The sequence below is a fragment of the Pelophylax lessonae genome (genome assembly GCF_965119305.1).
Source record: "Pelophylax lessonae genome assembly, chromosome: 6".
NCBI classification, from domain to species: domain Eukaryota; kingdom Metazoa; phylum Chordata; class Amphibia; order Anura; family Ranidae; genus Pelophylax; species Pelophylax lessonae.
Window position 1 is genome coordinate 308,049,227 of NC_138773.1, and position 72,089 is coordinate 308,121,315.

At 45.7% G+C, this 72,089-nt stretch overlaps 1 protein-coding gene across 1 annotated transcript; it reads left to right on the forward strand.

Annotated features, from left to right (window-relative positions):
• Nucleotides 1-5,006: 5,006 nt before the first annotated feature.
• On the forward strand, nt 5,007-26,583 carry LOC309558750 (uncharacterized protein; the record flags this gene model as incomplete). The annotated part of the gene is made up of 6 exons (XM_082261797.1): nt 5,007-5,048; nt 5,292-5,392; nt 7,003-7,152; nt 14,965-15,119; nt 22,058-22,247; nt 26,339-26,583. 5 exons carry the CDS (start codon nt 5,007-5,009, stop codon nt 22,201-22,203), a joined length of 594 nt encoding a protein of 197 aa, XP_082117923.1. The 3' UTR covers nt 22,204-22,247; nt 26,339-26,583.
• Between the last annotated feature and the right edge of the window lie 45,506 nt (nt 26,584-72,089).

The following is a 72,089-nucleotide window of genomic DNA, read 5'->3' on the forward strand; positions in this document are numbered from 1 at the left end:
CCAGGGCCGCTGTAGGACAGCTAGCCGCAGTCTCGGGGGGCGAGCCCCCCATATGAAGGCGGTCATCTGAGAATGAATGGCTCTAAAGATCCGTTTCGGGATCCACACCGGCGACTGCCGCAAAACATATAGTAGGGGAGGCAACAACTTCATTTTAACAAGGTTTATGCGCCCAATCAAAGTCAGCGGGAGGTTCGCCCATGCCCGGAGCCTGTCCTTGAAGGACTGGAGGAGAGGGTAAAGATTCAGAGCACAGAAATCCTGCACCCTCGGGGAGATTGTGACCCCCAGGTATCTGACACCATCCGCCCAGCACAAGGGCAAAGAGGGGTCTGCCCGTGTCCGGGAGTCCGCGTCCACCGGGAGCAAGAGAGATTTCTCCCAGTTTACTCGGAGGCCCGACAGCTTCGTAAAACGCGACAGCAGGGCCAGGACAGCCCGGAGGGAGGGGCCCGGGTCCCGGAGGAACAGAATGATATCATCCGCGTACAACGCCAGTTTTTCCTCCAGGGACCCCACCCGAATCCCCCCGATCTCTCCGGAACCCCGAACAGCCCTCGCCAGGGGCTCCACCGCCAGCGAAAACAACGCCGGCGACAGTGGACACCCCTGACGGGTGCCACGTCGGATATCAAATACAGGCGACACCCTACCCCCCAACTTGATCTGTGCCTGAGGCTTACTGTAAAGTATGTCAATCCATTTGCGGAAAGGTAGGACCAAAACCAAACGAGCGGAGCACCTCACCAAGGTAGGGCCAGGCCACAGAGTCAAAGGCTTTCTCTAGATCCAATGACACTAAGACTCGCTGACTTCGATCCTCCGCCGGGACTTGCAAATGTGTATACACCCGGCGGATATTGATATCCGTAGATTTCCCCGGCATGAAGCCCGTTTGGTCAATGTCGACCAAGAGCGGGAGGACCTTCATCAACCTAGTGGCAAGGATTTTTGTGAGAATCTTCAAATCATAATTAAGAAGGGAAATCGGCCGATAGGCCGAGCAGAGGGTAGGGTCTTTGCCAGGTTTCAAGATCAGCACAATGTGGGCCTGAGCTAATGAGTCCGGAAGCGCGCCAGCCTCCAGACTGGCTCGGTATAGACTGCACAATCTGGGGGCCAGGTCTGCAATGTACATTTTATACCAATCCCCCAGCAGGCCGTCCGGACCCGGGGTCTTCTCGGGGGGAAGAGAGCGGATGGCCGCCTCCACCTCCTCCAAGGTCAAGTCCGCCTCCAAGGAAGCGGCCTCATCCTCGTCCCAAGTGCGGCAAGGAGAGATCCCCAAGAGCCCCCAGGTCCACCACGTCCCGCGGAGGGGAGGGCACAGAATACAGACGTTGATAGTAATTTCGAAACTCATCAAGAATAACAGCAGGGTCCGCAGTGGTGTCCCCCGCCTCCGTTCGGATAAGGGGAACAACTGTTTGAGATTTAGAATCCGCCACCAGGTTAGCCAGGAGCCTCCCGTTCTTGTCACCACTCTCAAACACTCTAGCCTTGAGTGAGCCAACCTCCGCCAAGGCGGCCGAGGAGACATGCAAATGTAACACCCTCTGGGCCTGGGCCAGGGAGGAGTGCGCCTCAGGAGTCTGATCCAAGGCAAAATCAGATTCAGCCAAGGATACCCCTTTCACCCCGGCGGCCTTAATAGCACTAATGTACTCCCCACGAATAGTGGCTTTAAAAGCGTCCCAGCAAATCATAGGTGTAGATGTATCCTCATTACGGTCCCAATACTGAGAGATCTTGCCCTGCATCGCCTCCTCCACCCCAGAGTCCCGCAGCCATCTTGTGCCCAGCCTCCAACACTCGTTCCCCCTCTGGCCTCCCAGCTCCAACGTGAGCTCCAGCGGGGAATGATCCGACAAACCCGAAGGTAGGTACACGGCAGAATTCACAAGCCGGAGAGCCGAAGGAGGGCAGAAGGCGAGGTCAATACGCGATCCAGACCTATGGGGCGCCGACACATGTGTGAAATGGCGGAGGTCAGGATTTTTCCACCTCCAAATATCAGTTAGCTGTAAGGCAGAAGCCCAGTGAACAAATTCAGGGCACCCTTGCCTGCTCGGGTTGGATGTGTCAAGCGTCCCATCCAAGATGGCATTAAAGTCACCAGCTAGGAAGATCCCCGGGGTGGAGAACGCAGCCAGGCGCTCGTAAATCAGATACAACACAGCACTAGAGAAAGGCGGGGGCACATATACATTTACAAACACATATAATTTGGTCTCAAACCGCAATGCAAGAATAATATATCGGCCCTGCGGATCAGTAACAACCTGCTCTATATGGCATGGGAACGACTTGTTGACAAGGATAGATACCCCTCTTGCATAGGAGGAGTGCGTGGCGCGAAAGGAATGCCCCACCCAGCGCCGGCGCAGTGCCAGTACCGAGCTCCCAGTCAGATGCGTTTCCTGGAGAAACAGAATATGCGGCTTATGAGATTGGAGATATTTGAACATTAGGGAACGTTTAATTTTATTATTCAATCCCCGCACATTCCACGAAAGCAGCTTAATACCTCCCGCCATGGCATCCAAGGCAAAACGGGTGCAGGATCCCAGGGAGGGAGCGACTCAGCGGCTCCAGGAGGGGAGGTCCCCACACCACACACTCCTCCCCACCAGTTATACACTGGCCGGACCAAGGATCAAACAGTACTCGGTAAAGATACATAATAGAGAGAACGCCTGAGCACAAAATATAAGACAGTGAGCTAGCAGCCATGAGAAAAAAAAAGAAAAACCCAGTAGCACAAAACAACAATAAAAAAGAAAAAATAAAACAGTCCCAAAAAAAGTAGTCCCTGCCGACCAGGAAAACAACAACACCCTGGCACGGCTTCATCTCAAAAACATGTGGTACCTCTTGCGGCCACAAGAGGGAAACAGTTACTTCAGGCCGCAAGCATGGGGTGCCGTGAGAGAGCCACCCGCGAAAAACAGGGGAGGCGGGCGGCACCCCACTGCACAGTCAGTGGCAAGAGAAAAGGGCGATAAAGGAAGAATAAACAGTCAATCGAAGTGTCAAAAAATAATTTTCCGTGTAGGACACCAGAGTAGTAGAGCCCGAGAGCTCCTCATCATAGGAAAAGAAAAACCATCCCAACAAGGAGCAATGAGGCAAGGGGAGACCAAGGTCCCATCTAGAAAACAAAAAATGGGGACAAGGCAAAAACAGGGAGAGGATAACCCAGGGATCCAGATTGAAGAAAACCGGGGCAGAGAGTCATCCAGGGAAGCAAGGGAGAGAAAGGGGTGCAGCTGCGCGGATCCAGGCAGGATGAGGGAGAAAAATTTTTGGGGGAGGACAGCAGTGCAGATAGGAGCCATTACTCACGCCTCTCAACGAATGGTCAGCAGCCAGGCATCCGCGTCGTCCGGGGTATTGAAGAACCGCACCGTGCCCCCATGAGTGACCCGAAGCCGACTCGTGTATAACATGCCGTACTGGACCCCCTTTTCACGTAGTCGGCGCAGGACATCAGTAAAGGACTTTCTCTTCCTCTGGAGGTCAGCCGAGAAGTCCGCATAGAGCTGGATAGAGGCATTCTCGAATCGCAGTTCGGGATGCTTCCGGGCCTCACCCAGGATGCGGTCCCGGTCCCGGTAATTAAGGAAGCGGACCAGGAAGGGTCTAGGAGGGGCTCCAGGAATCTTTTTGCCGGTAGGGACCCGGTGTGCCCGCTCCACCACATACGTGGGCGACACCTCCCGAAGGTCCAGAAGCTGCCTGAAGAACCCCTCCGCAAACTCCGCCGGGGTCTCACCCTCCGCTCCCTCAGGCAGGCCGAGGACCCGGACATTGTTGCGCCTCATGCGGTTCTCCGCATCATCCGCCTTAGCCATAAGCGCGTCCACCTTTTGTTGCAGGGCATCCAGCAGGCCAGAATGGCAGGCCATCGAATCTTCCGTCGTGTATACCCTGTCCTCAACCTCCGTGAGGCGGCCTCGGATCTTGTCGAGATCGTTGCGGATCAAGTTGCACTCTTCCGCAAGATGATCAATGCGGACCAGAAGCGAGGTCTTGCTGTGCTCGATGGCTTGCAGGATGACCGCCGTATCGGCTCCCACGTCCTTGCCCGGAACAGCTGGATCAGGGCTGGCGACTCGCGCATCCTCCATCTCTGCCAGCAAGGCCCGAAGCCGCTCCGTCAAGATGGCGTCCGGGCAGGCCGCAGGCAGGGCCTGGCACGTGGCAGGCTTGCACGGAGTTGCCGATTTCTTCCCCTTGGACGGCATATTAGAGAAGGATATCGATCCTCAGCAGTTAGGGATAAAACCTAGGTAGATACAGTCAGCGGATTCCTCAGGATGGCATAGATTGAATCAGGATGGCAGGAGCTCTCAGGGCAGACGTCCGTTCCGCTCTACATCCAAGCCACGCCCCTGGAACTCCGCTTTAAGCCTTTACATCAGCCGTCTGTCCTTCCCTCACAGCTGCGGGAGATTGCGAGTGGCCGGCGGCCATTGGAGCCGCCATTCACACGCGCTGGCTCCCCAGCTGATGAGCGATCGCCCTCTAGCTCCTCCCAGGCGAGCGCCGTACATGCCGCGGTACAACTGCGGCGGGCGGTCGGCAAGTAGTTAAGGCTTAAGTAACCAGAAGTGTTGTCATTACATCGTTTCTGGGTTTCTACATCGGAGACCCGATCAAAGCCGGCCGCCTAGGGACGGGAGACCCAGGTGAGCCGCGGAAGGGGGTGGGAGGGGGGGGTACATACCCTCCTGCTCCTTGTAATAACCGAGCGGCTGCTTAGCCACATCTGTTGTTATTACAAGAGAGCCAACCGTCAAATTTAATCAATGATACCGGGGTGATGCCTCTAGCGGCAGGCATCACCCCGGTACAACCCCTTGAAGCCGAGGCCACATATTTGCGTTCCGTCGGCAGGAAGGGGGTAAATAATCAGCCAGAGGTTCTAAGGCAAGCCATAGATGATTTAGTTTTCTTTATTGTATTGTATGATGGCAGGAAGCCTTCACTACTGGCAGAGCACAATGATAACTGCTAGCGGCTCTAGCCGGCGGCAGCAATTGCATGTAAAAAAAAAACTGACAGGCTGGTTGTACCCAAGTCGATCGATTCAACCAGCTTGCCCATAGATGGATCAAATTTAGGCCAGTTCCTGCTGAACCAACCAAGATTCGAACAATCTATGGCCATCTTAAACCTTCCTTAAGCTATTCAAAAACTGAAGAATACGTTTTGGCTTTATATATAATGTAAGGTAAAATCTTAAAAAATCTCATGGAATATTTGTCTTTTTGATTTGTTCTTTGCAGAAAATTGTCCACCAATTGGCAGACGAGGTAGAACAACACAGAGAGGAGCTCGCCAAACAAAAGGGAGAACTTCAGGACCTCCATACAGAAGAGACTGAGAGGTATCCTATATGGCAGTGATGATGACCCTTGGCACCCCAGATGTTTTGGAACTACATTTCCCATGATGCTCAACTACACTGTAGAGCGCATGGGCATCATGGGAAATGTAGTTCCAAAACATCTGGGGTGCCAAGGTTTGCCATCACTGCTAAAGGGCAATGTCTATGAAAGAGCCCCAAAAAAAATCCGGTGGGAAGATACCCAAACCGGTAACACTCATAAGCCCAACAGCAAGTAGAGAGCAGGTTTCAGCCAAACTGACAGCGCTTGTTAGGAGGGGTAGAATGCGGCCTGACCGTCTCATACTCAAGCAGGAAGATGTCCAGAGAAATTGTGAGCACTACGCTTTCCCTTCTCCTCAAGAACCTTTTACCTAGTTGTGTCCCTACCAGGCTGGTTCCCTACTCTACTCACCTGCAAAATGCTCACCCAGCCTTGGAGCCAGGGCCTTAAAGTGATACTAAAGTCTTTTAAAAAAAAAAAAAAAAACAATAAACCTGTTATACTTACCTGCAGTGTGCAGTTGGTTTTGCGCAGAGTGGCCTGGGCGCTCCTGGCCCCTCCCTCCTGTCGGGTGCCCCCACAGCAAGCAGCTTGCTATGGGGGCACCTAAGCTGAGCCGCAGCTACCTGTGTCCATTCAGACACAGAGCCCTGGCCTGGCCCCACCCCCTTTCTCCCCTCATTGGCTGACTGACTTTGACAGCAGCAGGAGCCAATGGCGCTGCGCTGCTGTCTCAGCCAATTGGGAGGGGAGTCCCGGGCAGCGGAGACACTCCTGCAACATCGCTAGATCTAGATGGACTTCAAGTATTAGGTGGGCTGCTACACACAGAAGGCTTTTTATCTTAATGTATTAAGATAAAAAACCTGCCATTACAACCACTTTAAATAGGCTCTGCCTGACCCAGGATGGCAGCTAGAGTCACAAGGGGTGGCAGCATCCAATTGGATAGCTTCTTCCTCGACCCAAGAAACCATAGAGGAACCATGTACCTTTTTGACCTCCTCTCCAACTGCAATTCCGCTGCGGAAGACTGCCACCTACAGTGGAGAAAGTAGACTGCACCTGCCTACAGTCTGTAAACCACAATGCACAGCCCCAGAAGGAGAAACTCCAAACTGGGATCAGAGGGGGAAAAAGAGGAGGGCTTTATTGCTGCTAAAAGTTAAAGCTGAACTGTTCCTGCGGATGTTCCTGGGCTGGACATTTTAGTTCTAAATGTATGTAAAAGGCTGACAGATCACTTTAAGATGGAAGCAGATTTTATCCTTATTAGTTTGATGTTCTGAACCATATATCCCAAAAGATATCAGGCTGTAGATGCTTCAGCAGTCAGCAGTGTATGAGGGAGACAAGTGTGTTGCACTCCTGAATAGAAATTTGTTCTTATTATAAATGATCTCAATGGGGGATATTTACTTAAACTGGAGCACACCAAATCTGGTGCACCTGTGCATGGTAGCCAATCAGCTTCTAACTTCATCTTGTTCCATTAGTCTTTGGCAATAAAACCTGGAAGCTGATTGGTCTCTATGCAGAGCTGTGCCAGATTTTGCACTCTCCAGTTCTAGCCCCCCTCCCCCCTAAATGATCTCTTTTCCTGTAGGATCCGGAGCAGGGAAGGGTATGTCTCCCTCTTTGCTCAGATACTGGATCTACAAGAAGCTCTGGAGGAGGAAGAGAAGACCCGGCAGCAGCTGAGGGAGTTGAATCAGGAGATGGAGATACTGAATGAACCGTTGGAGGCCGAGTCCAGGTAATTGATTCCTTCTGAAGGACTGTGGTGGCTAATGAAGCTTTCTAATGTACAGTACATAAGAAAGTGGACAACATCTGCACTGGCAGGGTGGACCCATGGAGGTCATTCTGCTTGAAGCAGAACTGAAGTTCACAATACTTCTCTCCAACGGTGACCATGAGGCCCTTTGCTGACATCATCTGCCCAGCTTTTCTGGATGGCAGCCATGTTGATTTGCCAGCACAGGATGCCATAACTCTTGCACAGGAGTTCATTCATCATCCAGGCACTAGTAATGGGCTTAGGCGTGTTCGGGATCGTAGTCCCAACCTACGTGAGAATCCCACCAGGAAGCTGACTCTGCACACCGCCAATCATAGGCAGTGAGGCATTTCCCGGTCTGCAGCTGCACAGACCGGGAAATGCCTCACTGCCTATAAATTGGCCTATACATTTTTCCATCTGTGTCCCATATCGGAGGTTTTCCTTCACTTCCTGTCCCATAGTCAAACAGGAAGTGAGAAGAAATCCCAGAAAATTTAAGGGAATTCCTCGGGGACCCCCAGGTCACCAGAACTAGTGTCCCCATTGAAAGATTTCCCCTCTAATACTTTTCTGGGGACAACCCAAAATTTGTGATTTTCTTTTACTTTCAATGATAATGGTAAACAGGACAAATAGAGGGGGGATCTCCCTAACTGGTACACAGACAGCAATACAAACTGACAGGTGTTCTAATCCCTCTCCACTCCAAAACTAAAAAAAAGTTGTGCAGTGTCGGTTTTCTGGCAGGATTGCTCAGGTGGGTTGGGATTACAATCCCGAACACACATGAGCCCATCCCTAAAAGGCCCATCACTACCAGCCACAGACCTTGTGCCAAGAATGTATCCTTAAGCTGCTCATGCACACTTTATTCACTTGCTGACCCGTGGCAGGGTGGCTTGTACAGGCATCATAACATACCTGTGTGTTGGGGCTTTTCTTCCAGGTGCACGCACTCACGCGGAAACCCGAACTGTCATTCACTGCAGCACAAGCTGATCAGCGGGTCCCGGCCAATGATTTATGGCCGAGACCCACTGAGTGAATGACTGAAAAGAGCCCTGTGTTGGTAAACAACACAGAGCTCTCTACAAACAGCAGTGATGTGTCCGTTCTTTTCTTCTGGAGTAAAAACTGGCACATTACTTAGCAAAAGCAGCACATACTACACACCGTAAACTGTTAGGTACACAGTTACCCCCTTGATTGCCCCTAAAATATTAAAGTAGAACTATAGGCAAAACATTTTCTTTTTATCATTTTGGATATAAGGGAGGGTTAAAAAACCCTGTATATTATTATTATTATTATTATTATTTATATATATATATATATATATATTTTTTTTTTGCCATCTTTGTTCCATATTGGAGGTTTTCCTTCACTTCCTGTCCCATAGTGAAACAGGAAGTGAGAAGAAATCCCAGAGAATTGACAGGTGTTCTAATCCCTCTCCACCCTGTCCAAAACTAAAAAAAAGTTATGCCTTTAGTTATACTTTAACCCCATCCCAGCCAGTGTCATTAGCACAGTGACAGTGTAGTGCCAGTCAGATTGCCTCTTGCACTATCACAGTCCCACTATAAGGCTGCCGGGTTCACACATGCTGCTCCTGCGGGTCACAGCAGGGGGTCTGGTGCATGATTCCTCTTCACCATTTTAGGTGCGAATCTGGTCCGGATTTTAGCCTGAATTCGCACCTAATGCACAGGACTCTTCTGCAATTCAGGCCACAGCTGCCCCTGAGGGGTGTGAACCGGCTCCATTGAGAGCCTGTCACTCTCCTGTCCTGCGAATTGGATGCGGAGAAATCGACATCCAACTTGCATCAGTGTGAACCCAGCCTAGGTCGATGATCACCGTCATTACCAGGATAAAATAAATAAAAAGTCCAGTATATATACAAAAGTTTGTAGATGCTATAACTTTTACGCAAACCAATTCATTTTTTATTTTTTTTTATATATATATATATTTTTTTTACTGACGACATGTAGTAGAATATATTTTGGCAAAAATTTATGAAGACATTTGATTTTTTTTTTTTTTTTACATTTTGTTTTTTTAGTAGATATGTTTTTTAGCAGAAAGTAAAAAAAAAAAAAAAAAAAAAAAAAAATATATATATATATATATATATATATATATATATATGTATATATAATTATAAAATATTTATTTTTCTTTCCCCTAAATCTTTGGCTTTCTTTTGGTGGTATTTGATCACCTGTGCGATTTTTTTTTTTTTTCGATCATGCGCTATAAACAAAAAGAGCGTCAATTTTGCAAAATTAACAATATTTTTCACATTTTTTTTATATGAAATTCCCCAAAAAAAGTGTAAAAATCTAAATTTTTTTACATTTTAGGCCAATTTTTTTTTACCATATGTTTTTACCATATGCGATCTGCGATTTTTTTTTTTTTTTTTTTAATTTTTTTTTTATTTTTTTTTTGCGGGACTGGGACATTGCGGCGGACAGATCGGACCCTTGACTGACATTTTTGACACTTTTGGGGTTACCAGTGACATTACTACAGTAATCAGTGCTATACATATGCACTGTTACTGTAAAAATGACACTGGCAGTGAAGGAGTTAACTGTATTGGAGAGGGAGGGGTTAAGTGTGTCCTAGGGGCGTGCTTCTAACTGTGATTGGCTGTGGCTTGATGTGTAAGAACAGAGATCAACGGTCCTACATAGTAGAACCGTTTGATCATCATTCTTACACAGGGAGAACTGACAGGCGGCTTTGTTTACACTTTCGCCCGCTCCCAAAACCCTCACAGGCTAGCGACGTAGCCCTACGTTACTCTGCCTGCGAGGGGCTGACTGCCGACGTAAATAGTCGTGCGGCAGTCGGCAAGTGGTTAAAAAAAAAAATTGTAGTATAAACTATAGGATGGTAAAGACCTGGGACACCCTAAGGGTAGTAATAATATGGCGCATAAATTGCATTAACAGATGGCAATAGATTGTTGCCTGCCTATCTTGGTTACTTGGGGAGGCATAGTCCGGTCGGAATAATGTGTCTGGGTTTCAGGCAGACTGTCTCAAAACCTAGGATGTTCAGGTGAATCCCAGGCAGGTGGCCACCCTAGGTGTCACCCCCCCCTTTCATAATACAGGGGTTAGTGTCACCCCCCCCCTTCAAAATACAGGGGTCAGTGTCACCCCCCCCTCTTCAAAATACAGGGGTCAGGGTCACACCCCCCCCCTTTTTGTAATACAGGATCAGTGTTACCCAGTGGCGGCTGGTGCTCAAAATGTTTTGGGGGGGGGGGGGGGGTGCAAACAGAAAAATGTAATAGGCATTGCTTTGCGGCAAAAAAACGCCTGACTTTGAGGTCACAAAAGTGTGAAAAGGGCCTTCAGTAATCAAGGTATAGTGTGCCCCTTTTCAATGCAGAGTGACCATCGTGGCCCCTTTTCAATGCAGAGTGACCATCGTGGCCCCTTTTCAATGCAGAGTGACCATCGTGGCCCCTTTTCAATGCAGAGTGACCATCGTGGCCCCCTTTCAATGCAGAGTGACCATCGTGGCCCCCTTTCAATGCAGAGTGACCATCGTGGCCCCCTTTCAATGCAGAGTGACCATCGTGGCCCCCTTTCAATGCAGAGTGACCATCGTGGCCCCCTTTCAATGCAGAGTGACCATCGTGGCCCCCTTTCAATGCAGAGTGACCATCGTGGCCCCCTTTAAATGCAGAGAGACCAGTGCACTTACCTGCAGCAGCGGCTTCTCCTCAGTCCCCCGCGTCTCCTTGAGTCATCCTGCCTCCTCCTCGGCCAATGGCATGGGTTTGCCTTTCGGCCAATCAGGAAGCGGGTCTTGGATTGAATTTTAAATTATGGTGGAAGCCCCCTAGGATAATCCAATCCAATAATTCACTCCAATCTTATTCACACTTATATACTGTGCGAATATATACTGTATGAATAGTGGTGTAAACCTACAATTTGTTCCAAAATGTGTTGTGCCAATATCCACCTTTATAAATTCCTTTTGAGTTAGAGAAGTTGGATATTCGTACAACACATTTCCGAATGGATTGTAGGTTTACACCACTATTCATACAGTATTATATAGGGCTGTGCATCTTCACTTACCTCACGATTCGATGCGATTACGATTATTAGGGTCGCGATTCGATACGATTCGATTCCGCGATGCATCACGATTACTGCCCAATGCCCATGCCCAGCCCATAGTGCACTGCAAACATATAGGAGGTCTCCTAAGGGATGTGATATATACATAGTGGTGTATAGAGGTGTCCTCGGGGTTGTGATAAATACATGGCGGTGTATGGAGGTCTCCTCAGGGATATCCGGGATGTGATATATACATGGCGGTGTATGGGGGTCTCCTCAGGGATATTCGGGATGTGATATATACATGGCAGTGTATGGAGGTCTCCTCAAGGATATCCGGGATGTGATATATACATGGCGGTGTATGGGGGTCTCCTCAGGGATGTGATATATACAGGGTGGTGTTACACCACCATGTATATATCGCATCCCTGAGGAGACCTTCATACACCACCATGTATATATCACATCCCTGTGGAGACCCCCATACACCACCATGTATATATCACATACCTGATATCCCTGAGGAGACCCCCATACACCGCCATGTGTATATCACATCCCTGAGGAGACCCCCATACACCACTATGTATATATCACATCCCTGATATCCCTGAGGAGACCTCCATACACTGCCATGTATATATCACATCCCTGTGGAGACCCCCATACACCACCATGTATATATCACATCCCTGATATCCCTGAGGAGACCCCCATACACCGCCATGTATATATCACATCCCTGAGGAGACCCCCCATACACCACTATGTATATATCACATCCCTGATATCCCTGAGGAGACCCCCATACACCGCCATGTATATATCACATCCCTGAGGAGACCCCCATACACCGCCATGTATATATCACATCCCTGATATCCCTGAGGAGACCCCCATACACTGCCATGTATATATCACATCCCTGAGGAGACCCCCATACACTGCCATGTATATATCACATCCCTGAGGAGACCCCCATACACTGCCATGTATATATCACATCCCTGAGGAGACCCCCATACACTGCCATGTATATATCACATCCCTGAGGAGACCCCCATACACTGCCATGTATATATCACATCCCTGAGGAGACCCCCATACACTGCCATGTATATATCACATCCCTGAGGAGACCCCCATACACTGCCATGTATATATCACATCCCTGAGGAGACCCCCATACACTGCCATGTATATATCACATCCCTGAGGAGACCCCCATACACTGCCATGTATATATCACATCCCTGATATCCCTGAGGAGACCTCCATACACTGCCATGTATATATCACATCCCTGAGGAGACCCCCATACACCGCCATGTATATATCACATCCCTGAGGAGACCCCCATACACTGCCATGTATATATCACATCCCTGAGGAGACCTCCATACACTGCCATGTATATATCACATCCCTGAGGAGACCCCCATACACTGCCATGTATATATCACATCCCTGAGGAGACCTCCATACACTGCCATGTATATATCACATCCCTGATATCCCTGAGGAGACTCCCATACACTGGTGTATGGAGGTCTCCTCAGGGATATCAGGGATGTGATATATATTATATACATGCAATTGGATAGGGGTCTCCTCAGGGATATCCGGGTTGGAGAATCTGCGGTGCTGTGACCTAAACGGATAGTCCGGCTCCCCCTCTCCCTCAGTGTGCTCCCCTCACCTGGCTCTGCCACTCAACCTGGCAGTGTCCTGTTAACAACATTTGTAATAGTATGAAGACTTAGATTAGTACCTGATCACTGATGATGAGAGTCACTGCAGACGCCTGAGCCAAGGAGGACTGGGAGTCGGGGTCCAGGACGCTGACTCGGGGTCTCCCTCTGCCCACAGAAGCCTGTGTGAGGAGGATGGACACATGGACACTTGCTGGAGGACGGTCAGGAGTCAGGACAGACACTCGCTGGAGGAGGAGGACGACCAGCACGCATGTGGGAGCGGGGGATGTTTGCTCTGACAGACACTCAAGTCTCCCGCAGCAGACTGAGTGTCTGAGAGTAGAGATGACAGTCCTCACGTGCCCGATCCCGCCAGGAAGCCGGCACTGCACTCCGGTAATCACAGGCAGTGAGACATTTCCCGATCTGTGCAGCTGCTGATCGGGAAGTGTCTCACTGCATGTGATAAGCGGAGTGCAGTGTCAGCTTACTGGAGGGATCAGGCATGTGTAAAGTGTAAACGTGAACACTGCACACCGTAGTCCATCTCATTCTCTCCTCTCCAAAAGTCAGGGACACTCGCTCCTCGTGTCTCCTCTTGCAGCGACGCCGGGCGACTGGGGATGACGTCAGCGGGAGGCGGGAAAAGAGGGCGCGGCTACGAATTTTAAAGAGCCATCGCTGTGCGGAGAGGGAGGGGGCGGCGCTTCATGACGTCATTAGAACATCGATTACAGCCGGTCGCAGCATCAATGCAGAATCGCGAAGGGTCGAATCGCGATGCATCGATCTTTCGATTAAATGTAGCAGCCCTAGTATTATATGTGTATGAAGATTGCACAGTATATACAGTGAGGAAAATAATTATTTGATCCCCTGCAGATTTTGTAAGTTTTCTTACTTGAATAGAAATGAAGGGTCTATAATCTTGTATCATAGGTGTATTTTAAATAATAGAGACGGAATATCAACCAAAAATCCATAAAATACACACGATACAAATGTTATAAATGGAGTTGCAGTTCAGTGAAATAAGTATTTGATCCCCAAGCAAAACATGACTTAGTAGTTGGTGGAGAAACCCTTGTTAACAGAGGTCAGATGTTTCTTGTAGTTGGTGACCAGGTTTGCACACATCTCAGAAGGGATTTTGGTCCTCTCTTCTTTTGTCAAAGACATGTAGTGTAATACATTTTGGCCTAAATATATGACAAACCTTTAATATGTTGGATATTTTTTAACTGTCATAGTAGAAAATGAAAATTTTTTTACAAAATTTTCGCAATTTTTTTATTAATATCGCAAAAAATAAAAAGTGCAGAGGTGATCAAATACCACTAAAAGAAAGCTCTGTTTGTGGGAAAAAAAAGCACGTAAACTTCTTTTTGGTACAGCGTTGCATGACCACGCAATTGTCAGTTAATGTCGCGCAGTGCCAAGTTGAAAAAAGTGGCCTGGTTATTAAGCCGGAAAATACTCGGGTCTTAAAGCAGAGTTCCACCCAAAAGTGGAACTTCCGCTTTAGGTAGTTCTAACCCCCTGACATGCCACATTTGCCAAGTCATTTTTATGGGGGGGGGGGAGCGGGTACCTAGTTTTGACAGGTGCCCGCTCCCACTTCCGCTCGGAGCGCCGCGGCGCCCTGAGCGGAAGTTCTCCTCTCCCCCCCTCTCTCCCTTCAATCTTCTGGGACATATCAGTGGTCCCAGAAGATTGCCGGCCAATCACGACGTGCAGCGCAACTCACGCACGCTGTGAAGCCGCAAACTGTCACAGGCGGGTGCCCACACCAGTGATGCCGGCGCCGCAGAGCAGAGAGGGAGAAGAGCGAGGCTTTGAGCGGCCTCATCGATGGACCGTTGGACAGGTGAGTGTGTGAGGCTGGAACTCCGCTTTAAAGTGGTTAATGTTCTAATGCTTCTATGAAGAAGGTACCAAACACTATTTCCATTCAATGCTCACCTTCTCAGTAATTCCACTTCTCCCTATAGTGAAGTCCTGGAGTCCAGATTGAAGGAGATGGAAAATCTCATTGCTGCTTACCAAGAGAAGGAGAAGAAACTCAAAGAGGAAGCCGAACATCTGAGGAGTTTACTAGAAAAATCGAAGGAAGAGCTGGCCCAGACCACATCGGAGCATCAGAGAGGTGAGGGGGCAGAAGCAGATTGTACCATTGGATCTGATTACATTTTTGGATATTGTCCTTTATTAGACTGAAACTTCAGGAGTTTTGTTGAAAGAAAAATCCCCTCTAAATGAACGATATATATGGGAAGGCTGTTCAACAAAGTAACTGCAGGTTCAGCTTAACCACTTGCCGACCAGCTACCTTCGTTTTACGGCAGCAGGTCCGCTCTGTCCTGCAAAATGACGTACCTGAATGTCGCTTCGCGGGACCGCTAGTGGGGGTGTGCGGGTGCCGATTGGCTACAGGGGGAGCCAATCAGCAGGGTCTGGTGGCTGCAATGGCTGCCTGACTCCCGCGATTGCTCCCCGTGGAGACAGAATGGCAGTCTTCTGATGTAAACACAGCAGACCGCTGTTCTGTCAGTTTATTTATTATTTATTTATTTCAGGTACTTGTATAGCGCTGTCAATTTATGCAGGGCTTTACATATACATTGTACATTCACATCAGTCCCTGCCCTCAAGGAGCTTACAATCTAAGGTCCCTAACTCACATCCATACACAGTAGGGCCAATTTTTTTTTTTTTTTTTTTATACAGGATCCAATTAACCTACCAGCATGTCTTTGGAGTGTGGGAGGAAAAGGAGCTTACAATCTAAGGTCCCTAACTCACATCCATACACAGTAGGGCCAATTTTTTTTTTTTTTTTTTTTTTATACAGGATCCAATTAACCTACCAGCATGTCTTTGGAGTGTGGGAGGAAACCGGAGTACCCCGAGGAAACCCACGCAGGCACAGGGAGAGCATGCAAACTCCAGGCAGGTAGTGTTGTGGTTGGGATTTGAACCAGCGACCCTCTTGCTGCTAGGTGAAAGTGCTAACCACTACACCACTGTGCCACCACACAGAGACCTGTGTTCCTCAATAGGAACACAGGTCTCTGTGTTCATGCAGCAAGCCCACCCTTTGATTGCCCCTGGTGTTAACCCTTTCCCTGCCAGTACAGTAACAGTGCATATTTTTAGCACTGATTATTGTAGTAATGTCACTGGTCCCCCCCCCCCCAAAAGTGTCAAAAATGTCAGTTAGGGGTCCAATCTGTCCGCCGCAATGTCGCAGTCCCGCTAAAAATTGCCGATCATCGCCATTACTAGTAAAAAAAATAAATAAAAACAAAAATGACATATACATTTTTCCCCCTAGTTTGTAGATGCAAAATCTTTTGCGCAAACCAATCAAAATGCAACGAATGGGATTTTTTTTAACCAAAAATATGTAGAAGAATACATATTGGCCTAAAATGATGAAAAATTTTTTTTTTTTTTTTTCAGAACTGTCGCTCTTTTATTTGTTTATAGCGCAAAAAAATAAAAATCGCAGAGATGATCAAATACCCCCAAAGCTCTGTTTGTGGGGAAAAAAAGGACATCAATTTTATTTGGGTACAGCATTGCATGACCGCGCAATTGTCAGTTAAAATAGTGCTGTATCGCTTAAAATGGCCTGGCCCAGGGGGTAAAACCTTCCGGTCCCGAAGTGGTTAAAGTACACCCTGATTTTGGTGCACATTGTGAAACGCCACCACTTGCCGACCGCCTGACTGTAAATATACATCATTACTTTGATGTTGAATACTGGGGTTATGGCAAAAATCATTTTTTTATAGGCAGCAGGAGGGGTGCATAACCCCCCCCCCCCCCACCGCCGCTTCCCGGTCATCTCCCAGCTTACCGGACTTATTGTTGAGCCTGGATGCCTGGGCAGGAAGGCGAGTGAGGGCAAGATAGCCCCACTCAGCTCTATGCCCTTGGAGGACCGGAGCAACGTATGACGTCACTTCCACCTCTCCGCCTTAAAGGGATGATTTTGATTTTTTTTTTTTCCTTTTAAAGGCAAAATTACTTAGCTGACAACTGCGCGGTCGTGCGACGCTGTACCCAAATAAAATTGATTTCCTTTTTTTCCCACAAATAGAGCTTTCTTTTGGTGGTAATTGATCACCTCAGCGGTTTTTATTTTTTGCGCTATAAACCAAAAAAGAGCGGCAATTAAAAAAAAAAAATGTATATTCTAAATAAAATAAAAAAATAACATTGATTGGTTTGCACAGAAGTTTTTTTTTTCTTTTACTAGTAATGGCGGCGACTACAACATTGCGGTCGAACAGATCGGATACTAACTGACACTTTTGAGGGGACCAGTGACATTACTACAGTAATCAGTGCTGAAAATATGCACTGTTACTGTACCAATGACACTGGCAGGGAAGGGGTTCACACCAGGGGTGATCAAAGGGTTAAGTGTGTCCCTAGGGGGTTCTTTCTAACTTTGTGGGGGATGGACTGACTAGATGAACACAGAGATCGTTTTCCTAAATAGCAGAAACACAGGATCACTGTGTTCATCTCTGACAGAACGTGGCCTGCCTTGTTTACATAGGCAGACTGCCGTTCTGTCTCTGGGGAGTGATCGCATGGTGGCATCGAATCTGCCGGACCCGCTAATTGGCTCCCCCTCTGCCTTTACTACCACTTTAATCCCTAAAAAATATGCAATAAATAAATGTATTATTTATTTTGTGTAAGACCCCCATTCACACTAGCGCGACTTGTCCGGCGACTTGGTCGCCTGACAAGTCGCGGTGGGTCGCTCGCCATTGAATAGTACAGGACCCGTTCTAATAGGAGCGGCACAAGTCGCTCCGACTTAGAAAAAGGGTCCTGTACTGCTTTGGGGCGACCTGGGGGCGACTTGCATTGACTTCAATGATATGAAGTCCGTGCATGTCGCGCCGAGACTTCACAGGTTGCCCCAGCAAGACGCGTCGCCCCTGTCTGAACTAAGGGTCTAAGGGTGTTAAGTTCTTTATTATTATTATTATTTTTTTTTTTTTTAAGGGTTAGGGGTTAATTATTTATTATTACATTACAGTATTCATTTTATTGTATTTTTATTTATGATTGATTATTTTTTATTTTACTTTTTTTTTAATTTTTTTATTATTATTAATTTATGATTATTATTACTAGTAGTACTAACACCCAAACCCTAACAAAAATAAATAAATTAACCCTAACCCCTAATTCTAACCCCAACCCCTAATCCTAACCATAACTCTAACCCCTTACCCTAACTAAATAAAAAAATGAATAATAATCATAAAAAAAAAAAGGAATAAAAGCTGATAGAAAAGCTAAAAAAGCTGAAAAATCTAGCAACAAATGATGCAACAGATAATAGTTTTCTCTACTTGCTAAAGCTCAAAAATGCTGTATAAAAATGCTCAGGTGTGAATGCAGCCTTGGAGTGGCCAGCTATACGGAAAATGATAAGGGGGCTCTCAAGGAAGCGCGGTGGGAGGAGACTTTGCAGGCGGTTCAACAATGTTCCCTTTAATTTTACGTGACGTCTTTCGCAGCTGTATCTTCTCTTAATGGTCCATCTCACACCAGCGCGGCTGTTTTCATATAGGAATGTGAGATTATCCGCTGTGTCCAGCCTGTAGTATGGTGACTTCATACATTTACATCCTTACTGGCAGGGGGTCATAAATACCATTACCCAGGCCTTTCAGGTCACCATTTGTGAGGATCCTAAACAATGCCTTTTGGGTATTTTAACCACTTGCCGACCGCCCCAGGCAGATTTACTGCGGCAGGGCGGCTCGGCTGCGCATAATCTCCTAGATCTACGTGATTATGTGCACGTGGATTCAGCGGTGCACGCTACCGGAGTGTCTAATCACAGCGGGAGGCAGACCGTGGGAGGAGCGGGCTCGATCGCCGCCGGCCTCCCGCAATCTTTGGCAAAACTGACAGGAGAGCCGTCTGGAATGTAAACAATGCAAGACGGCTCTCCTGTCAGAGGCAGGGAAAGATCGTGTGATTCAGCTAAGCTCAATCGCAGATCTCTCTCTGCCTCTGTTCAATCCATCTCCTCCCCCCACAGTTAGTAAGCACATATAGGGAACACATTTAACCCCTTGATCACCCCCAGTGTTATCCCCTTCCCTGCCAGTGTCATTTAGTGCATCCACTCCCTACACAGTTAGAAAGCACTCCCTGGGAGCACACCTAACCTCTTGATTGCCGCTAGTGCTAACCCCTTCCCTGCCAGTGTCCTTTTGTACAGAGACAGTGCCATTCTATTTAGCACTGATTACTTTATTAATGTCACTGGTCCCCAAAAAGTGTCAGATTCGTCCGCCGCAATGTCGCAGTCCGATTAAAAAATCACTGATCGCCGCCATTACTAGTAAAAATTAAAAAGTCCATAAATCTATCCCGGAGTTTGTAAACGCTATAAGTTTTGCGCAAACCAATTATTATACTATAATAATTATATTATATATATATATTAAACCAGTGACGTCGCGTGTTTGCTCCCTGCTCGTGACCGCGGCTCTATACTGGCTTTCACTCCCGACCAGGCTATGAGTTGGCGTGTGACGTCACATGCGCGCCCACCCCCTGCTGCTTCCTGCTCTCGGCTATCATTCCTTGTGGGGTATATCTTGCAGCTTCCGCCCCTGCAGATTGCCAATTGTGCTGACTCCTACCCTCAAGGTATGTGGGGCACATTATTGCCTAGGGTGATCGCTGATGGGCATTTAATGTGCACACTGATGGCCATATCTTATTAAGGGGCACACTGATGGGCACATTTTGTTGTGCCCATCATATTGCCCTTTAACATTAAATGTGCAACATATATAACATTATATGTTAAGGGGCACTCTGATGGGCACATTTTATGTTAAGGGTCATGTTGATGGATATTTTTTATTTTAAGAGCACCAGTGATGGGCAGATTTTATGTTAAGGGGCACACTGATGGGCACATTTTATGTTAAGGGTCACGCAGATAGGCACATTTTGTTGTGCCCATCAGCGTGCCACCTAACATAAAATGTGCCCCTTAACATAAAATGTTCCCCATCAGTGTGACACTTATTTTATATTAAGGGGCACGCTGATGGGCACATTTCTTCGTGCCCATCAGAATGCCACTTAACATAAAATGTGCCCATCAGCATGCCCCTTAATATAAAATAAGTGTCACACTGATGGGGAACATTTTATGTTAAGGGGCACATTTTATGTTAAGTGGCACGATGATGGGCACATATTATGTGAAGGGGGCACGTTGATGGGAACATATTATGTTAAGGGGGCACTCTTATGAGGACACCTGATGTAAGGGGGCACTCTGATGATGACACCTGATGTATGTGGGCACTCTGATGGGAATACCTTATGTAAGGGGCCACTCTGATGAAGACAACTGATATAAGAGGATACTTTGATGGTGGCAGCCGATTTTATGGGGGTAGTCTAATGTTGTTACCGGACTTTCTTTACCCCTGCTCTAGGAAAAAGTTTGCTTTAGTTCTACTGCATACAGACTTATAGGCACCAGGGGGCGCTGTTGTAACTTCTGTCCCTATAGAAGACAATATAGCATGGATTTTGTATCTTTTTATTTCTCTTCTCTTTCATTTCTTTTCTTTCTTTCTTTCTTTTTTCTTTTTCTTTTTTCTTTCTTTCTTTTTTTTTCTCTTTCTTTCTTTCTTGTTTTCTCTTTCTTTCTTTTCTCTTTTTCTTTTTTTTTTTCTCTTTCTTTTTCTTTTTTTTTCTCCTTTCTGTCTTTTTTTTTTCTCTTTTCTTTCCTTTTTTTCTCCTTTTCTGTCTTTTTTTTTTTTTTCTGTCTTTTTTTTTCTCTTTCTTTCTTTTTTTTTCTCCTTTTCTGTCTTTTTTTTTTTTTTTCTCTTTCTTTCTTTCTTTCTTTCTTTCTTTCTTTCTTTCTTTCTTTCTTTCTTTCTTTCTTTCTTTCTTTCTTTCTTTCTTTCTTTCTTTCTTTCTTTCTCATTAATCTGATCATTGACAGACCCATAAAAAAACGGGTGTATGAGCTGCTGCATGTGTTGATGATCCTCGTTTGCTGGTTCAAAATCTTTTTTTTTTTTTTTTTAAGGAATCCTGCCATGAGTAATAATGGTTTCTGCTATTGGTGACCTCTTCTTATAATTTCTGGCTGTCTTACTGATCTTTTGGCTTAAGTGGTTTACAGGTCACTAACCTGGAGCTAGCATGCAGCAAGTGAATGCAAAACTGCATCAGAACTAATCTTCTTAAAGTGGGCCTTCGCCCTCAAGCTAATCTCCTCTCGAGATGTGCCAGGGGGCTCTGTCAGGTCTGAATGGCCAGGTAGAGATTTTCGCAGAACAGGAGTAAAGTTCCTCTTTAAAGTGGACCTGTGCTAGTCCATGCAGGGCAAAGCAACAGATACAGTACATAACTCCCCTGAGCCCAGCAGCACATTTCACTCATCTACTGCATACGGTTGCTGGGAGTGAAATAAGCTCTGGTGACTCTGCCTGTTCCCATGTGGCTGAGTGAGCAACCAATCACCAAGCAGCAGTGCTGTCACATGGGAGGAAGGGACGTGAGTCACATGTTCCCTATACACAGAAGTACCAGGTACTACTCTTGGGTTCTTGTGGCTGAACAGAGCTGAGAGGGAGTTGCGGAGCAATGAGTTGTTAAGTATGTAGAACCGGGATACTCAAACTACGGCCCTCCAGCTGTTGCGGAACTACACATCCATGAGGCATTGTAAAACTCTGACATTTACAGACATGACTAGACATGATGGGAATTGTAGTTCCTGAACAACTGGAGGGCCATAGTTTGAAGACCCCTGGAAGGAGGGGGACCTGTTGCTTTATGCTCCAGTTTCAAAATGAGGTTTAGTCATAGATCTCCCCATATTCTGCTTATGTCCAGTTTCCTTTAATTACATTGGGCCTCTCTGCACACTCATCAGTAGAGCCTGGCCATCTGCAGCCAATAAGGTACAAGCCCTGCCAGTCCCACGCTGTGACTTGTAGTTCCCCTGCAGTTAATCTCTATCCCCTTTCAGTAAGGATATATCTCATTCATTATGTTTCTTAGTGGAAGAAGAACTTCACACTGCACAGACCGCCCTCCCTGACCATGGCGGCCCGGGACGTAGTGAGATGGAGCTGCTGCTGGACTCCTGCATTCGAGAGGTCAGACAGTTCAACGTCCAACCTAAGAAGAAGCCGCATAAGAAGTGACGTCGGCCCCTTGGAAGACCCTGTGGACAGGTTTTACTGGCCAGGTAAAATAAATATTGTGCCCTTTTGTGAGTTCTCTTTATGGGACAATAAATCTTAAACCGAAAACAAAATCTGATAACATTCTCTATATTTACACAAAAATTAGAGCTTTATCATTTTGTTTCAATTTGCTATGGATAGACGAAGGGAGACGGCAACTCGCACATACGTGTTAATGTCTTTTATTTAGCTAGAGCAGTGGTCCTCAACTCCGGTCCTCAGGGCCCACTAACAGGCCAGATTTTAAGTATTACCTTGGGGAGATGCAGACTAGAGTACTGTGCAATCACTGAGCAGCAGCAAATTATATCACCTGGGATGTATTTCAGTTATCTTGCAAACCTGGCCTGTAAGTGGGCCCTGTAGGCCAGGGTTGAGGACCACTGAGCTAGAGAATAGTGACCGTAAAAACAGCTTACGCGTTTCGGCGAATAGCCTTAATCATAGGGGCTTTGATTAAAGCTATTTGCCGAAACACGTAAGCTGTTTTTACTCTCACTATTCTGTAGCTAAATAAAGAATTTAATATGGATGTGCGAGTTTCCGTCTCCCTTCATCAATCTATATCCTGTTCAGGTGTTTGGAGGACATTTGGAGCCAGAGCACCGACCATTCCTCATTTAGCTATCCTGGGTCCCTAAAGTGAGCGCTGCATCTGTTTCCTATTTGTTCAATTTGCTATGCTATCTATTCTGTTGGCTGCCATTTTTTGGCCTAAAAGGATATCTAAACCGAAAAGTAAAAACATATGTTGCAGCTTCAAGGACCTCATATACACATGCAGCTTTTTATGGCTATGGTGCCAATTCAGCTCCCCTGGGGTCCCCCAAGCATGGGACCCAATTTGTTCTGGCTCAGTGTCATGAGTTGCCATGGTATGTGCGGGCAAGCCACTGGCACCCAAACAACCAATGATGTTCTAGGGCTTTGATGCCTAGCATCAAAAAATGCTTTACTATTGACAGCCGTCCAGCTCGCGCCATGGCAGCACAGCAGTCCAGGGCAGGTGGCATGCAGTCTTGCCATCAGCATTTAGGAGAGGATGGAAATCGGCCTTCACCAGACCCCTCCACCCACCCTCTGCCATGCTGCTGGAACCAAAAGGTGATTTGATTGGGGCTCTGATGTGATTGGTACAAACAAATGGCCACTGCCTCCACCTATAACTGGCCCTTGCAGCAAGGAGCACACGGAAGGCCGACGCATGTCAAACAAAACCAAAGAAAATTTCCAGCTTAACTTACCAACCAGCCTGCAGCCAACCAAATTATCCTGTCTAACAGTAAGTGTTAAAAAAGGGGTTTAGTTTGCACTCATTTGCAAATACATGCGTAAGCTGCAGAGCCACTTCACGGCACCCCGGTATTATCCGCATTCCTAACTCTATTTGAGAGCCTCCATAGTAGAAGCACATGCATTTTTATGGATAGATAGAGGGAAGGTGAGCCTGAAGGGAACCCACCTCTCCGTAAAGGCACAGGAGCGCACTGGACACACACCCAGCACATAGAACAATCGTAGCAAAGGTGTCCAGTGCGCCCCTCACCAATATTCGAACTGTACAAACAAATGCCCCCTGCCCCCACCTATAACTGGCCTTTGTAGCAAGGAGCACATGGAAGGGCGACGCATATCAAACAAAACCAAAGAAAATTCCCAGCTCAACTTACCGACCAGCCTGCAAGCAACCAAATTATCCTGTCTAACAGTAGGAGTTAAAAACAGGGGTTTAGTTTGCACACATTTGCAAATATATGTGTAAGCTGCAGAGCCACACAAACCCAGTACTATTTGCAGTCCTAACTTTTTTACAGCCTCCACAATAAAAGTACATGCATTATAATGGATGTGATTGGGGGGGGGGGGGGGGGTTGTGTTAATTGTGCTTTTCCAGTTAGGGGGCGCATAAACTGTGCTGTGATTTAGTCACAGCACAAGCCGATCAGCGAGTGCCGGCCAATGGATGACTGCCGGCACCCGTTGATCAGCGAGGAGGAAGACAGGACAGAGCTCTGTCAATGTAAACGAGGCAGAGCTCTGTCCTGTCAGCAGGGATGTGTTTTTGTTTCCCTGCAAAGCACATCTCTTAGTAAAAGCAGCACACACCTAAACACTGGTTAGGCACACGTTCAACCCCTTAATTGCCCAAGATGTCTAACCTCTTCCCAGCCAGTGTCATTAGTGCAGTTTACAATTTTTTCTTTTTTTTTTTTTAACACACTGTGACCAGAGCAATATAATGTTACCATGGTAACATTGTACTACTCTGGGGAAGTGATCAGAATTTATTTCTTTTTTTACACATTAGAATTGCTTATAGCAGTGCATTTAATTGCTATAAGCAAGCATTTTACAGAATGAAACTGATTTATTCAGCTTGTTTTTGTTTTGGTTAGCTGTGATTGGCTAGAGCTAATCACATAGTACAGATGGGCTGTGATTGGCCCTGTCTGTACCATGTGATCACATTCTCCAATCACAGCTAGCAACACAATTGTACACAATGGATGACATGAAAGGAAGCCATTCATTGTTTACTACTGTCATGTGACCTGCTATGATCTGTCACACGTAGCTCCCAACTTTCCCTGATTTCGAGGGACTGTCCCTGATTTGGAACAAAGTCCCTCTGTCCCTCTTTGTCCCTCATTTGTCCCTCATTTTGGTCTGATCTATATAATTGTGTATAAACTGCACTTTCTATGTTTCAAAAAGTGTTTCTCAGTGCTAAACCTTTCATCTGATTTCTAAATTGCTGCATGTGTAAGTTTTAAAAGCCAATAGAAAGGAATAGTATTGGTAAAAAAAAATAAAAAACACTTTTGTGAGTTTAACTAAAAATGTGTTAAATTCACCTTTATAAGGGGGTGTGGCAAGGGGGTGGATCCAATGCCTACATACTTTTGCTAATAGGTGTCCCTTATTCCCATTTCAAAAAGTTAGGAGATATGGTCACAGCTAATCACATGGTAGAGAGGGCTGTGATTGGCCCTGTCTGTACCATGTGATCACTTTGACCAATCACAGAGATCAACACAATAGATGGCATGAATGAAAGCCATCCATTGTGTACAATTGCCATGTGAACTGTTGTGATTGGCCACAGTGATTATATGGCACTGGCAGCAGCCGGTACATTGATCAGTCATCTGCTCTGTCTGCTTGCTGCACGCGGAGCACTGAGAACTGAGGGATCAGCGGTATTTGATAACTTGGTTCTCAGCCTTAGAGCCGGCGGGAGACAGATGCAGCATCCACATAGCTAAGTTTGTCTTAAAAAAAAAAAAAAAGGCCTGGGTTTCACACTATCACAGACATCGCATGTGATACGCACTGTGCAATGCAAATTCAGCCATACCATTTGTATGGCTGAAGTCGCATCCAATTCGCACAAAAATTATGCAGGAACTGTTTTTTCCCCCCTGCAGTGGAATCAGAACACCCATGCGATCCGATTCCTGTGTGAATTCACAGTTCACACTGCGATCTGCGAACCCATCAGGGGGTGTCATTAACTTTGTATTGACACCACAGCGGTTTGCAAAGGGCAGTGTGAACTGCCTGCGAGGAGGGGAGATGCGATGCGGGAACCCGCACTACAATTGCACTTGTTCCCGCATCGTGGTAGTGTGAACCCAGCCCCGCTGAGCAGACGGATGACAGCTCTGTCTCCGCTTACTTTGCAGAGACCGAGCTGTTAGAGCCCCGGTCTCCTCTATGGGGAGATCGGATGAAAAAGGGTCCCTTTTCATCCGATCAGATCCTCCAGACGGATGGAAAATCGGGTTTCCATTTGTCCGGATTTCACAGATCGGATCGGATAGCAGCGGGTGTCAGCAGAGATGTCTCCACTGACATCCGCTGCTCCATAGGGCTGCATGGAGCATCCAATCAGATCCGCCTGAAAAACTGACAGGCAGACCGGATCGGAAAGCCTGTGTGAAGTGGGCCTTAGTTTCACCCTTTGGCAAAATGTTACTGAAATGGCTCCGCTCCTCTCTAATAAGTGATAATATTTGATTTATCTCTTTGTTTCCAGCTGTATAGATCCTCTGCTTCCTTTATGGGTTCTCCACCTCATTCTCCTGCCCAGAAATACCTGCAGAAAGTGAACGGCCGGGACTTTTCATGGTGCAACAGAGGTGGCAATGCAGCTACTGACAGTCAGAGCAGCACTGTGTGCTTCACGACGCATCCAGCAGGGGGCGTAGGATGTCTATTGAATAAATGGAAATTATTCTACCGAAGAACATTAGTGATATATATGTAAATGTATTATGAATTTCTTTTTATCAGTCATAATTTTTCTGAATTTGCTATTTATATTAAAGTGTTTTCATACCCTATTTGTAAATTCCTACAATAAAGGAAAATGTTCAATACAAAAACTTTTTTTGTAGTATCTATTGGCTGAATGGGTCAGATCAACATAACAATGTGTCTCAGAGCCTAGTCACAACTTTCCAGTGTGGTGTGTAGTGGGAATGTACATGTTAATGCACATGTTGCAGCAACACATTTTAATGTATGCTATTTATCGTCAATGCACCCCAACATATTAACCCAACGCACCTCTGATGTACATGCGTTGCAGAGCACTACAATTTATGGTAACGTTCTACCAGGCATTGTACCGCACAGCATCCATTGACAGCCTTTTTATCCATTATGATGGGGCACTATTTCTCCCACTGGCACCAATGATGGGGCACTATTCCTCCCACTGACACCAATGATGGGGCACTATTCCTCCCACTGACACCAATGATGGGGCACTATTCCTCCCACTGATACCAATGATGGTGCACTATTTCTCACATTGACACCTATGATGGTGCACTATTCCTCCTGCTGACACCATTAATGGGGCACTATTCCTTTCACTGACACCAATGATGGGCACTATTCCTTTCACTGACACCAATGATGGGGCACTATTCCTCCCACTGACACCAATGATGGGGCATTATTCCTCCCACTGACACCAATGATGGGACACTATTCCTCCCACTGACACCAATGATGGGACACTATTCCTCCCACTGACACCAATGATGGGACACTATTCCTCCCACTGATACCAATGATGGGACACTATTCCTCCTGCTGAACTACATTGATGGGGGGCACTATTCCTCCCACTGACACCATTCATGGGGCAATATTCCTCCCTGACAACGCTGTCAGTGGCAGTGTTTTTTTTATAAAGGACTTGTCAAAAACTGCCTCCTGTGTTTTTTTTTTTTTTTTTTTTAATGAATAGGGTACCATGTAACCCATACTCATTCACATGGGGGGGGGGCAGGATCTGGGGCCCCCTTGGTAAGGGGCTTCCAAATTCCCATAAGCCCCCCACCCGCAGACCCCCACAACAACCGCTCAGGGTTGTGGGGAAGAGGCCCTTATCCCCATCAACATGAGGATAAAGTGCTTTGGGGGGGAGATAGCAGAGCCCCCCCACCCCAAAGCATCCCCCCATGTTGAGGGCATGTGGCCTGGTATGTTTGGGGGGTGCGCTCGCTCGTCTTCCTCCCTTTCCTGGCCTGCCAGGCTGCACTTTTGGATAAGGGTCTGGTATGGATTGTGGGGGGGGGGACCCTCACGTCATTTATAGAGAAAAAAAACTGTGTTGGGGTTCCCCTCAAAATCCATACAAGATCCAAAGAGCCTGGAGGGGATTGGGGGTACCCCACAATGTTTTTTTTTTTTTCTTAAAATTTCATTACTGGCTTTTTTTTTTTTTTTTTTACATTCAGCTGCCAGCGGGAAACCCAGCTGACAGCTGATGACTCATCAGTAGTTAAAAACACGGTGGCCACCTGCTCTTTAACCACTTTCCCACCGGAGGATTTTGCAGCTTAAAGACCAGACCCCTTTTTTCAACTTGGCACTTCGTGACTTTAACTGATAATTGCTCGGTCATGCAATGCTGTACCTAAACGAAATTTACGTCCTTTTTTTCCCACAAACAGAGCTTTCTTTTGGTGGTATTTGATCGCCTCTGCGCTTTTTATTTTTTGCGATATTAATAAAAAAAGAGCGAAAATTTTGCAAAAAAATGACATTTTCAACTTTGTCTTTTAAAAAATATCCAATATACTCAATTTATGTCATTTTTTTTTGCCAAAATATATTTAGCTACATGTCTTTGACAAAAAAAAAATCAATGAGCGTATTTTTATTGGTTTGCGCAAAAGTTATAGCGTCTACAAACTATGGTGTAAATAGTGAAATTTACGCAGCTTTAATTTCTGACTGCCAATCTCATTTCATGAAGTGCTAAAATGGCGGGGCAGTACAAAACCCCCCCAAACTACCACTTTTTGGAAAGTAGACATCCTAAGGAATGTCCTGACAGGCATGTTGAGCTCATTGAATATTTCATTTTTTTGTCACAGGTGTTTGAACAATGACTAAAAAAAAATTTTTTTTTTTTTTTACACAAAGTTGTCATTGAAATGATATATTGCTCACACATGCCATGGGTATATGTGTAATTACACCCCAAAATATATTCTGCTGCTTCTCCTGAGTACAGGGATACCACATATGTGGGACTTTTTGGGAGCCTAGCTGTGTAGGGGTCCCCAAAAACAAATCACCACCATCAGAATTTCAAAGGGCGCACATTTTTCATTGCATTTTCTCACTACCTCTAACGGTTTAGGAGGCCCTGAAATGTCAAGATACCACAAAATCCCCCCAAATGACCCCATTTTGGAAAGTAGACACCCCAAGCTGTTTGCTGAGAGGCATGGTGAGTCCATGGAATATTTTATATTTTGCCACAAGTTTTGGGAAAATTACAATTTTTTTTTTTAATTTTTTTTTTTTACACAACGTTGTCACTAAAAGATAAATTTCTCACACATGACATGGGTATATGTGGAATGACACCCCAAAATACATTCTGCTGCTTCTCCTGAGTATGGGGATACCCCATGTGTGAGACTTTTTGGGAGCCTAGCTGTGTACAGGACCGCAAAAGCCAATCAACACTCAGGTTTTCTAATGGCGTAAATTGTTCATGTCATCTCTGCACTACCTGTCACAGTTTCGGAGGCCCTAAAATTCCAAGATAGCACAAAACCCCCCCAAATGACCCCATTTTGGAAAGTAGACACCCCAAGCTATTTGCTGAGAGGCATGGTGAGTCCATGGAATATTTTATATTTTGCCACAAGTTCCGGGAAATATATTATTATTATTTTTTTTTTGTTTTTTTTACACAAAGTTGTCAGTAAATGATATATTGCTCACACATGCCATGGGTATATGTGAAATGACACCCCAAAATACATTCTGCTGCTTCTCCTGAGTACAGGGATACCCCATGTGTGAGACTTTTTTGCCGTCTAGCCGAGTACAGGACCCCGAAAACCAACCTCCACTTTCAGGCTTTCCAAGGGCGTAAATTGTCGATTTCACTCCTGACTACCTATCACAGTTTTGGAGGCCATGAAATGCCAAGACAGCACAACCCCCCCCCCCCCCCAAATGACCCCTTTTCGGAAAGTAGACAACCTGAGCTATTTGCAGAGAGGCATGTTGAGTATTTTGCAGATCTCACTTTTTGTCACAAAGCTTTGGAAATTGAAAAAAGAGGAAAAAAAATGCATTTTCCTGTTTTTTCTTCATTTTCCAAAAAAAATTAGAGCTGCAAAATACTCACCATGCCTCTCAGCAAATAGATTGGAGTGTCTACTTTGCAAAATGGGGTAATTTGGGGGGGTTTTGTGCCATCTTGGCTTTTTATGGACTTCAAAAGTGTGATAGGTAGTAAGGAGTGAGATCAACAATTTACGCCCTTAGAAAGCCAAAAGGTGCGCATTGGTTTTCCGGGTCCTGTACGCGGCTAGACTGGCAAAAAGTTTCACACATGGGGTATCATTGTACTCAGGAGAAGCAGCAGAATGTATTTTGGGGTGTCATTTCATATAAACCCATGGCATGTGTGAGCAATATATCATTTACTGACAACTTTGTGTAAAAAAAAATAAAAAAATAAAAAAAAAATTTTTTTCCCGAAACTTGTGGCAAAATATAAACTATTCCATGGACTCACCATGCTTCTCAGCCAGTAGCTTTGAGTGTCTACTTTGCAAAATGGGGTCATTTGGGGGGGTTTTGTGCTATCTTGAAATTTTAGGGCCTCTGAAACTCTGACAGGTAGTCAGGGGTAAAATCAGCAATTTACGCCATTAGAAAACCTGAAGATGTGGATTGGTTTTCGGGGGCGCGTACACAGTTAGGCTCCCAAAAAGTCTCACACATGGGGTATCCCTGTACTCAGGAGAAGCAAAAGAATGTATTTTGGGTTCTCATTTCACATATTCCCATGGCATGCAGGAGCAATATATCATTTAGTGACAACTTTCTGTAAAAAAACAACAACAAAAAAAATAATAATAATTTTCCCGAAACTTGTGGCAAAATATAAAATACTCCATGGACTCACCATGCCTCTCAGAAAAAAGCTTTGGGTGTCTACTTTTCAAAAAGGGGTCATTTGGGGGGTGTTTGAACTGTCCCGGCATTTTATGCTCAATCTTATCCACACATCACCCACTCTTCTAACCACTTGAAAACCAAGCCTTTTCTGTGCCTTTTTGTTTACATGAAAAAATATTTTTTTTTTACTAGAAAATTACTTTGAACCCCCAAACATTATATATTTTTTTAAAGCAGAGGCCCTATAGAATAAAATGGTGGATGTTGCAAATTTTTTTGTCACACGGTATTTGCGCACAGATTTTCCAAACGCAATTTTTGCGAAAAAAATATATTTTTTTTAATTTATTGCACAAATACACTATATAATTCCAATTTTTTTGGTAAAATTTAAAAGATGATCTTATGCCGAGTTCATAGACACCTAACAAGACATGCTTTAAAAATTGCGCATGCCTGCGCAGCGGCAAAAACATACGTACATTTTTAAAAACCTTTAAAAGTCTCTACAGGTTACCACTTTAGACTTACAGAGGAGGTCTACTGCAAGAATTAGTGCACTCGATCTGGCGATCGCGGCGATACCTCACATGCATGCTGCAATTGCGGTTTACATATGACACTAGACCACCGCTTGCGTGCGCCATTGCGCGCAAGCACCGGGGGAAAGGGGGGGGGGGCTCAATTTTTTTTTTTCTTTTTTCTTTTGCTTTTTTATGTTATTTTGACACCTTTCCTTTCATTTTTTTTTTAAATCATTTTTATTGTTATCACAGTGAATTTAAATATCCCCTATGATAGCAATCTGTGGTGACAGGTACTCTTTTTTAAAAAAATTGGGGTCTTTTAGACTCTAGATCTCTCCTCTGACCTTAACGCATCTGACCACACCAAAATTGGTGTGATAAAATACTTTCCCAATTTCCCAATGGCCCTGTTTATTTCTGGCGAAACAGAAGTCATGAAATGCTCGTAGCTTCCGGCATCTTAGGCCATAGAGATGATTGGAGCCATTCTCATCTCCAATTAGCTCTATGGTTAGATAATTGAACCACCGGCTGCACTCTCGGGTTAACCGGTGGGACAGGAGAGCCCGAGAAAAACCACGGAAGGCTGCGGAAGGCGGCGGTGGGGGGGGGGGGAGGCCCCTCCCACTGCATGTAAAAGCAGTCTAGCGGCCAATTACCTGCTAGGATTGCTTTTACATGTAAGCCGACCGCTGGCTGTAAAAAACGATACCAAGATGATGCCTAAATCTGCAGGCATCATCCTGGTATAACCACTCAAAGTCCAGCAACGTACCAGTACATTGCTGGTCCTTGTTTGGCATATAGGTTTTTTTTTTTTTCATGCAGCCTGTGGGCTGAACGTAAAAAAAGAGAACCTATCAGAAATCAGCACAGGAATAATGCGTAGTATTACTCATCATTAACCGCCCAAACAACCACCCACTGAATTTAATGATGGGTATACACGACACTATCCACGTATACCAAAATAGGATTTTAACTGCAGTGCTGAAATCAGAAAATCACCACAGCTGCTATCAGCAAAGGTATCCATATATGCTGAGCGCAAACACTGTTTGTGTCAGAATATATAAAATCAATGCGTGGTAGCCGACGAGTACCTGCAAGAGAAACAGGTCACAAAAGAATGAAAAAACAAAGTACATTAAAAAAAAGTACAGTAGGAAGAGTAGGACATATAAAATGACTGACACAACAAAAGTTTTTGGATTCTCATCATTAACCGCCCAAACAACCACCCACTGAATTTAATGATGGGTATACACGGCACTATCCACGTATACCAAAATAGGATTTTAACTGCAGTGCTGAAATCAGAAAATCACCACAGCTGCTATCAGCAAAGGTATCCATATATGCTGAGCGCAAACGCTGTTTGTGTCAGAATATATAAAATCAATGCGTGGTAGCCGACGAGTACCTGCAAGAGAAACAGGTCACAAAAGAATGAAAAAACAAACAAAGGACATTGAAAAAAGTACAGTAGGAAGGAGTAGAAGGACATATAAAATTACTGACACAACAACAGTTTTTGGATCCTTTTATTTTTCTAACTGTTTCTTGATTTGGGACTGCGATCTTCTGCGATCTTCTCTTCCAGCTTGGGTCTCTCAAAATGTCGATGGACATCCAAAATCTTTCGAGACCCTGTGTTTGTGTGCCCTACACTGTGTCGTGCTGTACCCTACGCTAATACTCCACTAGTGTATGGTAGCACTCGAAACATTCCCCGATGCAGAGACCAGGTTGGTCAGGACATTTGGGACAATAATAACGGGTGTCACGCCTAAATCCGCGCCTGCTACAGACACGACATCTTTTTTGGGGGTATCTTTGGGTAGGGGTACTCGGGAGGACATAAGGAAAATGCCTCTCATGCAGCCGGCTCACTGCATCTGGAAGGGGAAGTTGGGCAGGCATGCCTCCTGGGTACAGGTAGGCAAGGATGATCTCTTCCTGGAATTCCCGGAAAGATCCAGTTCGTCCTGACGCCCTGTATAGGACAAAGGCGTTCAGCATAGCCAATTGGTAAAGGTAAACAGACACTTTTTTGTACCAGCGTCTGGCTTTACGGGCAACTAAATACGGCGCCAAAAGCTGGTCGTTAAGGTCCACCCCTCCCATGTTAAGGTTATATTCGTGGACACAGAGGGGTTTCTCCACAACGCCAGTTGCCGTAGTGATTTGGATCGTCGTGTCTGCGTGAAGGGAGGACAGAACATAAACATCCCGTGTATCCTTCCACTTCACCGCAAGCAATTTGTCCGTTTTCAAGCAGGCTCTCGCCCCCCGACTAAGACGGGAATTTACAAGCCGTTGGGGGAAGCCCCGGCGATTAGGTCGCACGGTGCCACATGCGCCAATTTGTAAATCGAGAAGGTGACTAAATAGTGGCACGCTTGTATAAAAGTTGTCCACGTACAAATGGTACCCCTTTCCGGATAAGGGTGACACCAAGTCCCAAACGATCTTACCGCTGCTCCCTATGTAGTCTGGGCAGTTGGGGGGCTCCACACAGCTATCTTTTCCCTCATAGACCCGGAAACTAACTGTATAGCCTGTGGCCCTGTCACAGAGCTTGTACAGCTTGACCCCGTACTTGGCACGCTTGCTGGGGAGGTACTGTTTCATAGCAAGGCGGCCAGTAAATTTAATCAGGGACTCGTCAACGCAGACAACTTGTTCGGGGGTAAACAAGGCTGCAAACCGCTGATTGAAGTGGTCTATGAGGGGCCGAATTTTGTGGAGCCGATCGTATTCAGGGTCTCCCCGAGGACGACAGATTTCATTGTCGCTGAAATGCATGAATCGCAGAATTTGCTCGTATCTCCCCCTGGACATGGAGGCAGAGTACATGCGCATATGGTGAACTGGGCTAGTGGACCAATATAGCCGCAATTCACTCTGTTTAGTTATGCCCATGTGGAGGGAAAGGCCCAGAAAGATCTTAAATTCGGAAACCGTTATAGGTTTCCAGCCGAATTGTCTGGCAAGGTGTGAATTTGGGTTGGCGGCGATGAACTGTTGTGCATATAAATTTGATTGATCCACAATCGATCTGTAAAGATCTTCCGTGAAGAACAGCTCATAAAAGTTTAGGGGCGTAAAACCAGCTGTCTCCACGTGGATTCCAGGTTGGGCGGTGAATGGGGGAAGTACTGGCGCTGTAGTATCGGTGGGTTGCCAATTAGGATATGCCAGCGCATCAGGGAGGGCACTATGGGCTCTACGGGCCTGTCTACGAATACGCGGTGGCTGCGGGCCACTACTTGTGCTAGCCACCGCACCAGCTTCAACTGCACTTAGGGGACTCGCCACGTCACCAGGTCTTACTGCAGTGCTGGTTGTACTAGGTCCAGGTTGTACTAGGCCGCTGGCGCTTGCCAGGTCGCCAGAAAAATGAGCGGCACTAGTAACCACACTCTGCTCCATACGAGCACCCTGCGATTCCTGCATCTCAACAACTTCAGAATGGGGTCGGGTACGCCTGGGTCTAACAGGGACCCATCTGTCGTCAGAGCTGTCTGTCAGGGAGCCGCTGCCGTCATCAGGTTCATATACTGACACTAATTCGGTCATTGTAGCTTCCCCTTCGCTATCAGATGACTCGGTCAGCATATAACTGATAAGCTCTTCATCCCTGTACGAACGTTTGGTCATTTTGGTAACTAAATTTACCCGTACAGTGATGCGACTCACAGGTAATAAAAGCACCTGGTTGTTGAAGATTATTTCAAGCGCTACCAAAAAAACTGCTAATGCTAGCAGGGATCAGGCCTGACTCTGCTAACACAGCGGTTTTGTGTCTTGTGTTTTTTTGCAAGTGACAGTAATCTATTGATTACTACACTTGCCTGGGTGAAAGGGTTAAACGCAGGTGCTGGCCGGAATCAGTGCTGATCGTGCAAACACCGCGTTTTGGGAACCCTAAACTCTGGGGGCGCTAGTATAGTTCTGATCAGATCAGATATTGATCTGTTCAAACACTATACTAGAAATGGAAGTGTATGTGCGTGCGTGCGTGTGTGGTAATCAGGGGGTTACTTCTAAACTATGCGCTGGGGATCTGGGGGGGGGGGGGGGTGGCGGGGACCCTAAACCTCCTTTGGGAAAGAAACTAGCTAGCTAGCGCAACCTCAAGTCACAATGACACTAATACAAAATACAGTAAAAACAGTATATTATGTGTGTATTAGTGCTAATGTGACAGAGGGTGTAGGGGTTAACGGGATGTGATCAGGGGGGGATCAGGGGTTTAAATCTTTATTGGAAGGGGCTGGCGGGTATCCTAAGGATAAAAGGAACGGTGGCAAGCGCTAAACCTGGTCACAAGTCACACTTATACGGGTATATAGAAAATGCTATATACTGTATACAGTGTGTTGTGGCAGGGGGTGTAGGGGTGATCAGGGGGGGATCAGGGGATTAAATCTTTATTGGGCGGGTGGCGGGGACCCTAAACCTCCTTGGGACAGAAACTTAGTCGCCTGCGCTAATTCTGATCACAATGACACTAATACAAAAATACAAAAACACTGTATATTACGTTTGTATTAGTGCTGATGTGACAGAGGGTGTAGGGGTTAACTAGCGGTGATCAGGAGGGGATCAGGGGGGATCAGGGGCTTAAATCTTTATTAGGGGGGGGTGGCGGGTAATTCAAGTGGAAAAAGGGGGGTCGCAAGCGCTAGACCTGACCACAAATCACACTTATACGGGTATATAGCAAAATGCTATATACTGTATACGGTGTGTGTTATGGCAGGGGGTGTAGGGGTGATCAGGGGGGGGGTCAGGGGCTTAAATCTTTATTGGGCGGGTGGCGGGGACCCTAAACCTTCTTGGGACAGAAACTTAGTCGCCTGCGCTAATTCTGATCACAATGACACTAATACAAATATACAATAACACCGTATATTGCGTTTGTATTAGTGCTGATGTGACAGAGGGTGTAGGGGTTAACTAGCGGTGATCAGGGGGGGGGTCAGGGGAGATCAGGGGCTCAAATCTTTATTAGGGGGGGGGGGTGGGGGGTAATTCAAGTGGAAAAGGGGGGGTCGCAAGTGCTACACCTGTTCACAAATCACACTTATACAGGTATATAGGTAACTGCTATATGCTGTATATAGTGTGTGTTGTGTCAGGTGCTGTAGGGGTTAATCGGGGGGGCAATTGGGGGGTAAATGTGCCTATCTAGCTGTGTGTGACTGTGTTTGGTGCAGTACTTACAGTTAGAAGTGCTCTCTTCTCCAGATGAATCCAAAAGGGATCATGGGAGAAGAGGGCACGTCTTTTCTGAGTCTGTGTTTACATTTCACAGACTCAGAACAAGATCTGATTGGGCACGCGCGGGAGCGCGCACAGGACCGGCGGCAAGTAGCGACGTAGACCTACGTCACTCTGCCTGGCCGGGGCCGACTGCCGCAGTAAATATACTGTGCGCAGTCGGCAAGTGGTTAACAACCATGTCTCTTGTATGAGAAATGAGGCGAAGGGAAAGGTCCTTACCGGAGGTATAGTTTTTTTTTGATGTTTCAGATTTGGCGATTGTACAATTAATTTACGGATTGGAGATGAACAGAATTAGAGAAAATATTAAGCCAACATCATTATATACAGCAAGTTTCCCATACCATCTCCATTGGGACTTTTTAGGCAACTACTGTACACATTGTATCATAAAATCTATATTTTGATTGCATCTGATACGACTTTATACATCGTAACATTTTCCACTTGTTTGTACATTCAGCAGTATACCCAAATGAGACCTGGAGGGGATCATGCATAAACTTTTATATACTTTTTTGTTTTTTTGCCTAAGTCTCAAAACCGGGGGCACCCCAACCCGTTTAATACAATGTCTTCTTCAGGGGTAAGGGTTTGTGATATACACCCATCTGACACTTAATTTGGTACACCTGTTCAATTGCTTGCTAACACAAATTGCTAATCAGCCAATCACATGGCAGTAGCTCAATGCATTTAGGCATCTAGATGTGGTGAAGAAGAGTTGCTGAAGTTCAAACTGAGCACCAGAATGGGGAAGTAAAGGGGATTTAAGTGACGTGGCATGGTTGTTGGTGCCAGAGGGGCTGGTCTGAGTATTTCAAAAACTGCTGATCTACTGGGATTTTCACATACGACCATCTCTTGGGTTTACAGAGAATGATCCTGAAAAAGTGAAAATATCCAGTGTGGGTTTCTTTCACATGTTCTGCAGCGGCCCCTTTCCTGCGGTCTTGGGGCCCCCCCACAATGGCAGAACGTCAGGGCCTGGTCGCAAGTGTGACTTTTGCTACCCTGGTAGTTCTGCCATTGCACTGACCATAGCTCTGAACAGGTAGCAGATAACTATATAATGCCCAGCCAGGGCCGTATTAAGAGCATCATGGGCTTGGTGCTGAGGATTTTGAAGGGCCTTAAGGGCCGTGCCTTGGCATGCACCCAGAGGAGGAAGGGTGCAGCCATGCATGCCTAATTCAACATGGGATGCTGTCTCTGAAGCCCATAAACACATCCATGCATCGGCAACTGTCCCTCCTTGTCCGGCCTTCATGCTGTGTGGGGAGGTTCTGAGGGAGCTGCCTGGGGAAGCGAGCATAGAAGCCAGACTTCTGTGTTTACAAGTGACAGAAGAGCGGTAACAGTGAATATGGCCAACCCGGGGCCTATATTAAGGTAGGGGCCTGGAGCTGCAGCTCCAATAGCCCCTATGTTAATCTGGCCCTGTGCCCAGCAATGAGTCACTGACTGCAGGTCCCACGCTGGTTGGTGCCTGCCATTCTGAAAAAACACTTTGCATTTTCCCTGTAAATATAAAGCATTCTCTGACTGGACGAGGTGGGGATCATGAACTCACTGCCCTGCCTTTCCACTTCATCCAATCAGAGAATGGTTTGCATTCATTGAACAAATTCAGTGTTCTCTAAATGGTGCCCATACCAAGCGAGTGCACTCCTATGTTATAATAATTAGGACTTGCTATACTTCCAGGCTTCCAGTTGGCTCGCCTAGGTGTGGTGCCATCAATGGATCTTGAGGATTCCAAATCCCACTAGAACATGCTCATGTACAGTGCAGTAGTGTCCTCTCGGGATTCTGAGCTTTCGCCAAATCCTTCTGTAAGGCCTTGTGACGTCAGCAATATAAAGTGGCAGAAACCTGGGAGTAGGGTGAGTATTTGTATGTATTTTCTTTCAAGGTTTTTCTTTTTTCCATAATGTATTGTTTTGTGAACGGGGGGGAGGCCGTCATATATGGGGACCTTGCATTTTAGTGCAAGGTCCGCTTTAAGTGTACTATTGTTTTTAAAATATAACCTCCAGGTTACATATAAAAACTTAGATTAACTTCTTTCTGTACACTCAGCACTCTGATAAATCACACCACTAGCTAAGACAAGGCTGAGCGGAGACGGCTAAAATATAATTAGATTTGTCATATGAACATATCTCCTGCTGCCTATAAATAGGATTGTATTTTCTGGTTGATTGGAACCAGCATGTCACATACAGTATCTCACAAAAGTGAGTACACCCCTCACATTTTTGTAAATATTTTATTATATCTTTTCATGTGACAACACTGAAGAAATGACACTTTGCTACAATGTAAAGTAGTGAGTGTACAGCTTGTATAACAGTGTAAATTTGCAGTCCCCTCAAAATAACTCAACGCACAGCCATTAATGTCTAAACCGCTGGCAACAAAAGTGAGTACACCCCTAAATGTCCAAATGGGACCCAAAGTGTCAATATTTTGTGTGGCCACCATTATTTTCCAGCATTGCCTTAACCCTCTTGGGCATGGAGCTCACCAGAGCTTCACAGGTTGCCACTGGAGTCCTCTTCCACTCACGGAGACATCACGGAGCTGGTGGATGTTAGAGACCTTGCACTCCTCCACCTTCTGTTTGAGGATGCCTCACAGATGCTCAATAGGGTTTAGGTCTGGAGACATGCTTGGCCAGGTCATCACCTTTACCCTCAGCTTATTTAGCAAGGCAGTGTTCGTCTTGGAGGTGTGTTTGGGGTTGTTATAATATTGGAATACTGCCCTGCGGCCCAGTCTCCATAGGGAGGGGACCATGCTCTGCTTCAGTATGTCCCAGTACATGTTGGCAGTCATGTTTCCCTCAATGAACTGTAGCTCCCCAGTGCCGGCAGCACTACTACAGCCCTAGACCATGACACTCCCGCCACCATGCTTGACTTTATGCAAGACACACTTGTCTTTGTACTCCTCACCTGGTTGTCACCACACACGCTTTACACCATCTGAACCAAATAGGTTTATCTTGGTCTCATCAGACCACAGGACATGGTTCCAGTAATCCATGTCCTTAGTCTGCTTGTCATCAGCAAACTGTTTGTGAGCCTTCTTGTGCATCATCTTTAGAAGAGGCTTCCTTCTGGGACGACAGCTATGTGGACCAATTTGATGCAGTGTGCGGCGTATGGTCTGAGCGCTCATAGGCTTCAACCTCTGCAGCAATGCTGGCAGCACTTACAGTGCCTTGCGAAAGTATTTGGCCCCCTTGAACTTTTCAACCTTTTGCCACATTTCAGGCTTCAAACATAAAGATATAAAACTGTAATTTTTTGTGAAGAATCAACAACAAGTGGGACACAATCATGAAGTGGAACGAAATTTATTGGATATTTCAAACTTTTTTAACAAATAAAAAACTGAAAAATTGGGCGTGCAAAATTATTCAGCCCCCTTAAGTTAATACTTTGTAGCGCCACCTTTTGCTGCGATTACAGCTGTAAGTCGCTTGGGGTATGTCTCTATCAGTTTTGCACAGCGAGAGACTGAAATTTTTGCCCATTCCTCCTTGCAAAACTGCTCGAGCTCTGTGAGGTTGGATGGAGAGCGTTTGTGAACAGCAGTTTTCAGTTCTTGATTGGATACAGGTCTGGACTTTGACTTGGCCATTCTAACACCTGGATATGTTTATTTGTGAACCATTCCATTGTAGATTTTGCTTTATGTTTTGGATCATTGTCTTGTTGGAAGACAAATCTCTGTCCCAGTCTCAGGTCTTTTGCAGACTCCATCAGGTTTTCTTCCAGAATGGTCCTGTATTTGGCTCCATCCATCTTCCCATCAATTTTAACCATCTTCCCTGTCCCTGCTGAAGAAAAGCAGGCCCAAACCATGATGCTGCCACCACCATGTTTGACAGTGGGGATGGTGTGTTCAGGGTGATGAGCTGTGTTGCTTTTACGCCAAACATAACGTTTCGCATTGTTGCCAAAAAGTTCAATTTTGGTTTCATCTGACCAGAGCACCTTCTTCCACATGTTTGGTGTCTCCCAGGGGGCTTGTGGCAAACTTTAAACAACACTTTTTATGGATATCTTTAAGAAATGGCTTTCTTCTTGCCACTCTTCCATAAAGGCCAGATTTGTGCAGTATGCGACTGATTGTTGTCCTATGGACAGAGTCTCCCACCTCAGCTGTAGATCTCTGCAGTTCATCCAGAGTGATCATGGGCCTCTTGGCTGCATCTCTGATCAGTCTTCTCCTTGTATGAGCTGAAAGTTTAGAGGGACGGCCAGGTCTTCGTAGATTTGCAGTGGTCTGATACTCCTTCCATTTCAATATTATCGCTTGCAACGTGCTCCTTGGGATGTTTAAAGCTTGGGAAATCTTTTTGTATCCAAATCCGGCTTTAAACTTCTCCACAACAGTATCTCGGACCGGCCTGGTGTGTTCCTTGTTCTTCCTGAAGCTCTCTGTGTTTTAAACGGACCTCTGAGACTATCACAGTGCAGGTGCATTTATACGGAGACTTGATTACACACAGGTGGATTCTATTTATCATCATTAGTCATTTAGGTCAGCATTGGATCATTCAGAGATCTTCACTGAACTTCTGGAGAGAGTTTGCTGCACTGAAAGTAAAGGGGCTGAATAATTTTGCATGCCAAATGTTTCAGTTTTTTATTTGTTAACAAAGTTTGAAATATCCAATAAATTTCGTTCCACTTCATGATTGTGTCCCACTTGTTGTTGATAATTCACAAAAAATTACAGTTTTATATGTTTATGTTTGAAGCCTGAAATGTGGCAAAAGGTAAAAAAGTTCAAGGGGGCCGAATACTTTCGCAAGGCACTGTATATGTCAATTTCCCAAGGACAACCTCTGGATATGACGCTGAGCACATGCACTCAACTTCTCCGGTCAACGATGGCGAGGCCTATTCTGAGTGGAACCTGTCCTATTAAACCGCTGTATGGTCTTGGCCACCATGCTGCAGCTCAGTTTCAGGGACTTGGCAATCTTCTTATAGCCTAGGCCAGTGATGGCGAACCTTGGCACCCCAGATGTTTTGGAACTACATTTCCCATGATACTCAACAACACTGCAGAGTGGATGAGCATCATGGGAAATGTAGTTCCAAAACATCTGGGGTGCCAAGGTTCGCCATCACTGGCCTAGGCCATCTTTATGTAGAGCAGCAGATCTTTTTTTCAGATCCTCAGAGAGTTCTTTGCCATGAGGTGCCATGTTGAACTTCCAGTGACCAGTATGAGAGAGAGCGATAACACCAAATTTCACACCTGCTCCCCATTCACAATTGAGAGGTTGTAACACTAACGAGTCACATGACACCGGGGAGGGAAAATGGCTAATTGGGCCCAATTTGGACATTTTCACTTAGGGGTGTACTCACTTTTGTTGCCAGCAGTTTAGACATTAAAGGGCTGTATGTTGAGTTATTTTGAGGGGACAGCAAATTTACACTGTTATACAAGCTGTACACTCACTACTTTAGATTGTAGCAAAGTGTCATTTCTTCAGTGTTGTCACATGAAAAGGTATAATAAAAAATTTACAAAAATGTGAGGGGTGTACTCACTTTTGTCAGATACTGTACATAGAAGGGGAGGGATATCAAAGTGAGCATAAAGCCCAGTGGTCCCCAAACTGGGGCCCGTGGGCAGAATGCAGCCCTTTACTTGCCATTATCTGGCCCCTGGAGACGTTTCTTTTTACTGACAACAGCAATGAAGTACAATTAAATTTACTAATCCAAACAACGGAGCACTATTCCTCCCACTGACACCAATAATGGGTCACTAATCCTCACACTAACACCAATGCTTGGGCACCTTTCCTCCCATGTCACCATCAATGGGGCACTATTCCTCCCAATGATGAGGCACCATTCCTCCAATTGACACCAACGATGGCGCACTATTCCATCCTCACACTGATACTAATGATGAGGTACTGTTCCTCCCACTGATACCAACAATGGGGCACTATTCCCCTCACTGATATCAATGATGGGGCACCATTCCTCCTATTGACACCAATGATGTGGCACCATTCTTCCAACTGATATCAATAATGGGGCACCATTCTTCCCACTGATACCAATGATGAGGCGCCATTCTTTCCACTGATATCAACAATGGGGGACAATTCTTCCCATGATATCAATGATGGGGCACCATTCTTCCCACTGATTCGAATGATGGAGCACCATTCTTACCACTGATACGAACAATGGGGCCCCATTCTTCCCACTAATACAAACGTTGGGGGCACCTTTCCTCCCACTGACACCAACAATGGGGCACCATTCCTCCCACTGATACCAATGAAGGGGCACCATTCCTCCCATTGACACCAACGATGGGGCACCATTGTTCCCACTGATACCAATGATGAGGCACCATTCTTCCCACTGATACCAATAATGGGGCACCTATCTTCTCACTGATATCAATGATGGGGCGCCGTTCCTTCCTCTGACACCAATGATGGGGCACCAATCCTCCCACTGACACCAATGATAGGGCACCATTCTTCCCACTGATACCAATGATGGGGCACCATTCCTCCCACTTATACCAACCATGGGGCACTGTTCCTCCCACTGATGGGACACTATTCCTCTCACTGACACCAATAATGGGGCATTATTTTTCCCACTGACACCAACGATAGGGCACCATTCCTCCCACTAACACCAACGATAGGGCACCATTCCTCCCACTGATCTTCCTAATGATGGGGAAATATGCATACTTACATTGATTCAAGCTGGACAAATGTTATTATGCCAAAAAATCATACCTGGAGTTCAGCTTTTATTGAGGTAGAGTCAACTACAGATCTCCCTTTATTGGCTATTCTACCAAATTATTTTTTATAAATAAATAACAAAAATATAAAAGAGCAAGAATTTTATCAAAGTCACAAAAAATTTGCTCCATAAAAATACTTTTTCTTTAAAGTGAACCTGTACTGGGAAAAATATGACAACTGCCATTGATTATTTCTCTTTTGCTGCTTGGCTGTTTTTTGGTTGATTGTATTTCATCCTTTAAGTTACAATTTCGAACAAGTATGTAGATCAGGGATTCTGACTTCTTTATGACTTCACTGGATGCATTGTTCTGGAAGTGACCCTTGAAGCAGAGGCAGGCAACCAACTGCCATTTTTAGAATTGATGGCAGCCATTATGTCTCTCTGGGCCCTTTCACATGAACAGTCAGAGGGTGGTAAAAACTAGTCACGTGCGTTTTTTTTTTGGGGTGAAAATGTTGTTTTCGGTTATTCGGATGTATGCAAATTTCTGTATCACAATAGTAACAAATTTAAATGAGTTTGAAAAAAATTATTAAGAAACGAAATAAAGAATTGGAATTTGGAAAATTCAAAAATGAATTTGAATTTGAAATGGAAACATAGTGCTATAAATACAGTAAAGTATAAAAGTGAAAAAAAGATGATGATAAGGGTGGAATCAAAAATAATAGAATAGATTAGCATAGAATAGAAGAGAACGAATATAACCATCTTTCAAAATTCAATTTACAAATAATGATTATACTAACCGAATCTGAATATACGAAACTGATTCAGAAAACGAATCATTCTAACATAATGACTATGACAAAACAAAATGAATAATTTAATGAATGCGAAATGAAACAAATTTTTCTGTTGTGCACATTAGTAAAAATGTTTAGTTTAGTAAAAAAAAAAGACAAAAAAATGTCCTATTCACCACACATCATTGTAAGATCCTGTGGCTATGTGAAATGACAGCCTCAGCCTTGCCATGCCCCCAACGTGATTAAGCTTCGGAGCTGGGTGAAACGCGTTGGGGGTGTGGCTTGGCTGGAGCCCAGGCTGAGGCTGTCATTTCACATATCCACATGGTCTTGCAATGATATGTGGCACATAGGACCTTTTTTGTCTCTTGTATTATTGGAGCTGCGATGAGCTGTGTCCTTGCCAGCACTCCCAGCATTGTATTACAGGAGAGGATCTGGCTGGAGCCTTTAGCAGCATCCCCTATTTGTCTGGTCATAGTAAAAACGGAAGGTTAAGCTGCGGTTTTACTATCCCACGACCGCCCTGTTAAATTCTACTAATGCAGAAGGATGGGGCTGTACGTATGTCACGGTCGAGAGGCTTTGCGGCAGCAGCAATTTTTAACTCAATGGCTGAGTTTGACAGGCAGCACCACCCGTCAAACTTGTCCTTTACAGTTAAAATCCCCCCTAAGATTAAAAAAAAAAAAAGCAGACATTCAGGAGGTGAGACGATTTTCAAGGCTATACCGGGATCCACGGCAGAGGTGGCAGATACTGCCACTCGTTTAAAAGAACCTTCTCAGCAGAGTTTTCCTCTAGTTCTATCAGCTCAGGCATAAAAAGAAGGTAAAAACTGCACCAACCAGCTGATACAGGAAAGTTTATTTTGGAAGTATTGACAGACGTACTTGGAAAGAGCAGGTCATTGCCCTCAGAGGTTTTTTGGATTTGAGAACCCTCTCCTAATATTCTCTGCCAAGCATCACATGGATGAAGTGACATGGTTAAGCCCTTCACTCCTAGTGGGAAGAGTATCCCCCCCGTCCTTTCAGATTCTGGAGATCTCTACTTGACTTTAGGGTCATAAACCTAACATATAGGACATAGGTCTTTTACCAAATACTGTCTTATTTTATTTTATTAGGAAAGTATGTCAAAACCTAATTTTATTTAATTGCAACGTAAATAGAAGAGAACCTGTCATCATAAAATAAATAAATACAAACCCAATTCCAAAAAAGTTGGGACACTGTACAAATTGAATAAAAAAGGAATGGACTAATTTACAAATCTCATAAACTTATATTTTATTCACAATATAATATAAATAACATATCAAATGTTGAAAGTGAGACATTTTGAAATGTCATGCCAAATATTGGCTCATTTTGGATTTCATGAGAGCTACAAATTCCAAAAAAGTTGCGACAGGTAGCAATAAGAGGCCGGAAAAGTTAAATGTACATATAAGGAACAGCTGGAGGACCAATTTGCAACTTATTAGGTCAATTGGCAACATGATTGGGTATAAAAAGAGCCTCTCAGAGGGGCAGTGTCTCTCAGAAGTCAAGATGGGCAGAGGATCACCAATTCCCCCAATGCTGCGGTGAAAAATAGTGGAGCAATATCAGAAAGGAGTTTCTCATAGAAAAATTGCAAAGAGTTTGAAGTTATCATCATCTACAGTGCATAATATCATCCAAAGATTAAGAGAATCTGGAACAATCTCTGTGTGTAAGGGTCAAGGCTGGAAAACCATACTGGATGGCGGTGGTTTTTGGGCCCTTAGATGGCACTGCATCACATACAGGAATGCTACTGTAATGGAAATCACAACATGGGCTCAGGAATACTTCCAGAAAACATTGTCGGTGAACACAATCCACCGTGCCATTCGCCGTTGCCGGCTAAAACTCTATAGGCCAAAAAAGAAGTCATATCTAAACATGATCCAGAAGCGCAGGCGTTTTCTCTGGGCCAAGGCTCATTTAAAATGGACTGTGGCAAAGTGGAAAACTGTTCTGTGGTCAGACGAATCAAAATTTGAAGCTCTTTTTGGAAAACTGGGACGCCATGTCATCCGGACTAAAGAGGACAAGGACAACCCAAGTTGTTCTCAGCACTCAGTTCAGAAGCCGGCATCTCTGATGGTATGGGGTTGCATGAGTGCGTGTGGCATGGGCAGCTTACACATCTGGAAAGGCACCATCAATGCTGAAAGGTATATCCAAGTTCTAGAACAACATATGCTCCATCCAGACGTCGTTTCTTTCAGGGAAGACCTTGCATTTTCCAACATGACAATGCCAGACCACATACTGCATCAATTACAACATCATGGCTGCGTAGAAGAAGGATCCGGGTACTGAAATGGCCAGCCTGCAGTCCAGATCTTTCATCCATAGAAAACATTTGGCGCATCATAAAGAAGAAGATGCAACAAAGAAGACCTAAGACAGTTGAGCAACTAGAAGCCTGTATTAGACAAGAATGGGACAACATTCCTATTCCTAAACTTGAGCAACTTGTCTCCTCAGTCCCCAGACGTTTGCAGACTGTTATAAAAAAAGAGGGGATGCCACACAGTGGTAAACATGGATTTGTCCCAAATTTTTTGAGATGTGTTGATGCCATGAAATTTAAAAACAAACTTATTTTTCCCTTAAATTATACATTTTCTCAGTTTAAACATTTGTCATCTATGTTGTTTTCTGAATAAAATATTGAAATTTGAAAATTCCACATCATTGCATTCTGTTTTTATTCACAATTTGTACAGTGTCCCAACTTTTTTGGAATCAGGTTTGTAAATAAAGCAACGCCACACTGTTGGGGCTCATTCACATGGGGTCACCTTCACCTTCATTCTGGAGATCTCTATTTGACTTTAGGGTCATGAACCTAACATATAGGACATAGGTATTTTACCAAATACTGTCTTATTTTATTAGGAAAATATGTCATAACCTAATTTTATTTCATCATAACGTAAATGGAAGATAACCTGTCACCATAAAATAAATAAATAAATAATTAAGCACACTGTTGGGGCTCATTCACATGGGGTAACCTTCACATAGTTACATAGTTAGTCAGGTTGAAAAAAGATACAAGTCCATCTGGCTCAATCAATGAAAAAAAGAAAAAAGAAAAACAACCATACAATCCCATATACACAATCTTATACCCACGGTTGATCCAGAAGAAGGCGGAAAACCCCCAGCAAAGCATGATTTAACTTGCTACAGCAGGGGGAAAAAATTCCTTCCTGATCCCCCAAGAGGCAATCGGATATTCCCCAGATCAACTTTACCAATAAATATTAATACCTATTTATATTATGTACACCCAGGAAAGAATCCAGGCCTTTTTTAAAGCAATCTAGTGAGCTGGCCAGAACCACCTCTCGAGGGAGTCTATTCCACATTTTCACCGCTCCAACTTTGAAGAAACCTTTCCGTATTTGGAGACAAAATCGTTTTTCCTCTGGACATAAAGAGTGCCCCCTTGTCCTCTGTGATGATTCACTCACTTGCCTACTGGGAACTTAAACCCCCTTTCTGCCCAGGCCAATTTTCAGCTTTCAGTGCTGTTGCACTCTGAATAACAATTGCGCGGTCATGCAACGCTGTACCCAAATTACATTTTTATCAAATAGAGCTTTCTTTTGGTGGTATTTAATCACACTGGGGTTTTTATTTTTTGCTAAACAAACAAAAAAAGACCAAACATTTAAAAAAAAAAAAAAACTAAAACAAAAGGTTTTCATAGTTTGTTATAAAATTTTGCAAACAGGTCATTTTTTTCCTTGATGTGCGCTAATGAGGCGGCACTGATAGGCTGCACCGATAGGCACTGATAAGGCAGCACTGATAGGTGGCACTGATGGATGGTACTGATGGGTGGCACGGATGGGCACTGAAGGGCACTAATAGGTGGCACTGAAGGGCACTAATAGGTGGCACTGATAGGTGGAACTGATGGGCACTGATAGGTGGCAGTGATGAGCACTGGTAGGTGACACTGATAGTCAGCACTGATGATGAGGCATTGATTGGCAGCACTGATAGGTGGCACTGTTCGGCAATGATAGGTGGCACTGGTGGGCAATGACTTGCACTGGTAGGTGGCACTGGTGGGCACAGATGAGGTGGCAGTGGCTCTCCTTCTTTGGGACCGTTGTCCCTCTGACAGCAGCCGGCTTTTTTTTTTTTCCCTCACGCTGTCAGCTCTGTTTACATGTCAGCCAAAAACAGCTGATCACGTGGTAAGGGGCCAGGACTCACTGATCACAGAGCAAGCCGCATGCGCCCGCAGGGAGCGCGCAGGCAGCTCATACACGGGAGGACATAAATGGACGTCCTCCCGGCAATTTAGGCCCGCACTGTAGCCTTCTGTCGGCTATAGCGCAGGTATGAAGAGGTTAAAATAAATAACTCAACACCAAGTTCACTATATTAACCCCTTATGTATTTAAAAATGTTGATCATATCCCCCCCCTCTAATCTCCTATTCTCAAGAGAGAATAAATTCAGTTCCTCTAACCTTTCCTCATAGCTGAGCTCCTCCATGCCTCTTATCAGTTTGGTTGTTCTTCTCTGCACTTTCTCCAGTTCCCTGATTATCCTTTATGAGAACTGGTGCCCAAAACTGAACTTCATATTCCTCTGCATACTCTGTTAATACAAGAATGGACTTTGCTTGCTTTGGAAACCGCAGCTTGGCATTGCATGCTATTATTAAGCTTATGATCGACCAGAACACCCAGATGCTTCTTCACTATGGATTCCCCCAGTTCTACTCCCCTTAGTATGTATGATGCATGCATATTCTTAGCCCCCATGTGCATAACTTTACATTTATCAACATTAAACCTCATTTGCCACATAGTTGCCCAATGAAAGTGCATTGAGGTCAGCTTGTAAGTTGAAGACATCCTGTAAGGAAGTTATTCCACTACATATCTTGGTGTCATCTGCAAAGACTGAAATAGTAATTTTAATCCCAGACCCTATATCATTTATAAAGATATTAAAAAGTAAGGGTCCCAACACTGAACCTTGGGGTACACCACTGATAACCTTAGACCATTCAGAGTAAGAATCATTAACCACTACTCTCTGAATTCTGTCTTTTAGCCAGTCTGCAATTCTGGCCAGCAGAGAAACTACCTCCATGCACACTCTGTATAGGGTGCTCTGTGCCCTCCTTACAAATTACTGGCTGCAGCTCATGCTTATCGCACATCACTACTTATCTGACCACCTCTAGCTTAAAGGATAGGCAAGGCTACAGGACTTGGATTGGTGCAGGGACAGGTAAATAACTAGCACAGTGATCTCCAATTTGCAGTTTTTCGCTTACCTTTATCTAACACCTGAGGCACTCTTCCCTTTCACTGCTACAGGGCCCTATTCCTCCCACTTGACACCAACAGTGGGGCATAGTTCCTGCCACTGACACCAATAATGGGGCACTATCCCTCCAATTAATACCAATGACGGGGCACTATTTCTCCAACTAATACCAACGATCAGGTGCTATTCCTCCAACTTTACTATTGAGGGGGTAATATTCCTCCAACTAAAACCAATAATAGGGCACCATTTCTTCAACTGTTACCAATGATGGGGCACTATTTTTTTCTAACTAATTCTAATGATGGAACCTTATTCCTCCAACTAAAACCAATGATGGGGCACTATTTCTCCAATTAATACCAATGATGGGACATTATTGCTTCAACTAATGCCAGTCTTGGGGCACTATTCCTCCAACTAATACCAATTAAGGTGCATCATTACTTCAGCAAATACGAATGATGGGACACTATTTCTTCAACTAATTCTAATGATGGGGCCCTAGTCCCCCAACTATTACCAATGACGGGGCCCTATTCCCCCAACTATTACCAATGATGGGGCCCTATTCCTCCAACTAAAACCAAACTATGGTGCAATATATCTTCAACTTACACCAAAGATGGGCACTATTCCTCCACTAATTACCAATAATGGGACACTATTGCTCCAGTTAAAACCAATGATGGGGCACTAATCCACCTAATAATACCAATGACGGGGCACTATTCCTCTAACTAATACCAATCATAAGGAACTATTCCTTCAACTAATACCAATCGGGGTAATATTCCTCCAACTAAAACCAATAATGGGGAACCATTCCTTCAACTGTTACCAGTAATGGGGCACTATTTCTCCAACTAATTATAATGATGGAGCCTTATTCCTCCAACTAAAACAAATGATGGGGCACTATTTCTCCAATCAATACCAATGATGGGGCATTATTGCTCCAACTAATACCAGTCATGGAGCACTATTCCTCCAACTAATACCAATAAAGGGGCAACATTCCTTCAAATAACACCAATGATGGGGCACTATTTCTCTTACCAGTTCTAATGATGGAGCCCTATTCCCCCAACTAATATCATTGATGGGGCACTATTCCTCCAACTTTTACCAATGACGGGGCACTATATTTTCAAGTTCTACCAATGATAGGCACTATTCTTCCAACAAATACCAATAATGAGGCACTATTGCTCCAGTTAAAACCAATGATGGGGCACTATTCCTTCAACAAATTTGTTGGACCTTTGTTTAGAAAGTTTGGAGACCCTTGGCCTAGCAGGAACTGTTGGGGTTTTTGCCACACCCCCCCTTTTTTTTTTTATTTCACAAATCAATTCATTTCCAAAACCCTTTTTAAGGCTTTACCGCTGCCATTCATTTGTTTGGTACATTTACATTCCCTGTATTTTATTGACATTTTTCACATTTATACAGTATATACTGTAAAAATGGAATTTAGGTTAAAAGAAAATGCAATCTTAGGACAGCACTATGGGGCGTATATAGGTGTACGTGATAATATAATGGCAAATATCTATGCAGAACATGCCAAGCGCAAAGAATCTGTATCTAAGGGAAATATTTGGAGCTGTTACTATGTGTGACAGAGAGAAGAGCGCGTGTGTCCGCAGGCCATGAGCGGCAGGTGAGAGAGACAACCAAATGTCACTTCCATTATCATCTTCCTGGTGAAGCAATCTACAGACGTTCCCCCTGACACATATGTAGATTAATATTTTTTTCGGAAAGCGATGGAGTATAAACATCACTGGAAAATAGTCCGGCAAAATATCTGACCCCATGCCTTTACACGCACATGAACTTTAATAGCATCCCGGTCTTAGGCCGTAGGGTTCAAAATTGAGTTGGCCCACCCTTTGCTCTTCTGGGAAGGCTGTCACAAGGTTTAGGAGTGTGTCTATGGGAATGGTGGGGGGGGGGGGGGGGCGGAGAACCGCGCTTCAAGGGTGATAGTTTTATCTTAGAGTAAGCTCTTATAAATTTAGTAATTACATGCTAATAAATAATATAAATTCTTAAATATTCAATAAATATATGCTGAAAAATAATTTGCTGATATAAAAATATATAACACTCAATTAATAGAATATACACTATAAAAATAATATCTATCAATAAATAATGTGCAAATAAATCTGAAATGTGTGCCATGATTTATGTGTGTCAAATCATATATCAATAATAAATATAAAGTGCAATAGTATTCCTTCTAAATAAATAATAAAGTGCTTATAATTCAAAATAATGTGGGATTGTGCAATAATGCAAATAATAATTTATCAGCTTTGGTGACAATAATAGTGATACTTCAAAGTGCCAAAGACTTAAGGTGTCATTATTCCACTTTCATATATTGAATCAAAAATAGATCGATCAAAATTAGAAAAAAAAAAGTACTCAAGTGTCCAAATAAATGTGACAATATTCAAATCTATCACTCCTGTGGATTAGAATAGCTTTCTTCCACCTTTCCACCTTGTGACATAAAGTGCTCTTTAGTGCCAGTCACTTCTAGGTGTGCTAACCGTTCACCTTAATGCTGTGAAAAATGCGCTTTTGGTATTAAAAGCCAGATCTCTTATCCACTCCTATCACAGCTCGGTTCAGCCTAAAGCGGGGGATGTTAGTGCTTTTTCTTCCTTTTCTCCTTTCCTCAGGGTACCTCAGATCCTTGTACACCGGTACCTCCTTTCCTCTCCCTCGTATCTCAAAATAATGGGCCATCATGGTGTAGTATTTCAAGCATTTATTTGTAATATCACTTCTTCAGGAAATCCCCTTCTTCAGCTGGTTAGGCTGGTTAGGACAGCCTAACCAGCCCCTTCTCCCAATACGTTGACCAATTCCTCCAACCCCTAGCCCAAAACCTCCCAGCATACATCAGAGACGGAGTGTACCTCCTTGAACAACTCTCCCACTACTCCTGGGAATCATCCTACGTGTGGGCATCTCTTGATGTCAACTCTCTATATACCTCCATCCCCCATGACATAGGCCTCAGAGCCGTTACCCACTTCCTCATGGACGATCCCACCATCAACCCTCAACAAGCCAACTTCATCAGCAAAGCCACAGAATTCTGCCTCCAAAAAAACTACTTTGAATTCAATGGTGAGTTTTTCCTCCAGGTCAATGGCACAGCTATGGGGGTTAATTTTGCCCCCAGCTATGTCAACCTCACCATGGGTTATTGGGAAACCAACCACATTTGGCACAATAATCCGTTCGCCGCCAACATCATCTACTACGGTCGATACATAGATGACATCATTGTCATCTGGGACGGCCCCGAGCCTCTCTTCCAACTGTTCGTCAACCACTGCAATAACAACACTTACAACCTCTCATTCACCTCAGTATGCGACCCCACAGAACTCGCCTTTTTAGGCCTCCTATTATACCACCAAGACAAACACATATTGGCCAAGAATTACACCAAGCCCACTGCGGGCAATTCTTTCCTACACTTCCAAAGCTGCCACCACCCAAGATGGATCTCAAATATCCCCAAAAGCCAATTCTGCCGACTCAGAAGAAATTGCACCAAAGAACATGACTACACCGAACAGAGCGGCCTGCTAACCCAAAAATTTGTTGAAAAAGGTTACCCCCAACCCCTCATCAATGAAGCTTACTCCCAGTACACAAACATCCCTGCCCCCACCCCCAAAGACGCACCCACAACACAGCCCATACGCTTCACCACCCAATTCCATGTCAAATTTTGCAGAATGGAACAGATCCTCACCAAACACTGGCCCATCCTATTGGAAGATCCCCACCTAAAATCCACCATCCCCCCAAAGCCTAAGGTATCCCACCGAAAGGCCAGAAGCATCAAAACTCTTGTAGCACCGAGCAAACTAAAACAAGAACAAAAAACCCCCACAGCCACCCTATGCCTCATCCCGCTTGTTGGGATGTATCAATGCCGCAAAGCCCTTTGCCTCACCTGCAAGCACATACAACATGGACAAAAAGAATTCAACGTAAAAGGCAAAACATACACCATCAAACACTTCCACAACTGCTCATCCGAATACGTGATCTACTGCCTCACCTGCCCTTGTGGCCAGTTCTATGTAGGGAGAACCATCCGGACCCTAAGAAAGCGGTTTGGCGAACACCGCCGCCTAGTCGAGGCCGGAAAAGACAAACATAGTGTGCCCAGACATTTTGCCGAACACCATGAGAAATCGTCCACAGGTCTGCGTGTCTGGGTCATCGAGTCCATCCCCAACTCATTCCCACAAACGGAACGTTACAAGCGACTTTGTCGCAGAGAAACGTTCTGGATCTACACACTTGACACCCTCGCGCCTGGAGGCCTTAACGAGGAAATAGAAACCAACACCTTACTGTAATGCTTCTCCATGCACCCCACCCACCTTCTTTCCACGCCCCCCACTAAACCCCCCCCCGGATTAAACCGCCCTTGAAAACAAAAAACCCCCACAACCCTTCCCTCCCCCCCAAACAACCACAACCAAAACCATCCCCAGCCATCCCCCCCCCCCCCATCGCCTGTTGCAAAAGTTCGGATTTGATATTTATTGATTTGTGCGTTTTTTTTTAAGACAACATACCACCCTTCCAATCCCCCCCCCCCTTGGATCAAACTGCCCTTTAAAACACATGCGTTTTTTTTTTTTTTTTTTCATCACATCTTCCCCTCCTCCACCCCCCCCCAACACCCAACATGTCTTTCCCCCCCCCCCCCCAATATGTCCCCGTGCCCAAACCATGTACCCTATTCTTATCCCATAGCACCATACATACAGCAACACATATCCGTGACACTTATACACATAATCCCCCCAAACCCCCCCCCCCTCCCTTGTCATCTCCATCCCTCCCAGTGAAAAAACCCCCAAAACAAACCCCCCCCCTTTTCAGTTTTCAACTACGGTCCTATTACACTATAGTTTCCCACATGGTCTGTTATTCCCCTCCCCATGCATTTAACCACATCAGTTTGTGTACCCACACACCCCACCTAGTGGCCAAACACCGATATTCCACCTATTGCAGACTTTCAAGCCATGCTTTTTGCCTCCCCTGAGCCACCGTCCTTATCACTGCATAAATGCCCTGTCCAAACATGGTGCATCCACGGCCTGAGGAAGGAGCGCATGCTCCGATAACGCGTCGCTGTAGCATCCCGCATCACCGCCAGGAGTGACTCCAGGATCCCAGGACCCACGAGTGCCAGCGTTACACCAGTTGACGAGGAGCCCACGGACACCACCGAGGCCATCCCTGTACACACGGAGGAACCCCCTGCCGCTCTCACCGGGATCCACTGCCTCCACCACCAGGACCCGCTTCAGTGATGCTCCTGATGATCAACATTACTTGACTAACTGCATCTTATTCACCGACTAAATGTGAGTGTAATACTGCTGCACATACTTCAATAAATGTCTTGCTGCACTTAGAAGGCGATGCGCTGTCTTCCCTCTTGTCTCCCCCCAGAGATCTCTTCTGTCTCTTCCGCCGGCAGCCGCTACAGTGGACAGCTACCCCCTGAACTGTTTGGGGGTCCCCCCACCCCTGGTGTTTCCCTTCTCCCTTCTCCCCCGGGTCCCCAGGACCAGACCTTTTTTTTTTTTTTTTTTTGAGACCTCTTCTTGCGCCAATTCACCACCAAACCGTCGCATAATTTTATGTAGCACAATATTTGCGCAGCGGTTTTCAAATGCAAAATTTTTACACTTTAACCACTTAAGCCCCGGAAGATTTTACCCCCTTCCTGACCAGGGCCTATTTTGCGATTCGGCACTGCGTGACTTTAACGGACAATTGCGCAGTCGTGTGACGCTGTACCCAAATTAAATTGACGTCCTTTTTTCCCCACAAACAGAGCTTTCTTTTGGTGGTATTTGATCACCTGTGCGATTTTTTGATCATGCGCTATAAACAAACATAAACAAAAAAAGAGCGACAATTTTGCAAAAATAACAATATTTTTCACATTTTTTTATATGATAAAAATCAAAATTTTTTAACATTTTAGGCCAATTTGTTTTGTGCTACATATGTTTGGTAAAAAAAAATCGCAAAAAGCGTATTTTGATTGGTTTGCGCAAAAGTTATTGCGTTTACTAAGGGAAAGATTTTTGTCATTTTTATTGTTTTTTTTTTAACCAGTAATGGCGGCGATCTGCGATTTTTTTTGTGGAACTGCAACATTGTGGCGGACAGATCGGACCCTTGACTGACATTTTTTACACTTTTGGGGGTACCAGTGACATTACTACAGTAATCAGTGCTATACATATGCACTGTTACTTTAAAAATGACACTGGCAGGGAAGGGGTTAACTTTATTGGAGAAGGAGGGGTTAAGTGCGTCCCTAGGGGCGTGCTTCTAACTGTGATTGGATGTGGCTTTTCATGTAACAGCAGAGATCAACGGTCCTACATAGCAGGACCGTATGATCTCTGCTGTTACACAGGGGAGAATGACAGGCGGCTTACATTAGCTGCCTGCCTTTCTCCCGGTGTAACCGACGATCGCGAGTGACCGGCGGACATCGGGTCCGCCGGTCATTTGCGCGGGGGGGTCTGTGAGCGAGCGGGAGCGTGCCTCCAGCGGCGCGCACTCGCTCCCTAGAGCCTCACAGGCTAGCGACGTAGCCCTACGTCACTTTGCCTGTTAGGGGCTGACTGCCGACGTAAATCGTCGTTAGGCAGTCGGCAAGTGCTTAATTGAGTTTTTATGCACAAAAACACAAAATAATACAAATTTTTTAGTAAAATATGAGTAAATAGATACCAATTTAATGCTTTAAACTTTGCTTCGCCTGTGGAATGGCACCAAACTATGGTATCTAAAAATCATAGGCGACTATTTAAAAGCCTTTACAGGTTACCAGTTCAGAGTTACACAAGAGGTCTGGAGCTAGAATTATTGCTCTCACTCTGATGTTCACGGCGATACTTCATGTGTTCTGCGATCGCCATTTACATATGCGTGCGAGACTGGCAAGTGAGTCTGCATTTGTGCGCGAGCACGGGTGGACGGAATGCATTTAACATTTTTTTATTTTAGTATTTACTTTATTTAAAAAATAATTTTTACACTGTGTCTCTAATTTTTTTTAAATAACTTTATTGTTATCACAACGGAGGAATAACATCCCTTGTGACAACATGGCCGGTGACAGCTCCTCCTTATGAAGAGATCTGGGGTCTTTTAGACCCCAAACCTCTCCTCTGGCCTCCAAAGCAGCTGATCAGACACAGATCGGTCAGCCAGGTTAACAAAGGGCTGAAACTGGACATGACAAAATCCTCATTCCTTATATCATACAGTGGTAGGAACAACATCAGTTCCTCTCGCTGTGATGCCGCCAGTCACATGCTTAGCGGGCTCCCCAATCACTCTTTAGTCGCTCGGATTGCTTTTTACCCATTTCTGAATCGCTGGCTGGAAACTCTGATTACTCTGTCATCGCTGCAGCGCAGAGTTGTATAAAGTACTCGAAACCCATACTTGAGTAAAAGTACAAGTGCTCGATCAAAAAGTGACTTGAGTAGAAGTGGAAGTGCTCAATCAAAAAGTGACTTGAGTAGAAGTACTAAAGTATTCAACATTTTTTGTACTTAAGTATTGCAAGTAGTTTTTTAAAAAAATTTTGCTACTCAAGTACTGAAAGTAAAAGTACAAGTACTGTGTTATGTAGTTATTGAAGAAAGAAGTCAAAAGTTTATTAAAGTTAAAGTTATTAAAGAAAGAAGTCAAAAGAAGTCAAAAGTACACATGACATTATACACATTTATTTTTTTGAGCTTCATGAAACCTGCCATCTACTGTTCTGGCAGTGGTCATTTTTATAATTGTAACGAGTAACTATGCAGCACAAAAATAAATATCGGAGTAGAAGTATTGAAATCATCAAAAAAATGTAGTGAAGTAAAAGTGGAAGAAGAAGAAAAAAAATTCTACTCTAGGAAAGTACAGATACCGCCTTTCTGTACTTAAGTACAGTAGTGAAGTATACATCTCTGCTGCAGCGATGATGGAGACGCCACTCTTACTAACCAGCGACTTACCTGTACGGGTGAAAGATCCATGCTCTCGTTTGTTATCACATTCCTCTGAAGAAGTGGACTATTGTTCCAAGAAATGCACTGTAAAGTGTAAAACAGAAGTTAAAGCGCAGCTCCAGCCCCCCCCCAAAAAAAAATGTACAAATACTGTAGCTGCTGACTTTTAATATTAGGAAACTTACCTGTCCAGGGATCCTGCGATCCTTGTGGCTTAACAGACAGTCCCCTTCTGCGCAAGTGGAGCATGCCGCGGTTTGTGAATGGCTCAGCAGCAGGGGAAGGAGGAGGGGGGTGAACATCCGGGGGACTTCGCCACAGTGTAGTAGGGATGGGTACCTGTCAAAAACAGGTACCCGCTGCCCCTCCCCCTCGAAAAGGAGCCAAATGTGGGGAGGAAGCAAACAAGCAGAGCTTCCCCTTTTGCGTTGAGCTCTGCTTTAACCACTTTATCACCGGAGGATTTTGCTGTCTTACGTCCAGACCACTTTTTGCGATTCGGCACTGTGCGAATTTAACTGACAATTGCACGGTCGTGCAAAGCCGTACCCAAACGAAATTTACGTACTTTTTTTCCCACAAACAGAGCTTTCTTTTGGTGGTATTTGATTACCGGTGCGATTTTTACTTTTTGCACCATAAACAAAAAAATAGCGTAAATTTTGAAAAAATAACAATATTTTTCACATTTTTTTATATGAAATTCCCCCCCAAAAAAATGTAAAAATATAAATTTTTTTAAATTTTTGGCCAATTTGTTTTCTGCTACATATGTTTGGTAAAAAAAAATCACAATAAGCATATTTTGATTGGTTTGCGCAAAAGTTATTGCGTTTACTAACTAAGGGAAAGATTTCTGTCATTTTTGGTGTTTTTTTTTTAACGAGTAATGGCGGCGATCTGCAATTTTTTTTTGCGGGACTGCGACATTGCGGCGGACAGATCGGACCCTTGACTGACATTTTTGACACTTTTGGGGGTACCAGTGACATTACTACAGTAATCAGTGCTATAAATATGCACTGTTACTGTAAAAATGACACTGGCAGGGAAGGGGTTAATTTTATTGGAGAGGGAGGGGTTAATGTATGCCTGGTGCTTACTAACGTGTGTGGGGGGAGGTGACTGAGTGACACAGGGACAGATCGCAGGTTCAGCTATGCTGAACCCTGCAATCTGTCACTGTCTGTCACTTAGGAGATCCGCCCGCTTTGTTTACACAAGTGGGCGGATCTCCAAACCCGATTCCCCGACGATCGGGGAAGAGCAGCGGCGATCGCCGCCGCTCCTCCCCTGGCCCGACTCCCGCTGTGAATGAATACAGCGGGAGCGAGCCACCGGCGGCGCGCCGCGTGCGCCGCCCACAAGGGGAGGAGTCCAGCAAAATAGGTCTACGTCGCTGGACGATAATTAACCACTTTGCCGCAGTAGAGCTTGAGTGAGCGGTCGGCCAGTGGTTAAATCACAAAGGTCAAAAGCATGTTGCAAGGAAGTCGCAGGGAAATCAGAAACAGGTCATAAGGGCCAGGAAATCACAAGTTGCAGGATGCAGCAATGTAAACCAAGCCTTATGGTCTGCCAGCGGACCCCTTCCTGCCTTCTTGTAGTCCCCCCCATGGTGATGAAATGCCAATGCCCAGTGGCAAGTGCGACCTTTGCGACCCTGGTAGTTCTGCCACAGCTTGTAGGTACAAGTTCCATACAGAGTAAACTACTGCTTTCAGTGGTTAATCATACATCGTCTGCGATCTCTAAAAACAAGTTGAAGACACCAGGCTCCTGAGGCCCTCGGTGGGTCCTCTGCTTACCACTCTGTCATGTAGCAAACATTGGATCACACAAATAAAGGATCATTGTTTAGCAATGTTTTACGCAAAGGCTAAAAAAAAAAAAAAAACAGAGCCCCATATTGTACAAGGACGTCAATTCTAATGAATGTTGGCAATTAGACCCAGCTGGCGTTCAGAGTTGGTTCGATATCATGGAACCACGGCTGGAAAAACTGTTTTGTTGATAGACAGAATTGAAGGGCTGGGGCGGAAAAGACGTGAGATTCCAGTGCCCTCCCAAAACATGGCAACGGCAAATGGAAAAGACCAAGGAAGATACAAAGGATCTGAAAGTGATTTCGACAAGACGACTCAAGATCCTGGCGTCTCTCTGGACCGCACCGTTCGTGCATTCAGGGCTAAAGTGATTGTTTGGCAGACAGAACTGCTAGGAGTGAACTTATTTGCACAAATTGTTGTAAAATATTCATTATCATGTATATTTTTTACTCCGTCTGCGAAACATGAACACTTTTTTTTTTTTAAATTCACATTTAAATGTTTTAAAAGTTAGTGCCAACCATGCATGGATGCCAGCCTGGGAAGACTCACAATGAGTAATGAGACTCAATGGAAGGAAACATTGAAAATACAGGACCATGGATGGAACACTGATAGTTAGGGGTCATCTAATACTTTACTTAATACTTTTGTTGTGATCGTCCCACAATGTCTGCCTGTAGTTGGTTCCAAGTGTCCACCGCAGGAATGTGTATGTTTTAGGAATTTAATCTTTCCTTTTGTTGGATTAGATAGCGCCCCCTTAAGGTGAAATGGCTGGATCGATCAATTTGGGTACAACCAGCCTGCTGGATTCTCTTGCAATTATCGCTAACAGCTGCTATAGACGCTACCGATAATCACTGTCTTCTCTGGGCGGGGACGGCTTCACCCCTCCTCACTCTCTCACTTCCTCTTTCTCTCTCTCTCCCCCCCCCCCCTCCTCTGTATCTTTTCCCTTTCTCTTCCTCTCTGTCCCCCTCTCTCCCCCCTCTCCCTTCCCTCCTCACTTTCCTCTCTATCTCTCCATCTCTCTCCCCCTCTCTCTTTCTCCCCCCTCTCTCTCTCTTCCCCCTCCCTTCCCCTCTATCTCTCCCTCTCACTCTCCCCTCCCCCCTCTCTCTCTCCCTTCCCCCCGCTCTCTCCTCTATCTTTTCACCTTTCCATCTTTCATCTCTCTCTTCTTTCCCTCTTCCCCTCTCTCTCTCCTCTCTATCTCTCCCCCTCTTTATCTCTCTCCCTCTCTATCTCTTCTTCCCTTTCTCCCCCTCTCTGTCCCATTCTGTTTCTTCCCCCTATCTCTCTCCCCCCTCTCTTTTTCTCTCTCTTCCCCTCCCCCACCCTCACCTCTCTATATTTTCCCCTTTCTATCCCTCTCTGTCCCCCTCCCCCCCTCTCTCTCTTCCCCCTCTCCCTTCCCTCCTCTCTTTCTCTCCATCTCTTCTGCTTTCTCTCTCTCTCTCTCCCCCCTCTCTCTCTTCTCTTCCTCTTTCTCTCGCTCTCTCTTTCCCCCCTCTCCTCTCTATCTATCCCCCTCTCTCTCCCTTCCCCCCTCTTTCTTCTCTCTATCTTTTCTCCTCTCCATCTCTCTCATCCCCCTCTCTCTCTCCTTTCCTACTTCCTTTCTCTCTCTCTCCCTCTTTCTCTCTCTCCCTTCCCCCCTCTATCTCCTCTCTGTCTCTCTATCTCTTCCCCTTTCTCTCCCTCTCTCCCCCCTGTCTCTCTCTTTCCCCCTTTCTATTTCTCTATCTCCTCCGCTTTCTCTTCCTCTTGTCCCCCCTTCGCTCTCTCTTTCCCCCCTCTCCTTTCCCCTCTCTCCCTTCCCCCTCTCTCTATTCTCTTCCTCCTTCTCTCTCTCTCTCCCCTCTCTCCTTTCCCTCTCTCTCCCCTTCCCCCCTCTCTCTCTTTCCCTCTATATCTCCCCCCTCTCCCTTCTCTTCTCTCTCTCCTCTCTATCTCTACATCTCCTCCGCTTTCTTTCTTTCCCTCTCTCTCCCCCCCCCCTCTCTCCCTTCCCCCCCCTCTCTCTCTCTCCCCCCCTCTCTCTATTCTCTCCCTTTCTCTCTCTCTCCCCCACTTTCTCTCTCTTACCCCCCTTTCTCCTTTCCCTTTCTCTCCCCCTTTCCTCCTCTCTCTTCTCTCCCTCTTTCCCTCTCTCCTCCGCTATCTCTCCCCCCTCTCCCTCCCCCTCTCTCTCTCCCCCCTCTCTGTCTCACTTCCCCCCCCCCCTCTCTCTCCCACTTTCTCTCTCTTCCTCCCTCTCTCCTTTCCCTTTCTGTCCCTCTCTCCCCCGTCTCTCTCTTTCCCCCTTTCTATTTCTCTATCTCCTCTGCTTTCTCTCCCTCTCGTCCCCCCTTTGCTCTCTCTTTCCCCCTTCTCCTTTCCCCTCTCTCCCTTCCCCCTCTCTCTATTCTCTTCCTCCTTCTCTCTCTCTCTCTCTCCCCTCTCTCCTTTCCCTCTCTCTCCCCTTCCCCCCCCCTCTCTCTTTCCCTCTATCTCTCCCCCCTCTCCCTTCTCTTCTCTCTCTCCTCTCTATCTCTACATCTCCGCTTTCTTTCCCTCTCTCTCTCTCTCCCCCCCTCACTTTTCCCCCTCTCTCTCTCCCACTTTCTCTCTCTTCCTCCCTCTCTCCTTTCCCTCCCTCTCCCCCTTCTCCCCTTTTATCTCTCAACTCTCTCCCTCTTCCTCTCTCTCCCCTCTCCCTCTCTCTCCCCCCCCCCCCTCTCGCTCACACAAATACACACTAGTTTTTCCCTCTTGAATCAAAGTCCAGGATTCCGGTATGATACGGTTCACAGGTTGAGTAAATAATCAACATCCTCCCTGGGTTTGCTTTCAATAACAACATAACCTGAGGATAGAACGCTACACATTACCAGATCGAGGAACTCCGTGTGATCGCTGACTTTACAAACACATTAAAAAACTACGAGTGGCCTATTAATATCTTCCTAAACTGCTGAACTAAAACACCGGAACATAGTAGAAGGCCAATCGTACACCGGAATACAGAGGAAGGCCAATCGTGCACCGCAACACAGAGGAAGGACAATCGTACACCGCAAAACAGAGGAAGGACAATCGTACACCGCAACACAGAGGAAGGACAATCGTACACCGCAACACAGAGGAAGGCCGATCGTACACCGCAACACAGAGGAAGGACAATCGTACACCGCAACACAGAGGAAGGCCAATCGTACACTGGAACACAGAGGAAGGCCAATCGTACACCGGAACACAGAGGAAGGCCAATCGTACACCGGAATACAGAGGTAGGCTGATCGTACACCGGAACACAGAGGAAGGCCGATCGTACACCGGAACACAGAGGAAGGCCAGTCGTACACCGGAACACAGAGGAAGGCCGATCATACACCGGAATACAGAGGAAGGCTGATCGTACACCGGAACACAGAGGAAGGCTGATCGTACACCGGAACACAGAGGAAGGCCGATCGTACACCGGAACACAGAGGAAGGCCGATCTTACACCGGAACACAGAGGAAGGCCGATCATACACCGGAATACAGAAGAAGGCTGATCGTACACCGGAACACAGAGGAAGGACCGATCATACACCGGAACACAGAGGTAGGCCGATCGTACACCATAACACAGACAACGGTCGATCATACACCGAAACACAGAGGAAGGCCAATCGTACACCAGAACACAGAGGTAGGCCGATCATACACCATAACATAGAGGAAGGCCGATTGTACACCGGAACACAGAGGAAGGCTGATCATACACCGGAAAACACAGAGGAAGGCCGATCGTACTCCCGAACACAGAGGAAGGCCGATTGTACACCATAATACAGAGGAAGGCCGATTGTACACTGGAACACAGAGGAAAACTGATCATACACCAGAACACAGAGGAAGACCGATCATACACAGGAAAACAGAGGAAGGCCGATCTTACAACAGAACACAGAGGAAGATGGATCGTACACCGGAACACAGAGGAACACTGATCATACACCAGAACACAGAGGAAAGCCGACCATACACCCGAACACAAAGGAAGGCCGACCGTACACCGGACCATAGAGGAAGGCAGATCGTACACCGGAACACAGAGGTAGGCTGATCATACACCGGAACACAGAGGAAGGCCGATCGTACACCATAATACAGAGGAAGGCTGATTGTACACCGGAACACAGAGGAAAACCGATCGTACACCGGAACACAGAGGAAGACCGATCATACACCGGAAAAAAGAGGAAGGCAGATCTTACAACAGAACACAGAGGAAGATGGATCGTACACCGGAACACAGAGGAAGACTGATCATACACCATTACACAGAGGAAGACTGATCATACACCATTACACAGAGGAAATTCGACCATACACCCGAACACAAAGGAAGGCCAACTGTACACCGGAACATAGAGAAAGGCCGATCATACACCGGAACACAGAGGAAAGGCGACCATACACCCTAACACAAAGGAAGACGGATCGTACACCGGAACACAGAGAAAGACGGATCATACACCGGAACACAAAGGAAGGCCGATCATACACCAGAATACAGAGGAAGGCTGATCGTACACTGGAATACAGAGGAAGGCTGATCGTATACCGGAATACAGAGGAAGGCTGATCGTACACTGGAACACAGAGGAAGGCTGATCGTACACTGGAATACAGAGGAAGGCTGATCGTACACTGGAATACAGAGGAAGGCTGATCGTACACCTGAACACAGAGAGAGGCCGATCATACACTGGAACACAAAGGAAGGCCGACCGTACACCAGAACACAAAGGAAGGCCGATTGTACAGAGCAAAATTTCTGACAGAAACCCTCAAATGAGCTTTAGGACCAATTCACATCTTTGTACTGCGGTAGCACATAGCAACAAATGTGTTTCATGCATTGGAGTGACCTAACGCACTAAGGCAATGTGCCTATATTTCAGCCCACAGCAACACATGACAACACATGGCGCTGTATGTTGGAGTGCGCTGAGTTAACAAAAAATGGACCATGGCAGATTTTCAGCAGGTTAGGTGTGACAGCTGTGCATTCATTTCAATGGACTTGCATGGGGTTTGCTTGGTGGCGGTAACGCCTGCCAAAGGCGATGTGCTTGTAGGCAGGTGCAGTCTACTTTCTCCACTGCAAGTGGCGCTTAACCTTAGTGGCATTGCAGAGGGTGAGGAAGTCAAGAGGAACCTAGTTCTACAGTGTCCTGGGTCACATGGAGCAGCTATCTGATTGGATGCTGGGGCCCCTTGGGACTCTGGCAGCCATCTTGGGTCAGGCAGGGTCTATTTAAGATCCTGGCTCCTGGGCTTGGGTGCACTGAGCATCTGGCTAGCTTTTAGCCATAATGTTCTAGTATGCACAATCTATTAGCACATTATGGTAGACTTACCTGGCTAGTGATCCTCTTCAGCACTACTCAGCGCTACTCTGTCAGCACACCCATCAGACAATTGCACTGCCATTTTCTTTTGTTTTTTCTTCTGGGCTCTGCTCGGTTGACCAGGCCATGTTGGCATCTTTCTTGTGCATGCGCATAGGAGTCCCATTGTCATGGCAAAGAGCTGTGTGGTATATGTATGCTGAGCTGTGCATGCGCGGCTCATTGTGCACAAACACTGATATGGAGGGAGAAGGGTTCATGATAGAAGGGACTAAAACAGGGGCCCGTCCATTGGGGGCGCAGGGGTACCGCCCCCCCATCCATGCGTCCAGCCCCCTAATCTACATGCAGGGCGCCGGATGCATTGTTTCCAATGTTTTTTTTTTTTTGAAGCACGTGATTAGAGCCAGAGGCTCTAATAGGCTTCAAAAAAGGGTGGGCACTGCGCCCCGAGCCCACCCAGTTGTGTGACAATAGCGAATGAATATTTGCTATTGTCACATGGATTCTTCTCCTGATTGGCCAAAAGGAGAAGCCATGCCACTGGCCGAGGAGGAGGAGTCCGATGGGGAAGCTGCTGCTGCTGACTGCCGAATGCCCTCTACATGTCCAGGGTGAGAGCGTGAGTGAGCCGGCGACCGGGGGGGGGGGGGGGGGTGGGGGTTGTGGTATGGTGTGTGAACTGGCATGGTTCTAATAAAGCTCTAATAAAGTAACCAGTGCAATGTCCTGGGACTGGCACTGTTAGCGCCACTTGCTGATGCAAATGAGCCCTTTAGAAGAAAAGGAATAAAAATCCATCTCCTGTGTGAAGGGTGACAATGCTTGCCTTTCTATTTCCTGCCATTGATTACATCTACTTGCTTTTTCCCTTTATGCATTCAAAAGAGAAAATGGCTTAAAGAACATTAATTTCTGCCCAAATACATACAGAACGAATGTATGTGTAGATTCAATGAGTGAAGTCCTATACAATTTTTCTTTTTAAAAACAGACCCCCTAAGTCCTTGTAATTTCCATCCACAGAGCACCTGACCCCCTACAGCCATCTCTAAATGGAGGACCATGGTCCAGACCCAGGACCTAGTGACTGTCTGACATCCTAACAATTAATTATATAACATATGTGTCCTGCCCCCAGCAGGACGGATAGTGCAACTTCCTCTGTCCAGACCTACAGCCTGCTCCGCCTCCCGGCTCCCACCCTATGCCTGCCGAAACCTGTAGGGGGTATGGGGGTACTCTGATGGGAGCACCTAATGTAAGGGGGTATTCTGATGGGGAAACTGATATAAGTGGGTACTCTGATGGGGACACTGATATAAGTGGGTACTCTGATGGGGACACTGATATAAGTGGGTATTCTGATGGGGACACTGATATAAGGGGGTACTCTGATGGGGACAGCTGATGATAGGGGGCACTCTGATGGGGATGCTGATTAAAGGGGTACTCTGATGGGGACACCTGATGTAAGAAGGCACTATGATGGGGACGTTGATATAAGGGGGGTACTCTGATGGAGGCATCTGATGTAAGGGGGCACTATGATGGGGACACTAATATAAGAGGGTACTCTGATGGAGACACCCGATGTAAGGGGGTATTCTGATGAGGACACTGATATAAGGGGGTTCTCTGATAGAGACAACCAATGTAAGGGGGCACTCTGATGGGGATGCTGATATAAGGGGTTACTCTGATGGAGGCACCTGATGTAAGGAGGCACTATGATGGGGACACTGATATACTCTCAATGGAGACACCTGATGTAAGGGGGCACTCTGAAAGGGACACTGATATAAGGGGGTACTCTGATGGGGCACCTGATGAAAGGAGGTACTATGATGGGGACACTGATATAAGGGGGTACTCTGATGGTGACACCTGATGTAAGGGGGCACTCTGATGGGGACACTGATATAAGGGGGTACCCTGATGGGGACACCTGATGTAAGGGGACACTATGATAGGGGCACTGATATAAGGGGGTACTCTGATGGTGACACCTGATGTAAGGGGGCACTATGATGGGGACACTGATATAAGGGGGTACTCTGATGGGGGCACTAATATAAGGGGGCACTATGATGGGGACACTGATGTAAGGGGGTACTCTGATGGGGGCACCTGATGCAAGTGGGCACTATGATGAGGACACTGATATAAGGGGATACTCTGATGGAGACACCTGATGTAAAGGGGGTACTCTGATGGTGACACCTGATATAAGGGGATAGTCTGATGGGGACACTTGATGTAAGGGGGCACTATGATGAAAACACTGATATAAAGGAGTACTCTGATGAGGACACCTGATGTAGGGAGGCACTATAATGGTGACACTGATTTAAGGGGGCACTCTGATGAGGACACCTGATGTAAGGAGGCACTATGGTGGTGACAGTGACACTGATATCAGGGGGTACTCTGATGGGGGCACTGATAAAAGAGGGTACTCTGATGAGGGGCTCTAATGTAAGGGAACACAGTGATGGGGCACTATGATGGGGACACTGACATAAGGGGGTACTCTGATAGAGGCACTTGATGTAAGGGGGCACTATGATGGGACACTGATATAAAGGGGCACTCTGATGGGGGCACCTGATGTAAGGGGGAACTCTAAAGGGGACACTAATATAAGGGGGCACTATGATGGGGGCAACCAATGTAAGGAGCACTCTGATGGGGACTCTGAAGTAAGGAGGCACTATGATGAGGACACCTGATGTAAGGGGGCACAGTGATTGGGGGCAATATGATGGGGACACTGGTTTAAGGGGATGCTCTGATGAGGGCACCTGATGTAAGGAGGCACTCTAATGGGGACACTGAAATATGGGGGCACCTGATGTAAGAGGGAACTATGATGGGGACACTGATATAAAAGGGCACTCTGATGGGAGCACATGATGTAAGGGGGGGGTGGCGCCCCTGTGCCCCTATTGCACCAGCCGCCACTGCTGTACATTGGCTTGAAGAAGTGGTTGTACCGGGGTGATGCCTGCAACTAGAGGCATCACCCGGGTACCGTTTTTTAGAGCCGGCGGTCAGCTTTCTGGTAATAACAACCAATGCAGCTCAGCAGCCACTCGACCGTCATCACAGGGAGCAGGAGGGGATGTCCCCCGCCACCTTCCGCCACTCAGCCCGGGTCTCCCCAGCTGGTTAGAGTCCCGACTGAAGCCGATCATGTAACCTGGTAGCCACATCACAAAGTCACTTCCGGTTTACTCGGCTGCTAACGGCACAGATTTTAAAAAAGTGTTAGTATTCAAAAATGCAGATTTTGGCGTTTTTAATACTTTTAAGTGGAAAGGAGGGATTTCGGGTTTCCCTCCATAAAGAGTACCTGTCACTGCCTATTGCTGTCACAAGGGAGGTTTACATTTCTTGTGACACCAATAAAAGTGATCAGATTTATTTATTATTTATTTTTTTTTTAAAGGAACAGTGAAAAAAATAAAATACATAGGGAAAAAATAAGTTTAAAGCGCCCCACATCCCCGTGTGCTCGCCCCCCAAAGAAAACGCATACGTAAGTTACACCTGCAGATCTAAACGGTGTTCAAATCACACATGTGAGGTATCAAAGTGATCGCCAGAGCGAGAGCAATAATTCTAGCAACAAACCTCCTCTGTAACTCTAAACTGGTAACCATTAAAACATTTTAAAGCGTTGTCTATGGAGATTTCGCAATTGTAAACCGTAACATGTTGGGTATCTATTTACTCGGCGTGACATCATCTTTCACAATATACAAAAAAAATGGGCTAACTTTACTGTTCAGTTTTTTTTTTTTAATTCAGTGAATTGTATTTTTTCCATAAAAATTTAATTTGAAAGACCGCTGCGCAAATACCGTGTGACATAAAATATTGCAACGACCGCCATTTTATTCTCCAGAGTCTTTACTCAAATATAAATATATATATATATATATATATATATATACAGTATCTCACAAAAGTGGGTACACCCCTCACATTTTTATAAATATTTTATTTTATCTTTTCATGTGACAACACTGAAGAAATGACATTTTGCTACAATGTAAAGTAGTGAGTGTACAGCTTGTATAACAGTGTAAATTTGCTGTCCCCTCCAAATAACTCAACACACAACCATTAATGTCTAAACCGCTGGCAGCAAAAGTGAGTACACCTCTAATAGAACATTTCAAATTGGGCCCAAAGTGTCAATATTTTGTGTGGCCACCATTATTTTCCAGCACTGCCTTAACCCAATTGGGCATGGAGTTCACCAGAGCTTCACAGGTTGCCACTGGAGTCTTCTTCTACTCCTCCATGATGACATCACAGAGCTGGTGGATGTTAGAGATCTTGCGCTCCTCCACCTTCCGTTTGAGGATGTCCCACAGATGCTCAATAGGGTTTAGGTCTGGAGACATGCTTGGCCAGTCCATCACCTTTACCTTCAGCTTCTTTACAGGGCAGTGGTCGTCTTGGAGGTGTGTTTGGGGTCGTTATGTTGGCATTCATGGTTCCCTCAATGAACTGTAGCTCCCCAGTGCCGGCAGCATTAATGCAGCCCCAGACCATGACTCTCCCACCACCATGCTTGACTGTAGGTAAGACACACTTGTCTTTGTACTCCTCACCTGGTTGCCACCACACACGCTTTACACCATCTGAACCAAATAAGTTTATCTTGGTCTCATCAGACACAGGACATGGTTCCAGTAATCCATGTCCTTAGTCTGCTTGTCTTCAGCAAACTGTTTGCGGGCTTTCTTGTGCATCATCTTTAGAAGAGGCTTCCTTCTGGGACGACAGCCATGCAAAGCAATTTGATGCAATGCTGGCAGCACTCATATGTCTATTTCCCAAAGTCAACCTCTGGATATGATGCTGAGCACGTGCACTCAACTTCTTTGGCCGACCATGGTGAGACCTGTTCTGAGTGGAACCTGTCCTGTTAAACCACTGTATGGTCCTGGCCACCGTGCTGCAGCTCAGTTTCAGGGTCTTGGCAATCTTCTTATAGCCTAGGCCATCTCTATGTAGAGCAACAAGAACAGAGAGTTCTTTGCCAAGAGGAGCCATGTTGAACTTCCAGTGACCAGTATGAGAGAGTGAGAGCGATAACACCAAATTTAACACACCTGCTCCCCATTCACACCTGAGACCTTGTAACACTAACGAGTCATCAGTAAGGGAAAATTGATAATCGGGCCCAATTTGGACATTTTCACTTAGGGGTGTACTCACTTTTGTTGCCAGTGGTTTAGACATTAATGGATGTGTGTTGAGTTATTTTGAGGGGACAGCAAATTTACACTGTTATACAAGCTGTACACTCACTACTTTACATTGTAGCAAAGTGTCATTTCTTCAGTGTTGTCACATGAAAAGATATAATAAAATATTTACATAAATGTGAGGGGTGTACTCACTTTTGTGAGATACTGTATATTGTTTGGGGGTTCTAAGTAATTTTCTAGCAAAAAAATACTGATTTTAACTTGTAAACAACAAGTGTCCGAAATAGGCTTGGTCCTTAAGTGATTAATGTCACTTTAATTTCAGTTCAATACCCCTACATGGAATGTTTTATTCATCAGCGTTGTCCCACAGAGATGGAGATTCGATGAGAAGTCACCAAAAACTTTATTTTTCCACTGCTGATCACTCAGCATTGGCAGCCTACATTTCTATACTGTTTTCTAATGTTCCAAAAAGCACTGCGTTCTGTCATCGCGAAGGGGGCGGGAATCACATCAAACCCTTGCGACGGCTTAGAAAATGAACACACATTGACCTACTAACTTTGAAGTCGTTTTTTTTGTCCCGGAGAAATATAAATATTGAAAGTGCGTCTCCGGCAGACATTCGAAGGGTTTCTCATACGGCGGCGCTTTCTATTTCAGTATCCCCCTGAAGGGTAGGATATTAAATTCAGGATCACGAAAATTTCCCTTTTATCCTTTTCCCTGCCGGAGGGCCTGAACCAGATTGCAGAGCACCTGGGCTGTGGGCCCCTCCAGCAGCTGAAGTCTGCGCGCCGCAGACCCAGCATTTTCTGGAGTTTACTAAGCGTATTTCCAGGCCCGGCCGCCTTTTCGCCAAAACATCTGCGGATTTTATGACCTCTCCTGCGTCTCGCACTTAACGGGCACCTTCCCGAGCCCCCAGATCCACATTACACGTCAAGTGCAGACAATGGAACTGGGAGGGGGGGGGGGATTTAGGAGGTGATGGCCGTACAGCGCGCAACGCATTCCAGTCTCACAGCGGGCCCCGGGGCCCGAGGCTTCCACGCCATCTGTCACACTAAACATGTGTTGGACTGTAGCGGAGGGAGCGGAATCGGACTTCTGCAGTCTGTGCATGGCATCCCCCATCCCCCATCCTGAACCTGCTTTGCATTATTCCTTCTATCATTGCACCTATTTACTAAGTTATTTTGTGTCCCCTCATTCTGCTGATTATATTTAGGCACTCCAAAATGTTTTATCCCCCCCATCCCCCCCCCTTCATGACCAGGCCATTTTCTGCTATTCGGCACTGCGCTACTTTAACGACTTCAGCTCCGGAAGGTTTTACCCCCAAATGACCAGCCCATTTTCTGCTATTCGGTACTGCGCTACTTTAACCACTTCAGCTCCAGAAGGTTTTACACCCCCCCCCTTCATGACCAGGCCATTTTCTGCTATTCGTCACTGCGCTACTTTAACCACTTCAGCTCCGGAAGGATTTACCCCCCTAATGACCAGGCCATTTTCTGCTATTCGGCACTGCGCTTCTTTAACCACTTCAGCTCCAGAAGGTTTTACCCCCCTTCATGACCAGGCCATTTTCTGCTATTCGGCACTGCGCTACTTTAACCACTTCAGCTCCAGAAGGTTTTACCCCCCCCCCCTTCATGACCAGGCCATTTTCTGCTATTCGCCACTGCGCTACTTTAACCACTTCAGCTCCGGAAGGTTTTACCCCCCTAATGACCAGGCAATTTTCTGCTATTCGGTACTGCGCTACTTTAAACACTTCAGCTCTGGAAGGTTTTACCCCCCCCTAATGACCAGGCCATTTTCTGCTATTCTGCACTGCGCTACTTTAACCACTTGCCGACCAGTCACATTGACTGTACTGCGGCAAAGTGGCTCGTTCCCGTCCAGCGACGTAGACCTACGTCGCTGGACTCCTCCCCTTGTGGGTGGCGCGCGCGCGCCGCCGGAGGCTCGCTCTCGATGTATTCAGTTACAGCGGGAGTCGGGCCAGAGGAGGAGCGGCGGTGATCGATCGTCGGGGATCGAGTCTGAAGATCCGCCCGCTTGTGTAAACACAAGCGGGCGGATCTCCTTAAGTGACAGACAGGGTCAG